Source organism: Coffea arabica, chromosome 6c (genome assembly GCF_036785885.1).
Source record: "Coffea arabica cultivar ET-39 chromosome 6c, Coffea Arabica ET-39 HiFi, whole genome shotgun sequence".
Taxonomy (NCBI): domain Eukaryota; kingdom Viridiplantae; phylum Streptophyta; class Magnoliopsida; order Gentianales; family Rubiaceae; genus Coffea; species Coffea arabica.
In genome coordinates, this window is record NC_092320.1 from 6,260,580 (window position 1) to 6,321,527 (window position 60,948).

Sequence of the window (60,948 nt, forward strand, 5' to 3'; positions counted from 1 at the left end):
AGAATTATTATTTTTTTTTGAATTCATCAATTTTCTTGATTTTTTAAGCATAACGCCCACTATATAAACAACACAAAACCTAAATCATATTAGCATTAATTTTATAATAAAGCATGGATACACGCAAATCCTACGTCATAATAATATTAGTTTTATAAGAGTATGAGCATCATATTAATATTAGTTTTATAACCATATAAACAAAGAGTACATGGAAAATAGCCCACTGTCTTAACAAATAAACAATGGATAGAGACTCGACTCTGAACCATCATATTTTAGACGCGTAACCAATTCCCCCAATGTCTTCCACATTAGGCCCATTTCAAGGATGGGCGTTCGATTCCTTTGGTCTGTCTGATAATCTGTCGGGTTTAGCAATTGTCTTCTTTCAAACACAAATAACTGATTCAACTGAGGAAGAGAGCAGGAATCTGCTTTGAAATAGTTTGTACTTTGTAGAAGTCATTTTATGTAAAAGACAAACAAATAATAACATTGTACTTGAAAGCCGAATGGAAGGTGACGGGGACGGTGAAGCCCGTATCCGACATAGATTTGTGGGTTCACATAATTAGAAGGCCCGCAAGGCCGTTGAACGGAAATGGACAACTCATAATTAAATTAATGGGTGGCATAATACGATTTAATTTATTGATTCCTGTTTCTGAGTGAAACCGAGAGAGTGGTAAAATTAGTTTATAAAATTTGATGGTTGAATTATCCATGTAATTCACCGGGTTCATATTGTATGCATCCACTGCTTTCTATTTCTTCGACTCTAGTATTTATAGTAATATATATAGATATATACATATATAGTATGGAGTTTTATCAGAAGGGGATAAAAAAATGAACGCCAGCAAGAATTGCCACTTGGAATAAAATGGTAGATGCAAAAAGGTGTGGGGGACCTGCTAAATGAACGGTCCATTGTGATCTTACAATCCTGTCTTTTGTCCGGCAATGGAGTTGGGGACATGTGGTGGATTGATTTGTTCATGTTGTTGTGCTGGTGATATAATTTTTACTTCTATTTGCCACAATTGTTACCTCCACATGATAAACTGTCTGTCTTGTTTTCCCCTCCCAGTGGTACTGGCATTAGATAACCTCTTTGATTTTGGGTAAAATTTTTTAATATATATATATATATATATTATCAGCGTATAATTTTATTTTTTATACTAAAATATTCTGTCATAGATCATATGTCATTTAACATGAAATCAAATTTAAAATTTAAATTATACACATGTAACATGCGTTCGTAACTGTTAACTTTGATTATTACTGTCAAATTGAGGAACCTAGTTCCAATTTTTTTTTTTTTTTAATGCTAAGATTGAAAGGAGGACAAAAAATATCAATGAAGTAAGGACGACAAAAGCCCCTCGGGCAGGGCAGGTCGACTGGCTGTGGGATAACCTCATTAGGCTCCAGGTCGTGTGGTTGATTCTAGCTCTCCTACCATCTCGGATCTCTTAGGGGCGGGGGTCCGGGCACAGTAAAATTAGTCGGGTCGAGAGTTCGGATATCCACCGTTGATAAAAAAAAAAAAAAATAGTAAGGACGACAAAACCTGGTAATAGAGTAGCTCATATTTTAGCCCAGCAAGTTCTTTGCCATTCCAAAGTTTTGGTCAGCTATTCCTAATTGTATGTCAGCAGTTCTGTTGCATGATTTCAATCATGTATGGATGTATTTGATCGTTTTTTTTTATTTATTAAAAAAAAAGTGAGGACGACAAATATTCCGTATATTCCTTTCGCTGGAATATTCTACGAGTCTAAAACAAAATCGTCGTCGCCGTCATCGAGGCGGTGTTGTCTTCCGTCGGGCCCATGCTTGGCCGCCCCCATCAAAAATACTTCGCTACTTGTGAACATGTCAATCACCAGGAGCACGCGTGGGGCAGGAAAGGAAGGAACATGGACGGCCACCACAAATCCTGGTGCACGCAGTTTTCTCCAAAGTTTTCATTTTTCACACCACAAATTATCTGTTTGAATTCAAGAGTTTTTTAAAAATTAGTTTTTTAAATATTATTAAAATTTTTAAATTTTTTTTAAAAATACTCTAAAAATAGTCTACTTTTTTTAATGTTTAAAAAATATCTCAAAATATATTAAAAAAACTCTTCTACTCTTAAATATTTCAAAATATTTTCTAAAATATATTATAAAAATTCTGTTACTGTAAATTTTTTTAAAAACACCCACAAAAAAAAAACTAATATTTTTTGTAATATGATGTATGTGAAATAACAAGGTAATTGAGTATATAAAAATGTAGATTAAGAAATGCGTTTACGATACACGTAAAATATAATTATTTGAGATAGTTTGTAATCCAAATACACTAAATTTTGCTAAAAATGCAAATTTAAAGTAAAAGGGAACGAATTAAACTCCTTCCTTTTGGCTTTAGATGATCAAAACAAGTAATGAAATTCATCATCCAAAATATTTTTTATTTGGATAGAGTATTATTTGAAATATTATTTATAATAATTATTGTAGTACTTTTTGTAATGTAATATATGTGAGATAACAAGGAAAGTTAAAAAATATGTTTACGGTGCAATTTGAAAAAATTTGGATAGCGTGTGTGGCAACGACAGTAAGTAGCTGATCAATAAAGTTTGTACTAATAGATAAGAGGTGAGTTTCTTATTCTGACTCTCAAAATTTTTTTTTAATCCTTTCCCTTGTAAAGCTTAGATCCTTAGCTTAGAAAAATAGTTTAAAAAAAAATATTATCACATGTGATACAATTTAATGCAATTAGCTTCTTTTTTGGTAATAGTTCATGGATGGTAACTAAACTGTATCCTAACAGGAAAATGTTTTGTCTCTCAGCGGAGAAAGAGATTAGCACATTCGAAACTTGCAATTTTCGACCGATAATCGTGATGTGATGATTAAATAAGAGCGATTTGTTGACTCCGTTGTCGTCCCACGTGAAATTAGCCACGTCGTTCCAACCTATACCTCCACCTCAGCCCAACAGAATCTGATCACACCCGGTTCATCGTACGTGTCTCTCCACGTGTTCCCTTGATCCCCAATTACGACATAGTATTGCTACTAGTCTTCCACTAACTACAAAAACCCATAAGTAAAACAAAAGAGTAAAAAAGTTTAATTACAAAACCCCCCACAAAATATTGGCCGTTCCTTTGCTCATTTAATTCTCTGCTTCCTCTCACAAGTCATAAGCACCTCAATCCTGCAATTCTCTGTAAACCCCCAGGTGGGGGAAAAAAAAAAATTCAAATTGTGCATTAAATCCCCAAATTCCAGATGATGCTTAATATGAAAGCCTCCCCGGAGGCCCGGACGACGTCGTCTTCATCATCATCGCCGTCCCGCTCAATCGTTACAGCGGAGAAGGCTTTCTCGTTCATCTCCAAAGGATGGAGCGAGGTCCGCTCCTCCGCAGGTGCCGACCTCCAATTGATTAAGAACCGGGCGAATTCCTTTAAAAACCGCGCCGACAGGGAGCTGGAGAATTTTCTGAACTCGGCCTCCAGATCGCCCTTCGCTGTCCCGACAATTACGGCCTCTGCTACTACCACGCCTGCGGAGATCGACTTTGTCAAGAAGCTTCGGCCAAAATTGACGGAAATTCGGAGGGCCTATTCCTCGCCGGACTTTAAGTGGAGCCAGTGGAGCCCTAAGCCCAAGAATAGGATTGATTTGTCTGCAATTAAGAATGCAATTGTGTCCGAGGTTGAAGACGAGGAGGAGGATGAGGGGCAGAGGTTTAGGAGGTGGAGGACGGTAAGGTTTAAGGAGACGGCTGCCAGAGACGAATGGCAGTTTGGGGAACTTTGGGAGCCAATAAGGGCGTTGAAGGCTAGGCTTAGAGAGTTTGAGCACAAGAGCTCCAGCTCCAGCTCCTTGCCCTCTGATATTTTCGAGGGGATTAAGAATAGCGAGTTTGTGGAGAAGTTAAAGTCAAGTCTGGTAGTGATTCCTATCTTTTTCTTACCATCTCAGAAATGCTTTCACGGAACTGAATACTTTGCATTAAACTCATTTGATAATATTCCATTGTACTTGTTGTCTCGTTCTTTATGCTACTAGAGGTTCTGGAGATGATAATTCTGATAGCTAGTTCTTTTTGGAAGTGAAATTGGATTGAATGACTGAATTGGTTTAATTTGGATGTCATCATTCAAAAGAGTATTGCTTTTTCAACAGAAAGGCAAATATTGTTACTTTACAATATAAAATTGTTTGCTACTATGCCTACACATGACATTTGGGATGTATTAGTGTTGCTCATTGGTTCTGTATTCATCAGTGTTGGTTCTCTTTCCCTCCTAGTTGATTGTTTTGACCCTGAGAATACCTATATTGCTGCAGTTCAGTTCCTTAATGAACTCTGAACATATAACAGCAACTTTAGCACACTTACTTCTAAAATTAGGTCATGCAGTTTTCTACTGTTCACAGTTCTTTGGTTGATTGTCGTCAAACCTTTAAATCTTAAATTTCATTTGAGTCTTGACCTTTCCTTTTTGGGATTTTGCAGAGATCTATAGGCAAGGAGTCAAATGGTGCCAAGGTTGGTTTCCCTTTTGTGAGTGATACTTTCTATTTTACTGTAGGTAAATCCTGATTGAAGATGAGTAATTTTGCCATGGGTTCTTTTTACAGTTTCACAAATAACTCACTCAAGAGGAGTGATTATTTATTCCATATTCCTATAGAGGCTTGCTTTAGACATTGTTGATTATTTCTCAACTTCTCACACTTACCAAAAAATGTTCGTTCCTTTTTTTTTTTGGTTGAAGATGCCCACTAGAGTTTTCCCAATAACATAGAATTCCAGTCTCCTCTTTCTTGCTAGAAATTAATATTCAGAGACTTGTTTTTATGTAATCGTGAGGGCAATTTGTTTGTGACTTTGTATCATTCTGTACTTGAATAGTTGGCCAGCTCGGTAATTCTGCTTTTATTAATTTTGTTAGGGGTCCTCTGTTGGATTGCATTTCTTTTGTTTGATCTTTTTGGAAACTGCACTTTTACTTGGATTTAGGTACTGGTTCTGGAGAGGTTGAAATATTAATGCCATATGACTATAGATATCATTGCTCCAACTTGATTTGCTGCTAATTATTTACTAATTCTTTTTTCCATTTCAGATGCAGGAAGTTCCACCATTTGACGTGCCAGAACTGTTGGCATATTTAGTTAGGCAATCCAGTCCATTCTTGGATCAACTTGGTATTAAACGAGGTATAGATTCCAAGTCCAATCTTTTATCCCTTTCAGTCTTTGGCAGCCCTTGAGCAATTTAATACTGTCTGTTCTTGGTTGTCTTGTACTTTGTCTTCTGTTGGTTATTGAGTTGATAATACCTTGAAGTGTAGAAGTTCTTCTTTAGGACTACATGTAATCACTTTACTTTGAGAAACCCCCCCCCCCCCCCCCCCCCCCCAACAAAAGCAATTAAAAAGATCTAACCTAGAATATAGAAAATTAGAAAGCGGTAATTGACCTTCAGCTTCCTTTTGGGAAGGTCTGGAGTACTTTCACGGACTATCTGCAATCACTGAAAGAGAGAGAATAGGAAGTTAAATGAAGATGCTATCATACTTATATAGTGTTGGGGATTTTTTTTTCCTTTTACATTTCTCTAGTGCTTTTTGGTTGGTGAGTGCAATTGGGCTAAGGGTATGGGCAAAGCAACCCAAAAAACTGAGGAGGCTAAATCCTCGTTATCATATTCCTAATGGAAATGAAGACCATACTAGGATGCTATCTGGTAATATTTTGTTTAATATCACAAAATAAGAAAAGAATAATCAGCTGTACTGAAACCTAGTATGAAATTTCATCTGTTGTCATCAACTAAACAGTGTTTCAGTTTCTTGTGAGGAATGCTTTGCTGCAGATTGGAAGTTACTACGAGATTTATTTCTGAACCATTTTTCCCTGGTTTTTTGGCAGATATCTCTGATAAAATTGTGGAGAACTTGTGCAGTAAACGCAAAAACCAACTGTTACTACGTTCATTGCCTGCAGGAGAGTCATCCATTATAGAAGCTGATAATGTAACTGATGAGTTGGATATAAGGATAGCTAGTGTTCTTCAAAGTACAGGTCACTGTTATGAAGGTGGATTTTGGAGTGATTCTACGAAGCAGGAGTTTGCTGATGGTAAAAGGCATGTAGCAATTGTCACAACAGCTAGCCTTCCATGGATGACTGGAACTGCTGTAAATCCACTCTTTCGAGCAGCATATTTAGCCAAGTCTGCCAAGCAAAATGTCACATTGTTGGTTCCTTGGCTTTGTAGATCAGACCAAGAACTAGTTTATCCAAACAGCTTGACATTCAACTCCCCAGAAGAGCAGGAGCTATATATGCGTAACTGGCTTGAGGAAAGGGTTGGTTTCAAGGCCGATTTTAATATTTCTTTTTACCCTGGAAAGGTAGGTCTCTGATAATTTTGTATCAGCTTGTATATTTTATGCATGTGTATGTAAGGTGGCAATGTCTGACACATTTAATTTCCTTTATTTAGTTCTCAAAAGCTAGACGAAGTATAATACCAGCTGGGGATACTACGCAGTTTATTTCTTCAAAGGAAGCTGATATTGCTATTTTGGAAGAACCAGAACATCTCAATTGGTACCACCATGGTAAACGGTGGACAGATAAATTTAACCATGTTGTGGGCATAGTTCACACCAATTACTTGGAGTATATCAAACGGGAAAAGAATGGGGCTCTCCAAGCTTTTCTTGTAAAACATATAAACAATTGGGTAACACGAGCATACTGCCACAAGGTAGCTGTGATTTTTTTGATCTTTGAGAATTATTTTGCAATGTAACTGTCAGGTTGTTTGGTGAATTTATTGGTCATGAAGCATATGCTTGAATTCAAGCTAAAGTCTTTCAACAGTTAGAATATGTTCGTAAATGTTACTTTGATTGTTTTGTCAGGTACTTCGACTTTCTGCTGCTACACAGGATTTACCCAAGTCTGTAATTTGCAATGTACATGGTGTAAACCCAAAGTTTTTGAGAATTGGAGAAAAAGTAGCTGAAGAGAGGGAGCGTGGGCAGCAAGCCTTTTCAAAAGGAGCATATTTCTTGGGCAAGATGGTTTGGGCGAAAGGTTACAAGGAGTTGATAGATTTGTTAGCAAAGTACAAAAATGATCTTGATGGGTTCAAACTGGATGTTTTTGGTAACGGAGAGGACGCTTACGAAGTTAAGAGTATGGCTCAAAGGCTAAACCTTAATGTCAGTTTCATGAAAGGAAGAGATCATGCAGATGATTCTCTCCATGGGTAAGAATCCTATTTGTTTTTAGGATCTTTAAGCACTTTCTGAATATTGATCCACAAAGTTTCTTGGCACTGTGAAACCCTTTGCTAATGGTTTGTCCTCTGTGGCATCCCTAGTGGCGTAGGTTTTCCCGTATAGAATTCAAGCATTGCTTATGTCACTTTTTATGCCAAACAAAATTCCATTGGACTTTCTTTGCTTTCTGTCTAACAATCAGTATGCTGTCTCTTGCAGTTACAAGGTCTTCATAAATCCCAGCATTAGTGATGTTCTCTGCACGGCAACAGCTGAGGCCCTTGCAATGGGCAAATTTGTTATTTGTGCTGACCATCCATCAAATGAATTCTTCAGTGCATTCCCCAACTGTTTAACTTATAAGACACCTGAAGATTTTGTTGCTAAAGTGAAAGAAGCTATGGCCAATGAGCCTCAGCCTCTGACTCCTGAACAGATGTATAGGCTTTCATGGGAGGCAGCTACTCAGAGATTTATGGAATACTCTGACCTCGACAAGGTTTTGACAAGTAATGCACATTCAGGAAGAATTGATGGGAAGGCTCTCAAAAAGTCGATTTCATTGCCCAATTTGATGGATATGGTTGATGGAGGGTTAGCTTTTGGCCACTACTGTCTTACTGGCAATGAGTTCCTTAGATTGTGCAGTGGAGCGATACCTGGGACGCGAGACTATGACAAGGAGCATTGTAGGGATCTTCATCTGTTACCCCCACAGGTGGAGAACCCCATATATGGATGGTAAATAACAACTAACCTGTATATGATTATTTGCACAATGTATGGTAAACGGAGGAGTTGTGGAAAAATTTTGCATCTTACTTATTGCATAGATCCAGGTAGTCATTTTTCCCCTTTTCAGTGTGCGCGTGACCTGTAGTGTCTTAGTAACAGTTTATGATGTACGAGATGAGAATTGAGGCATGTACAGTTGCAAACTTGTAAAAAAAAAAAAAGGAAAAGAGAGTAACAAATGGTTATTCTTTTCGATACAATCTGAATTCCCTGGTGGCAGAAATATTAGGTGAATTGGTGAACCGCCTTGAACTGAGGTCTGCTTTAGAGCAACAGATAACAAATTCCTTTCGTGTTTTTTTTTGGTGTTCTTTTTGGTCATCAGAAGATTTTCGAGTTCAAATTTTCTTCGTCTTTGTTCGTTAGCTAGCATTTTATGTGAAAGTCTTGCTTCCGCTGATTTTCCCATTGCCCCGTCCCTAGACGGATCTACGGCTTTCTCATGTTTTTACGATGGTGATATTATATAGGACCGGTACGACATAACTGCTTTTAGGAGGATCTTCTTTTTGATGCATGCATGTTTCATCACGAACAGTCTAGTTCCTGAACCTCGTACATCCTAATGCCCTATGATACAGCAGTGTGGGAACTTGGAGAGTGACGCTGACTAACAAAATGCGGACATGATGTATATATATATATATATCTTATGCATGTTCTTTCGTGTCTGATTCTTTACTATATTGGAGCCCCTTGTCCACTTCATGTGCATGCATGCCGTATAGTTTGAGGACAGATAAATATTGATGAATGTCGGTGGCAGTGCGAGCGGGGGAGAGGTACTTTCCAGTTATGAATATTGAATGGAAAAATAACAGGATGACCGGCGCATGATTGCTAGTACTTGGATTCTGCATGCATCGAGAAGCTCCTTTTCCATGGAATCGTGCGGGAAAGTGGTGGTCTTGAATCTCTTAGTCAATGCGCACCTGCCATGTGTCCGTCCATGCAGGAGTACGGAACCTTAAAACCATTCATTCAAAAAGCATTTTTCTCGTATTGTTTCCAAGTTTTCCTTCACAAAAAAAAGGGGGGAAAAAAGGAAAAAAAAATTGGTGGCCGGGATCTGATTTGATGTGGGTTGCCTCCAACTTCAAGCATGCTATCAGGGGAATAGCAAGTGAAGCATGGGGGTTGGCACTCATCAGCATTTCCCTAAGAGCAATCCTTCAAGATGAGTCATTGGATGCACGCAACAACCCATCCCTGGCCGCTTTTTTAACGAAAATATCATCATGACCATGGGAACTTTCTTTTGGTGCAATTGGTTACCTAATTGATTGCAAGTAAGGGAGCAACTTGGACCTTAATTAGCTGTATGTTTAGTGATTAAAAACGGATGAGGAAGAGGCATGGCTAGTTATTAGAAACTTTAAAGAGAGAAACAACTATGTTAAAGCCTGAGCACAATCTTCTTTTTTTAATTTTTTTTTGGACCTTTACACATTGTCCTTTTCCGCTATCAGGATACTAACGACCAGAGCCCTCCTTTGATTTGAGGGGACACAAAAGAAAAGAAAAGAAAAGCGAAAAGCCCTTAAGCATACGCGTCCAACCCAAGAAAAACACACTGTTTTATCCAGTCCGTCTGTTTGCGGGCTTTGGTCCTAAAGTATAAACACCGCAATTGCTCCTAATGCCATTCCCATACTTCCAATACCGTGGTCCATTTTATCTTTCCATATTCCTCTTGACGTTACATGCAATTCGGCTCCCGTTGGATCGAGGAATTTAATAAAAGATGATCTATGAATCTTTTTAAATAATCTAAACGATTAGAGAGATTTAAAAAGATTTCAAAGCCCGTTGATGATGGATGGATCGATGGGCGCAATTAACACTACTGCTACTAATGCATCAATGGACAGAGTTAAGACAGCTCGTGCAGTATAGATAACATCATGCCCCCGAGAAACAGTGAGAAAGACATCATAGCCCATGAACGGACCACCTCCATCCAACACTTGATGCTCATTTACAAACACCACATGGTCTTAATTAAGCATGGGGCGGTACTAGAAACAAACATGTAGGACACCACACTTTGAGGCCGAAAATGGGAATGCCATCATCGTTAGGAGGACTTAGATGCCCAAAACGATGTTCAAGAGACCGCTTCAGGGTCGGTCCCTGAGCCCTCATTGTTACCAACACTCAAAACCGCTTCATCCATGGGCCACATGCATGCATTCCAGGCAATAGCTCACATTCACCCCTATTGCTCTGGTCAGCTTTAATGATGGAAGGGAAGTCTAAACGTGACTAAATCAACACGTGCAACTATTTCGCATTGCAATAATATGCAGTGTTGTTTTTTTTTTTTTCCGGCTGGGAGGTATCCGGAATTATCACCTGAGCGGGCCAAACTACTCCTCCTCGCAGGCTGTGAGAGCCCGTCCTAAGGATCACAGTACGGTAACTTCTGGATGTCGAACCTGAAACCTGCTCCTAAATGTGACTACGAAACCGTCTGAGCAGCCTGAGGGGACATGTAGTGTTGTTCACTAGGGACCTTTTTTTTTTTTTTTATTATTATTGTTGCATTACGTTACATGAAATGAACTCAAAAGTGAAATATGCCACCTCTTCCCAAGATTTTTTTTTTTCCTTTTTTTGGGGTGCTAGAAAAGGTGAGAGATTTGATACGTTTAGGATCTGCAAATGTCCTTACTTTCTCGAGCACGAAGCCTCCAAATTCCAAGCATCCATTCAGGGAAAAAGAAAAGCCACGTACCCACGAATTTGTTGATGATAAATATATATTAGTTTTTTAAGTAGCACGATCCACCAAAAAAGAGAAAGCCAGCCAATATAAAAATAGGACGATCGAGTAGTTTTACACTGCGACTCTGAGCCGAATCCAAACGCACGATTACAGAGCCTCCAATTCTGGATTAAGCGGCAGTCTTGTTTGATCATATGAGTTAAGATTCCACTGCAGAATCAGGGTTCATTTCATAGTGATGCATACTGTGGGGAGCAACTTCACCTCATAAAATAATAAAAAAAAAAAAAATGGTCACCATTATTGTCTGAAAATCTAGGGTTAGTGCTTCCGCTCTTTTTATTGGATAATAATTTCTCTTGGAAACTTTCATGATCTTTGGATAACACCTTTAAAGTCACGATCCATTGCTTTTAGGAATAGAAAGATAGTGCAACGCTTAATAAATGCCAAATTGCCAAACCATCATCCCCTTTTCATCTTCTCTCTTTAAAATCATTATACATGATTGCCTCTAGTCTCAAAAGTATAATTAAATAAAAAGACCCCCCCTCCTTGAGGGGAGAAAAATCCACAGATATGCCAAGTAGCAGCATTGACGGAAACTACATACTTATAAAGTATTTCTCTTTTCTAACATTTTGGGATGGCTTGTGATTGACGGGTGTTTTATTTAATTATGTGAGCTTCTTTGTCTCTAAATTGTGGAAATTTCGTTTAGAGCAATCAATGGGCACAAAACCTGGGTGAGAGTGAGACTTTTTTTTTTTTTTTTTTTCCTTTCTCAGAACGCTCATTAATTGATTGAGATTGTAATCGATCCATTGGATAAATAAATATTGGGGGGTCAAGACAAGGAAAGGGTCACGAGCGTCGCCCGCTCGACATAGTACCTTACCTAACTGACCAATTCTTAGAATTCTTTTGGACGTAGAAAGGCCACGTCCCCTCCCCCCCCAAAACAAAACACCCATTTTCAATGACCTTTTGCTTTTGGTTAGCTGCGCAAGCTACTGCAACAGGCAACAGGCAACAGGCAACAGGCAACAGGCAACAGCAGTATTTATTTATTTATTTATTTTTAACAGCAGCGACGAGAACAAATTTTCCAGTATACTTTCGTTGATTTGGTATGCGTTTGAAGTTACACAGTGCCACGTTGGTGTCCACATTATGAAGCTTCGAAAACATAATTTAATGGCGTAATTAGTATAATAATATTGCAGCAGTTGGGTAGAGTTTTCTTCTCCTCATCAGAATAACTCCTGCAGTTCGGAATTCAATCCAATCAAGATCATTGGCCTCCTTTAATTCCACGAAGGAAGAAACGAAGAGCGGAAAAAGGAAAAAATGAAGAAGAAAAATCAAAAGCGGATATAAATAAAAGTTGTGATGATGATGATGGTGTATTTGTTCATCATTCATGAGTCATGACCCATGTCATGTCATGTCATGATGATGATGACGACGATGGAGCTTCAACCTCACCACGGATCCCAATCTTCATTCCCGCTTCTGAATTATGTTAGTGTTCCTGAAATATACTCATAAAGCAAAGCATAGCATGTGTTGCATTCGCTGACTGAATGAATCTGTTGTCATTTTCAATTTATGGGTTAGAGTTAAATGGACAAGAAGCTTTTTTTGACTACTAAGTAAAGTGGTATTTTGTAAGGACCGGGGGGCTGCTGTGTCATTGTGGTTGCAGTTACATTAGATAGAGCGATTTTAAGGCGGTCTTCTTGTCATGACAAGAAGCATTGCCGCTGACTGATGAGCAGTCAGTTCTTTATATGAATGCAAAACCGGCCTCTGACACCTCTGCGCATTTGTGATCCAAAAACCTAGTACCGTATAAATACGCTATATATACGAAGTAGATAGCTAGAACTTGTGGTGAAATTCTTCAATCAATCAATGATTTTTCCCCAAGACCAAGAAGTGAAATAAATAAATAAAATATAATATAATGGACGTACCAACCGCGGGCGTAATTTTGTAGGTGGAGGACTAGCAGTGTAGTAGCAGTACTTCTGGTACTAGTCAATGAGGATAGGCAGGCAGTAGCAGTAGCAAAGTCGCAAAAATCAAAGCAATCCCTGCTCCAACGACTTTGCAGCTGGATTACATTAATTGGAGGGACAATGGACAGACGCCAACTAAATGCCGTGGATCCATTCCATTCATCCCAAGCAACAATTAAATTAGTCCTCTCCACCTGGTCCACTGGTCGAAGCTCGCTCGCGTGGATCACGAGCTCCATTCATGGCGGCTTTCTGAATGCTGCCACTCCATCTCCTGCTATACATTTGATTTTATTGCCTTTCCTTTCCTTTATTGAAACCATTCACTTTTGTCTCTTTCCCTTACGGCAAATATAACACACACACACACACACAAACTAATAAATACGCACTCACAAGCAATTAACGAGTCCTCTCAAGAGGAGGACGGGAACCCACAAAACCAACACCATCCACTTTTATTTAGCACTGTGTTTGTTTTCCATGGATTGTGTATTATTTTCAGATATTTTTTCTACTTGTACTTTTGATCGATCACCTGCATGCGTTTATGTTAGTTCATCCCGCGTTAAAAAAGGTATCACTCGAGTAGAGGACTCCTTTGAGTCATCAGCAGAAGTCTATGCCAATCCTGCTGCTCCTACTACCTCTTCTTGTCCTAGTCTCCGGCACCAAACTGACAAAAACCTCCAATTAGCTAGCCTCAGGCAGTTCTCCCTTTCGAGGAATTTAATAATCCGCGCGCGTCTCTCATCATCAATCATAATTACAGCTGCTCACCAATTTCATCTGTTCATTAAGGATGATGTTGATCGTGAAGACTACTGGTACAGATTCCGCTAGTCGATCGGACTACTACTCTTCCTCTGTTGGATGGTTGGAAGTTCAGAATCGGTGAGACGCACTATTTGGATTGAAGGGGAGGAGGCTACGATGGGCAATAATAAATTCAATTCCTTCCAGTGTTTAATTAAACATAAACCCCCTTTTTTTTTTCCTTCCATTTCTTTCCGCTTTTCGACATAACCCACGTTGAAATGATATGATAGATCATAATTAACAAGATATGAGCTGTCTTAAGTTTGGATGGCGAGACCCGAAAAATTTGACCGTCGCTTATTTTTTTCAATCACATTCTCCAGAACTTTTGGCAAAATCTGCTAGGATTACCAAAACTGGAAGGATGCGAGTGAAACGAGAGAGAATTCTCACTACTGCATTCGTCCTAGCCAGCACAAACTTGCCTGCCTCCTAAATCTGCAAAATCATTACCTTGACAGCCTAGCTAGCATTTCCTTGAACAACCTGAATATATACTTGAAAGGTTTCTCTCCATCACAAACGTTGGCCTTTGTAGAGCAGTGAAAAAGAGAGAGAAAATCACAAACTACATGAGATTCATGCAGGAGCCTGACAATGAACATTGAGCCTTGCTTTGCGTAGGGAGTTCTTCATCATCTTTTTGTTGCTTGCGCCAAAATTTTGATTTGACTTAAAATCGTGTCCTTCCTCTTCACATGTTTTTGTACTACATTTTCGACGCACCACCTCTCTGCGACTTTAGTTCAAACCAATTCAACACAACTGATCTTCAACAATTCTTCTTCTTGACACAAAAAATAATACTGTGTGGTCTACAACTTCTGAATAATATAATATTGAAACGTAAAATCCATTTTATGATACACAGTTGAATATATAATTACTCAACAAAACAAAAAAAAAAGGGCAAAAAAAATTTATGTGCTTACACAAGACAGTTGAAAGTTTTTAACTTTTATTTTTTTGAGCCTTTAAAAATTTGAATGATTTGGCTTTCAGTCATCACCCACCATAGCTAATAGCTTAGGTCGGGTTGACCTTCGAGATCGCAGCCAGCCCGGTGCAAGATCCGAATAAATACATTTTTTTTTATAAGGAATCAACTGAGCAGCCTGTATTGGTTTTAACTTTTGAAATTAATAGCATTTGTGCAAATTCCACTCACACAAAAATGGGTAAAAAGAAGAAGGAATAATTATTAGTATTATCAGAGCAGTAGTAGTAATAACTAATAAGAAGTTTGTGGAGGCTGGGGAGGAACAGTTACTAGGGTTCTTGTTTTAAAATGAGAAAATGACGCCGCTGGGTGAGGTGGCAACGGAGCAAGCACGACAGGAAAAGCGGGGCGGTCCAAGAACGCTGCTCGGACTAGGCGACACGTGTCCTGCCGACAGCGACGTTGCTCGAGGATATATTGGAAAAAAAAAAAAGAAAAAAGAAAAGGCAGTTGCTAGGGGACACACGGCTTGACGCTGATTGGATAGCCTCTTGACTTTTGTGGTCCGTGCCACGCGGGACCCAACTATTCGTGGAATTTCACACCCACACTACACGGCTCTCTCTCAAAACTCAAAAGGAGCAAACAAAAAAGAAAAAAATCCAAAAAGCTTGATTGGACAAGTGGGTCCTACCTAGGCCGGCGAATCTTCTCGCTCGTGGGGTTAGGGGTCTGTAAAGTTGACGCGTGTACAGTTCCCTGGGACCCAACTTTATGTGGGGACCATTTAATTGATGCAAAAGTCCAAACCAAAACTTGAAATTTTTGCAGAGAAAAAAGATGCGACCGGAAGTCTTTAACGACAGCATCAGATGGCACGTGGAACAGACGCGTCTCTGGCGGGGTCGGCCCTGGCGCCTAACTCTAACCTAACCAATTGTTACGCCGTACTATATGACATGTGGCTTTTTTTTTTTAAAAAAAAAAAATTGTTTTTTTCCCTTAAATTTTCCCAACGCATCTCCCTCTCATCCATCGTCTGCTCTGGCTCCTTTCCTTTTGCACTCAGTGCTTGCATCCTTTTACCCGTGCCAAATAATAATAATAATAATTTCTTTGCCAGATTTTACGGATCCGCCTTCTGAATACGTGTCTAGGTGCCAAATCATCGATTGCAATTAGTTTCCTATATATATACATATATATTGCGATCACAAACGCTCAAAATCTAACTACTCGATCATATATAGACAAAAATGATTTGATAAAGGGGAGGACACAAAAAGAAAGAGATGCTAGTCATACATTCGTTACAATTGTAAAAGGCTTTTTTTTTTTTTTTTAAACGGGTGTCCAACGAACTGTCATTAACACACACATAACCTATAACGATAAGGCTTACGTTAATCATTATTGCCTACCATTCGTTGCATTTACATACTTTTTCTAATTAATTTTATTCCTTTAAAAATTTAACATCTAAACTACATTTTAATCAGTTTTCATAAATAACACATTGAACAATGTTCTTTATTTTAGCTTGTTATTTACCCTTTTTTTTGTGTGTTTAGAGCATGTTAATTAGTGTATTACAAATTTACAACTACAATATGAGAACTTGAGAGCGCATGTGCTTAGATTTTGAGAATAATTAAGCGTATTCTTCAAAACGTTTATGGGGTGAATGATGCACTTTTACTTGAAGGACAAGGTGTAAGGTACTAATTATGCGTGTGCTATAAGGAGGAACTACTTCATTGATCAAGAAAGTTTAGGGACTGCCAGAAAAGAGAACGAACAATTTGAGTTGAGTTCCTCTAATTAATCAAGTCGTACGTACGTAGCAGTACTTTGCTGATAGCAGTGCATCATTTCCCGAGTTCTCTTTGAACGAGATGGAAATAAATGTAGTTACAGTTGGATGTTGTTGAGGTTAATTGGACGAAAAAAAGAAAAAGAAAAAAAGAAGAGATAATTTTGGTATGGCGATTTTTGGCTTATTTTCTTCAACATTAATTTGTTCCTTAAGGATTTGTGTATAAAGAAACGTACGTAGTGTTACTTGGTTTTTTGTCAAAAGTTGCGATTGTGGGTTCTTTCAAGTAAAGTTTAGTTGGACGATGTGGAAAAATCAAAGATTCAAAAGCATGTGGAGCCTTTGCTTTGTTTTGGACGAGCAGTTCCTTCCCGAATGAGAGAAAGAAAACACGTCTGGTGCCGTACCGTCTGGACGTCAAATATGCCGTGATCTCACGGTAACATTTCCGCACTTGACATCTAGCATTCATTTGCGAAAAATCTACTACTGAATTTTATTTATTAAATAAAACCTTTACCTAAATAAATTCTAGAACAAAAGTGGCCCGTACGTGATGCATATATTTACTTCAGTCCACTCCCTGCGAGACTAAACTCTTTTTTTTTTTTTTTTTTTGAAAATGCAGTCCGTCCTTATAGATATATCTGGTCTATATCAGAATTTTTATTTATATTAAAGCAATTAGCAACTTATATCTTTCCGGCTTTTGTTTGGTTGTTTCAAAGTAGAAAGATCAAAAAAGGAAATAGAAATAATTAACGAGAGTCGAACCTTGCCTTAAGAAGAAAGCAAACAAATTAAACACTTGAACTCAATACGCTACAATAATATGTACTCATTATGTTTGTAGTGCCTTTAAACATGTGCTTAATTATATGTCTTCATGAGCCCTAAAATACGATGAAACAACTTAACCTATTACATAATCCTAGTTTGGAGAGGTGGCGTCATGCTATTCCTGTCTCACTCACGTCATTGCCTTCCCTGAAATTTCTTGTTTATTGCAGTTAATTTCAACTCGCAAAATCCAAACTCATGAAGGTTTAAACAAGGAAAAAAAAAAAAAATCCGCTAGCTAGCTGATTTTTGTGATAGGAGTGGCGCCGCGGCCACAGGACGTTCCGGCAGTATGCCATATTGATTGCCGGTGGTCCAAACCACCCACATGTTACGTTATGTTATGGCTGATTTTCCGTCTAGGATCGACTGCTGCATCTTTCCCCAGGTCGGAGGCCAAAGACAGCTTCATCAATCGGGACGAGCAAAGTGTCTCATTCTTGCTGATTCGTATCGTTTCCATGTGTTACACGATGCATGACTGACCCCCAGATCCATTTGTTAATTTCTTTTGTGTTCTTTTTAGCTCACTTTAGAGTCAAGCGAACAGTGGACGTAGCATAAAGATGTCGTTACCACGAAATATATATATTACTAACTTGCATTATTATTATTATTATTTGGATAAACTTGCATTAGTAACCTTTTTAACGATCCAAATTCTTTTAATGGCACTCATTAACATATTTTAGTCATATTCAATCTACTGTACGAACATACACATTAACAATTATTACATTTTTTTTAGTTAACAAGTACCTCGTGAGACAAATGTGTGGCGAGTTTTTTTTTTTTTTTTTTTTTTTTACTTTTGTACAAGTGTATGTATATGTCTCAACATAACATTTAATGATGTGTGTTTAAAGGTAGAGTGTTTGTTATTGAGGTTAAAGAAAAATCATTCAGAAAAGATAGTCTAGTGTATGGCCAAAGTCTCACGAAATCAATGTCGTGACCAAGGGTACGTAATAAAACACTACTACTACTATCACCAAGGCACAACAATAATGGTTTCTTTCCTATATGTATATATATCTACTGTCATTATGATCACTACTGATATAAGTTGGGACCTTTAAATTAATGAGACTCGATCTGCACCACTAACTGTGTTATAACGTCAATTCATCCCTCTCCATTACCTCATTCTTTGTTTTCAATGATAAAAAGAACGGTTCATGATTTTGTCCCAACTTTAGCTGCATCTTTCCCACATAAAGAAAGTGTTCCACTTAATCGGATAGCAAAGCTGTCTATTGAGTGCTAACAACGCAGCGATTCTTCCGACGTATCCTGTTTTGCTTAAAAAAGTATGACATGGTTTTTTTTTAAAAAAAAAAAAAAAAAAGACTCAAAAGGAATAATACTAGATAGTTGCCAACCAGCTATCATTTTAGGTAGACCATTTTTTTTTTTTTTTTTTTGGTACAGTTTCAGAAAACCCAATTTTGTTACTTACTATATTTTGATAATTTTAGGGCACTGACAAGAAAATAACTCGCGAAATGCCATCAACCGAATCAATGAGTCCTTTCGGTAAATCAGTTCTTTAGCCAAACTTGCGGGGGCCGATTAATTGGTTCCTCTCAGAATTAGTTTGAGCGTGCGATGTAGTAATCGGTTCACAGCTAAAAGAGGGGCGGGATGTAAGATACCTATAATTACAACGCTCGCCATTTTAGTTCCTCTTTGCAGGATAAATTCCACTTTTTAGAGATAAGCTGCAGGATGGAAAACCTGCTTGTAGTGTTAGTGTAGGCCTAAGATTAAACTTTGTATGTGTGTGCGCGCGCGCGAGCGTGCATGCACGTGCATGCGCGTGTAGCTAACAGAAATCAGAATGGCGCGCGGATGGAAATGTTGGGAGCTGGGAATGGTGGGAGTCCACGAAGGGAAAGATAAGTCTCAAGCAATTTGGTTTCATTAATAGCTTTTGGTTGGGTTTGAGACTTTGGGAGGAGTCAGAGTCTTCGAGAAAGGGTTTACCAACCGGCCAAATGGTCTGCATGAGATATTTTCCAGCATCAAAAGACGGCTCTTGGTTTCCTCACGAACAATGCTTCAAAATCCCATGTCATTTTGCGCTAGCCAAGTGGTCGAGAACACTACAGAGGTTGAATTCGAGCCTATTAATAAGTTCGAATCTATTTTCCTTGTCTGCGAGATTGGTTCGGAATTAAGAATACGCAAGCAATAGCAGTAGAGAGTCTATTGCGTCCAAGGAAGGAAGTGCTTGCGACGAAGAAAGGATCACTCAATCTAGGGGAAGGACCAGCCCTGGTTGTGGCCAATTAAAGCCATGGACCCATCAGTGAAAGCCAAAAAATCTTATCACCGTCCCTGTGTGTGGATGTGGTGTGGCACAAATAATAACTCAGCCTCACAAATTATTGACACACCCAACTGCGTCTCAAACCCGTCGCGGCTCAACTTTTGTCGCAGTTCAACTTTTGACTTTTGATGGGAGAAAATGAATTTCTTTTTGGGGGGTTGGGGGGGGGGGGGTTATGATATGAAAGTTTTTGCTGTGAAACTGAAATGGCGCTTTGAGCATAGTAGTAGTATCAGTCTCCTTTTTCTTCCCTTTCTTTCCCTTCCCTCTGTTTTAGCAAATGTCGCCTTCTAACTTTACTTGAGTTTTGGTCAAAATCAGCGCAACTTAATTGGGACCTTTTTCTGACTTTGTTTGCTTTCTCAACCACCACTACTTGTGCTTGTCTCTGGTCCAAAAATTAAAATTTTAACTTTAGTTATCTAAGCTCTGCAATCAAACTGGAGAGATGAGATAAAATTAGTCAAGTAGTAATTAACATCGCTGTTAAAAAGGAAAAAGCAATGTAGCTTTGCACGCTTTAAGATTGGTCAAACGATTCCCAAGATACTTGCGGCTCGGGTTTCCTAGTAAACTGACGAACTGGACTACAAATAACTAACGAGGTAAATCTAGGCTGCAGATATATTCGTTATTTGGATGACGGACGTAAAATACTATATCTTGATATTTGGATGACGGACGTAAAAGGACGTGAAAGATCAAAGTACATTTGAAAAAGCGATGACGTAGAATTTAACCCAAAAAAAAAAAAAGAAAGAACAAAAAAGCTCATATATAATTCTTACACTATATCTTAGTATACAGCCTAGGATCGATAGAATGAATTTTGCTCCTGCTGTGTTGTGCTCATAAGGATTACTTAAAAATTGTCTAGATTTAACCTTGATTCCAAATAGTCATCATGAAATAAACATTGCTTTCAGAAAATATTTTATGAGTCGGAAGATCCAATCGTTCTCCATATGGCGGCGATTTCGTAGTCCGACACACTTTTTTGCAACTAGATTTCGTATACAGCCTACGTATTGTTTTGCCACACATGATTTTTCATTGGCTAAAACCCCCCCCCCCCCCCCCCCCCCCCCAAAAAAAAGAAGAAAAAGAAAATTGAAACACTCATTTTGACATGGTCGTAAAATGCTGGATGATATAACTCAAGACAGACATTCAAAGTGGTTCTCGAGATCCTCCATCCATCGCTCTTTTTGGTGGAGAGAAATAGTGAGGGAAGAAAGCGCGACCAAGCCTTGTGTGTGTATGTGTTTTCTTTTAAAAGGAAAAAAAAAAAAAATTGGTTCACCACTTTGAGGACATGATTTGCCAGCCATTGTTGTATGGTATATATGCTGGTTGATGCACATAAAAAAAAAAAAAAAAGGAAGGAAGGAAGAAGAAGTCAGCTTCGGCATTGAGATCCCCTATTATTTGTTATTGGCATCATGTCAGGTTCTCGAGTCAAACTCTTTTGTTGACGTTTTTACGAGGTGCTTGTGTTGTGTGGAAGTGATTACAGCACCCACAAAGGGGAATAGCTCAAGTTGATACAGACGAAATGTCTCGCTGTGGTTTGGTCGCTTTCTATGTATAAAGTTCCTATGCTTGTGCAGATTCGGCCCAGAAACCACCATGCAGTTCTCACTGGTTATTTCACGAACGAATGTTTTGACTTTGAATCAGTAAAATTTGATGATGCTCGAGTCAGCCATCCAGTTCTAGCGCGGTAAAAACAGTAAATTAATTTCTACCCCAATGGACTCCATCCAATTTCCCTCCCCACAAATTTTCTGATTTTTTTCTTTTTTTTTTTGGTGTATTTACTCGTATATGTGACGACGCATACCTATATATATATATATATATATATATATATATATATGTGATACTGTCTTAGGTGGGATAGGAAAAATTTAAATATTTTGTTGAGACAAAAAGTGGGCCCCAAAATATTCTTCTGTAGCTACCTACTATCGTAAGCTGCTGGCGATCAAAACTCGGGAGCAGTTAGCAGCAAGTAGCAGTAGTAGTTACTATGTGGCACGTTTTCAAGATATTCTATGTTCAACAGTTTGCTTCTTGATCTCAAAGAAAGTGATGATCCATAAAGAAGCGGGTGACGCGAGCGGGGCATAGTTATGGTTCTGAGGATTGGCAGACGTCAGCATTGGCCATTTTTCAAAGAGGAAAAAGAAAAATAAAAACTTCGTATCAGCCTCATGCTCATGCAGTCATATTCCTTGAAGAGGAGGCAGTCATGAATGTGTGAAATTGGAATGTAAGTGCTGTCTATCCCTCACGTCGTATTACTCGTAGTCATTTTCCGATGAAAGGGATGGAGGGAATTTCATTCCCAAAAGCTGCCACAAAAGCTAACGGATGCTATGAGAAAACGCTAAAAGCGACCGGTCACTTGTATTCTTGAAAGACTTGAGATTTACTTTCTCTTCAGTTTTCTCTCATGTCACAAACAACAATTACACCACCAACCCCCCCCCCCCCCCCGCCGGGCGGCCAACACACAAAAACCCTAAACAAAAAATGATCTCTCTATTGAATTCATGCATGCATTCTCTCATTGCAAAACCTCGTCGACTACTTCTCTTCTAAAATCTAATTACAATTTCTCTTACGACTGTTTTATAGACGTACGTTAACATACACTTTAAGTGTTATATTTTTGAAAATATGAGATTAATTAGAAAAAATACATAAATGCAAGAAAGGATAATAATTATTAATATATGTATATATATAATAAATTAGGTGAATACTAGATGTGCTAACGAGTTTAAAAAAAAAACCCATCTAAATATGCAGCCATGCTCACATTCCTGGTCAAATACAGGGTAAAATAGCCTTTTTGACGTGACATAATTAAGGACATCAATCACATTCCTGGTCCACATAACAAGATATTTAGGATTGAAAAGAGGAAAAAGGACTAATTGGCAATAATTTTTTTTTTTAAAAAAAAAATCAAGTAAAGAAGTGAAGCAATTAAAATACTATCAAGTAAAGGATTGAGCATCAAATTGTAGTTGAAGGTAGGAGGAATGTGATGTTGATCCGTATTATTCCTCTTGTTATTACTACTATTACCCATTAGTCTATTATTACTTTGTGATACATGTCTGCTACCTAGTCATAGAGCGAACGAGAATGACCATATAGCATCTGTTTAGTATTGAATGAGACATTGGCGTAGCTTTAATACTGCACTAGAGAGACACATTGGTACGGGCATGTACAAATAGAGTAACTAATTAAAACTAGCAATGTCATGAGTAGTTAATTAATTGAGGGTGTGCTGTGTTTATTCACGGTTTAGTGGGTTACATCTACAACTAATTAATGGATTCACAATCATAACTGTTTGAAAACTTTCTTCTCCAAATATATTATAGCACTAATTAATTAAGAATCTCAGATCATTTCTCACACGAGGCATCAAAGTCAAATGGTCACTTCGTTTTTGCTTGAACAGAATGATACTAATATATACTTGTATGATAAATTACAAATTCTAGTTCGCTCAACAATTTCATGCGCCATATACTAGCAACAAGCTTCAATCAATATACCCAAAACATCCATCCTAAAAAAAAAGATTATTATTTCCTAAACTGACAGTGTATACACTATACTATCAGCGTTGAATGAATGACAACTGTGCAAATTTTGAATTTGAAATTTAATTTTTGTACATGTGTCATAGATCCAACGGTGATAGTATATTTACTCTCAGTGTATATATATAAGATTTACTTAAAAAAAAAAAAAGAAAGAAAAAACCTCCACTGTACTCTCATTCTCTCCTGTGATTCAATCTAATGTTCTAAACACTTCATTGCTGTTTTTCAATGTTCCTTGACTTGACTTCAGATTGAGATTGAAAAAGGTCGATAAAATAAAACTTTTTGAAAGGTAAATAAATATTCCATGGTTTATCCTCCTCCTATATTTTTAGCACTGTCAAAAGACAATACTCGTTAGGTCGATAGCAAAAATTGATATACCGACAATCAGTTGTATATTGTAAATGTGACGAAAGATGCTCACATCCAACGACATCAGGGCTTCGCAGAATTCTTGTTTTCTTTTCTTTCTTTGGGTGAGGTGAGGGGGTGTTTTTCACTGATCCGCTTTGTTTACCCAGAAGCCTAAAGAACCCTAACTTGTTACTGTGGTCAAGGCAAATCTCCATGCATATAAAACATTATCATAAACACTTTAGGAAAAGCTATAGCTGTTCACAAAAGTATCATATATACCGACCTACCTAATTTTTTTTTTTTTTTTATAAAAAAAAAATATATATAGAGTCAGGAGCTGCAAGTACTGACATGTCCAACATGATTAGACAAAGAGCATTGAAATTTACCTAAAATGGTGCTGATTTTTTTATTAGGAAAAATTAATTAAGCAGATATAATCTAATGCATGATATGAATTGGCGGGAAGCTAGCTGTCCAGGGAATGCGACTGCAAGACCTCCTCAAGAAACCTTGGCATGGACACCGTCCCTGTCTGCTTCAGACACAGAGAAGAGTTCCGGGGCTGATGGATAAATATTCATATGTGTTGCCAAAAGTTTTGTAAAGAATCATGTTAGTGCGGGTAATTAAGAAGATCCTAATTTATCTGTAGCAATTGGTACGCGAGTCAGCACATAGCCAGCCATCATCATCACTCATCACTCGTCGGGGGACGACAATGAAAAGCATGCATTAACAAATACTATAAAAATACTGTGCAGTCCTTTAGGGGAGAATCTTAGGAAGTTAGGGGTTCTTGGGAAATTAAATACTCTTGGAGACATGACAGTTGATGACAAGAGCTGATGAGCCAAGAGATAGATCACTTGTACCTTCTGGAACGGAATTTTGTTTACCCTATTAATTAATGAACAAAAAATTTTAGATGGAATACATCTAATTCCCGGAATTTGGCTTGATGTTTTCCACGGTCTTCGTATATGGTTCTACAACTAGAATATATACATATATATATATATATTTTTCACAACTTAAGGAGATAGATCGAGTAGAAAGAAAGAACATGAGTAAATTAAATTGGCAGCGGATCCCCTCCTCCCTGGTACTAGCTAGTAGTAGTGTTTGTTATTTGCACTTCAATTTGAACTAGAACGCTCAGCCTTCGCAAAGAATAATGGAGCCCTGCTGTTGAGAACCGAAGCACTGTTATCAATCCTAACTTTTTACCACACCACCTCCTTTGTTTGCTAAATTGCATATATCGTCAACATTTCTTAAATCACTTTCTTGTTTCACATACATCATATTAAAAAAATTTACAGTATTTGTTTCCGAAAATTAACCTAAATAATCCACTATCCAAACGCGCATATATATATATATATATATATCCAAACGGGATTGTAGGTAAAAAGTTCTCAAGTCTTTGGGAGCTCATGAAAACTCTAAATTTGAAGGGGAGTCGTTTCAAACTCAAGAAAGCGTTCAGCTGTGGGGAGGGGTTTGGTGGAGGGGGAAGTAATAAAATAAAACGAGTTGAGTATCATCCCTGGAAACTTCAACATTAATTGTGTAATTTATCAGCACTAATATCAAATCCATTATATATATATATATAAGAAAAATAGTATGAATTTGCTCGGTGGCCAGCATTCAGCAAGGACAATATCAATGGGTACTAGAAGAAGATTATATATGCTGGGTCGTTAAGATGCTATGCTATCATTTTAATTTTCTTTTTTTTGCGGTAGGTAATGTCTAATTAAACAATTGAAGGTTGAAATTTTCAAATTTCAAATACAGATGGCCAAGCTGAAATCAAGAGCATATAAACAGAGGCAGTAAGACATATATAGTATGATGTTAGTAGGAATTAGATTTTCTTGATTGAAGCTCACTTTATTGATTAAAAAAAAAAAAAGTAGATGCAATGTTATTATAACTTTTTTGGGCATTAAGTAGGTGTCACGGTGGTTGGCCATATGTGCTACTTGGCCTTTTAATTGCTTTATCTTCAAACTCTATCATCCAGCCACAAAAAATACCAATTCAAGATATTGGAAAGAAAAAAAAAAGGGAAATGATAAAGAAGAAAGACAAAAGAGCAATCAATAATGAAAGAGGGGACCCTTTCTCTATCCCTTCCCCCCTAATGCAACTTCACAGTAGATCACCATCATCATCATCATCAGCATCCTCCTCTTCTTCTCCTCCTCCTCCTCCTATATTTCTACCCGTTTGTATATAAAAAATGTATTATTATTAATTTCTGATGATATTATATTAACAACCTGCATAATCTTTAGTGGAGGGGGACATTTCCTCGTTTTTCAGCTGTTTGTATCTTCTGACACACTTTGATGATAGCATTGATTTTACATATATGTAACGAAACAAAGACACACACACACACACATAGTCGCACACATAAACCCATCTACATCTCTATCTTTCTCACTCTGAAAAGTTCTTAGTAGCTCATCAAACAACACAGGTGCCTGGCCTGCCTGCATCAAATGATTTGCAAAACAAGGTCAAATCACTCCCCTTCTTTGATCAATTCGCAGGTACTTCACCCCTCCAAGTCTCCAACTAGCCAATAGAAAGTAAAAATTTTAAAAAAAAAAAGAAACGAAAAATCCCACAACAAGAAAGAAAGAAAGAAAGAATGAAAGAAAAAGGGAGGATGACATCAAGAAATTGGTAAATCTTTAGCATACATGCATGAGGCAAGAGTTCATAGTAACATCATGTGGGACTGGACTTCCTTTCTTTCCTTACTTCTTAATTTGAAGGGAGTGGAATTTTCCTCCTCAGTCCTATCGTAACAATACTAAGAAAAAGAAATGGTACCTAGCTACTCAAGTGTGTGGATAAATGAGTGAATAAAGATGAGCATCTTTTTCTCTACCTTTTTAGCCCCATCTCTCTTTGATCTCTCACTCTCTCTCTCTCTCTCTCCCCCCACCCGCACCTCGCCCTCCAAAACGCAGCCCACCTTCACTTCCGTTTTTTCCCTGTCAAGCTGGGAGGGATAGGAAGAGTTATTGATTTGAGTCTGACAGCAGAGAAGTAAAGGGACTGCTGAGTGACTGAGAGATATATACATATACATATATATCATCCCATCTCAGCTGCTACAACAATTTATAGATAGATATATAAAGATCGCCTAGGTAAGCTTGGTATAGACTATAGACATAAAGGTATGGCCTCTCTATGGTCTTCAACTTGATGCATCTTTTCTTCTCATGTAATTTAGCCATAAAACTGCATGCTCTTTTTAACCCCCTCCCTTTCTCTTTCTCTCTCTCTCTCTCACTCGCAATCTGATATGGTTTTTTTCTGTCACTGTATCTCAAAATTCTTCTTACTTTGTTGCAGCAGATGATGTTAATGACGGAACACGTGCCATACGAGAGTTTCGAACCACAGGGTACGTACCAATTAATTTATGATATATTAACCATGTATACATCATTCCAGATATCTGTCTTTTCTGATTTTCTCCTCCTCTCCTCTCCCTATATGTATTGTTTCCCGACTTTTCTCTCTTCGTCTTCCCAAATCCCGTGCTCCTTTTCAATATCTAAAGGAACCCTGTGTAGAAATTATTAGAATAGAAACTGAAACTGATGATCCCAAATCCCAAGTTATCATGTTCAAGATTAATCCTGCAGTTTGTTCCACTGATTGATCGACCAGCCAGGCGGCTTAGGTATGGGGACTGTTTATGTTAATCATTGGTTTATCCTCCTCTGCAATTTTCAGGCCTTATCTGATCAGAAGACTAGCTTCAAGCCTTCCGAGTCTCCACGGTCAATTTAAGAGCTTTATAACCTCTTTTGGAACAGTAGTCCCAGCAGCTGGAGGACCAACCAAATGGGTTGAATACTATGTCGACCAACTAGGTTATTTAAGAGCTTCATATGACCAACAGGTACATACGCGTGTGTGTGTGTATATGTGAGTACTGAGTAGCAGCAAAGCTAACTCGTAGTAGTATTATATTTCTATATATAAGATGTGTGGGATGTGATGATGGAAAATTTTTTTTTCTTTTTGTTATGGGGGTGGGTGTGTATTCGGGGGTACATAACTATTTATTGGGATTGGATGTGAAATGAAGTGAAGGCTAACGTAGTCTCTTTCCATTGATGTAGTACTAGTTTGTAGGAACAGGAAAAAGAAGGTAATTCAGCAAAAAAAGATAAGAGAGTCCGATCACGATGGCGACGTACTTTCATGGGAATTCGGAAATCCAAGGAGGGGGCGGGGATCATGGCTTGCAAACTCTGATTCTCATGAACCATGCTGGCTACGTTGGTGGATACTCTGACACACATCAACCGCCGCCTCACGTCCAAGTCCAAGTCCAACCACCAAGCAACTTCGTTTTCCTCAACTCCTCCAACACTCCTGGACCGTCAGCAGCACCTGGAGCCAACTCTCTGAACGTTCACCACGCGCCACCTCCTCCTTCCCCCACGCAACAGTTTGTCGGCATCCCTCTCACCGCCACCGCAGCTACCTCATCCCAAGACCACCAACCTCACGCTGCGTCTGTGCAAGACATCTCAGCCCTTCACGCCTTCCTCCCTCGCCTCCAGTACAACTTGTACAGCCCAGCCATGGACCTTGGGGCGGCGCGTGAAGTGTCACGCGCCCAGCAAGGACTCTCCTTGAGCCTCTCTTCTCAACAGCCTGCGTACGGGTCCTTTAGGCCTGAACGTGAAATCCCATCACAGCCTCTGGTTACGGCCATATCTCCAACTGGTGGGGATGACTTGAGGGTTTCTGGGGGATCATCCTCCTCGGCCTCAGGGATTTCCAACGGAGTGAACGGCATGCAAAGTGTGCTATTGAGTTCTAAGTACTTGAAGGCAGCTCAAGAGCTCCTTGATGAAGTTGTCAATGTTGGCAAGGGAGTAAAAAGTGGTGTGGCAACTGCTAAAGGTGCTAATGGGCAGGCCAAGGAGATAGGAGAGTCATCCGAGATGACGGCCACTGCCGGAGAAGGTCAGAATGGAAGAGAGAACAGTGCCAAGCGCAGTGCCGAGCTTACCACCGCCGAGAGACAGGAAATACAGATGAAGAAAGCAAAGCTGGTTAACATGCTTGATGAGGTAAGGCTATTTTTCGGTCTGTTGATGTTGTGCTCTATGGTGTAGACTGTAGAGAAGCCAAGATTTGATTTTGAAAGCATGCAAGCATGGTACTATAACCGATAAACTGAAAGTGATTTTCAACTTTGAAGCAACTACGTTAAGGCTTCAACTGTGGTTTATTTTCTTTTGTTGTGAAAACGGCCCCAAGGGTACGGAAGGCTGAGTCAAGTCTCCATCACTTTGAGTGGGATATCAGATCTTTGCAGGAGTAGCTATCAAATAATCATGATCTCATGAAAATTTCCCTTCAATAATTCCTTTCTCGAAAATCTAACTGGAGTTCTCTACCTTACTCTTTTTTTAAAATTTTTTTAATCCTTTTTTTTTTTAACACTACTATTACTCCGTACTACTGGGTGAATTTTCCGTATAAAAAATGATTTCCGCATTCAATTTGTGCAATTCTCTTGAGATCCTTGAACTTGTCGTCCCCTTGTGTTCTCATAATTCAATTTGAAGAAGTAGGTTAGCGTTCATTTACGGGGCTATCATGAGAATTGTCAGTTCTTCTGTTGCCTTGATGGATGCGGATGCTCTGTATATACATTTATAACTTAGTGTTTTCTTTCTTCCAATGCGTGGGTATGAAAGGTGGAGCAGAGGTACAGACAGTATCACAATCAAATGCAGATTGTCATTTCTTGGTTCGAACAAGCAGCAGGAATTGGTTCTGCGAAGACATACACAGCCCTGGCTTTGCAAACGATTTCGAAGCAATTTCGATGCCTTAAAGACGCAATATTAGGCCAAATACGAGCTGCAAGCAAGAGCTTAGGCGAAGAAGACAGTTTCGGTGGGAAAATAGAGGGATCAAGGCTTAAATTCGTTGATAATCAACTTCGACAGCAAAGAGCTCTCCAACAATTGGGAATGATCCAGCACAATGCTTGGAGACCCCAAAGAGGGCTGCCCGAGCGATCTGTTTCTGTTCTTCGTGCTTGGCTCTTCGAACACTTCCTCCACCCGTATGTGTTGTCATATCTAACCTACTACTCTGTCGAAATTCAATTTAGGCTGTTGAATTGGAAGAAAGATCTTGTTTAAACTGACGCGATTCAATTCGTGATTGATGAATGCAGTTATCCCAAGGACTCAGACAAGCTCATGCTTGCCAAACAGACGGGGCTTACTAGGAGTCAGGTAATTGATAATATTCACGTTCCCAGACATTGCTTACCTATCGCCAACAGGGCCTAAACCCTACCGATACACAGGTGTCAAATTGGTTCATTAATGCCCGAGTTCGACTTTGGAAGCCAATGGTTGAGGAAATGTACACGGAGGAGATGAAGGAACATGAAAAGAATGGCTCCGAGGTGAAAACGAGCAAAAGTGAGCAAAACGAAGATTCAGGATCCAAATCCAATGCTCTGCAGGAGAAAAGCTCGAGCTTGGAGATTCAAAACAAAGGTTTTATCTCAAAACAGGACCATCTTGCAAACCAGAACGTCACTAGTCCAATTTCAATGTCTCCTACAGCATCTCCACCTGGAATACACATCCAGAATCAGTCCGGTTTCAACCTAATCGGTTCACCAGAAATGGACAGCATAACCCAAGGAAGCCCTAAGAAACTGCGAAGCGCAGACATGTTACATTCTCCAAGCAGCGTTCCATCAGTGAGTATCGATGCAAAGCCCAATGAGTCAAACAATGAGCAACTGTCGATGAAGTTCGTCAATGAGAGGCAGAACAGAGAAGGATTTTCGTTACTTGGGGCACCAACAAATTTCATTGGAGGATTTGGTTCATACCCAATTGCTGAAATTGGCAGGTTTAGCAGCGAGCAATTTCCAGGGCCATATTCAGGTAATGGAGTCTCCCTCACTCTGGGGCTCCCGCATTGCGAAAATCTCTCCATTTCAGGACCCCATCAAAACTTTCTGCCGAACCAAAATATACAATTGGGTAGAGGAGTAGAAATTGGCGAAGCAAATGATTATGGCGGTTTAGGTACCCCGACATCTAGTCACTCGACTAGTGTATATGAGAACATCAACATTCAGAACCGCAAGAGGTTCGCTGCACAGTTGTTGCCAGACTTTGTAGCTTGAAGATTCAGTAGAGCAAGGGTAAGGGCAGGCATAGGTGAATGCTGATCAGGGATCACCGCTATTTTCTACTATTTTCTTCAACTCCCTTTATTTACTAGGAAAAAGGGGATGCCATAGTAGTGTAAAGAACATCAATATTTCCTCATAGTACAGGTCTATACTTGCAGGTTCGACTTTTTGATATATTTAGATAGTTTAGGCTTTATTTAGTAGATATGGCTGAGGATTGTATATTAATTTTGTTGCTTCAGATAAAATAGAACGACTGTAATAGTGTAATGGAGACTAGTTATTTTTGGGTGGTATAGAAAATAAACACTACACATTATAAATGCTGTCTCCTTTTCATACTTTGTCTCAATTACGAATTTGTTTGGTGACATTGACTAGGTATACAATTAACGGTTCATTCGGCTTAACAGGTTTTGCGGAAGAAGTTATTAGACATTCTGGCACCATTCTATCTACTTGTCGAATTGATGAAAGAATACAATTCACACATTGTCGGACACAAGAAAGAAGAATTCTAACTCCTGACTTTCTAACAACATGAAACAGCCCTGCATGATTCTTTGATCGTTTTAAGTCACGAAGGCCTATACAGGAGTAGCGAAAATGTAGACAATTAGAGAGTGGGTTCTGCAGGAAAATTGACTTGCATGTCTTTGAGATCATGAAAACTGCTCCGACTGAAGTGTGAACTGATCGGCGGCCTCTCCCTCACAGTCACAGCACATATAAATCAGCCATCACATTTTCTAATGTTTTTTTTCTATTTCGAGACAAAATAACATAAAGGATCCAGGATAATCGAATATCAGCTGCGAAAATCTTTTCCAAAGATGACAAACTTTAGAGGATAATGTGTCTGCATAGGAATAATCTGTTTCTAAAAGAAAAGGAAAACTCGGTAGGTCGCAAAAAAGAAGCACGAGGACAATAGTCAAATGGGAGGAGAACCTGATTTCTTGTTGCACGATCATCCATCAATTGAAAAGGTAATGTGCCAAAAGTGGCAATTACCTCTGCTTATGAACTACATCCGATAATAATTTGCAGCTGAAATTGATGTTTGTTTAGAACATTGCTTGCCTGAGTAGAAGACTGCACTAGCTTTTAAAGTTTGATGTCAAAAAAGTTTTTGATGGCATAGGACCACTTTACATTTAGACCTTATCCCGGACAAGCCATTCACTGCTTTGGAAGCTACGGGTCGATGTGACCCTACCGACGGTGATAGTGTGTCCTTTGGCATTTACCCTCTGGTCTGGTGCAAAGCATCTTGACCGCCGAATTGCATTTCATCGAAAGACCCCTTCTTCGCACGCCTCTCCTCCTAACGTTATCCTCTTAAAGCAGATCTACGATTTGAAGGAAAAACATCTGAAAAAGAAAAAATGAATGTGCAAACTTCCATCAAGAAAAAAAATATATATTGGGATGTTCATTTGTTCCTGAAATGGACTTAACATTAGGTACCTAATGAGGCAATATCTACGTATTCACAGGCTACATAGTCCTTTTTTTTTTTTTTTTTTTTTTGACAAAATGGGGAACACCAATAATCTTGTAATCCTAGGCTACAAAATGACATTGAGGTTCCTGAAGGGAGGTGGGGGAAAGAAGGGGAAGGGTTGTGGGGGGGGGGGGGGGCTGGTGGTGTTGGGGGTTTGAAAGCAGAAATTGTTAATCTTGATATGCTGAAAGCTGAAATTCTGTGTCTATTACTGAATGTCACGGTAAAAAATGAAAAATCCCATGTCGAGCCTTGTAAGAAGGTGAAATACATAACTGCTACTAAGCATGCTTTCTTTGCTTGTGACCATGCACAGGTAAGTTTGGAGGAACTCAGGAGTTCATCAGAATTTATGTAAGATCACGGCTTCAAACTTCAAAGGCTGGTTTGATTGCTACATGCAGGCAGAAGGCAAACTTGCGGCAGAACTTATAGCAACAACTATGTGGATGACTTGGAAGTGCAGGAATCAGAGGATTTTTTAAGGTAAAGACACAGATGCATCGCAAGTAAGTGAACATGCTATGGCCTTTTTACAAGAGTACAGGAACTTGCACCCCAAAAATGAAAAGAGTAGAATTGTAGAAAGGAGTAAATGGAGAACACCTGAGGAGCACCTTTTAAAAATAAATGTTGATGGGGCTTTTTCTGTAGACAAAGCTGCTGTAGGACTGACTGTAAGAAACCACTTGGGTCAGTCAGGTTGAAGCCACAATGGCTGAAAGAATCATAGGAGGCTTTAGTGCTGAACATGTGGAATGTATAGCTTTTCTCAGAGCTTTGCAGACCACCAGGAAGTATAGAATCGCTCACTTTGGATTGGAAGGGGATGCTCTACCTATTGTTCGGAAGATAAACAACAATGAGCATGATTTGCCCTTGATTGGCAACCTTATTCATGGCATCAGCCACATGTTGAATGAGTTTGATATTGTTAAAGAGTCAATCATGCTAAATGAGTTAACAATGTTCAAGCACATATTCTGTCAAAACTGGCATTGTCCTTTGAGGGAAGTAGAGTTTGGTTTGTTAACTTCCCAATTCAATGCTGTATTCCCAACAATGAGTTTAGTTTGAATGAATGACGCATTTTTCTAGTCCAAAAAAAACCAAAAGGATATGGCGAACAGAGTAAATAGCTGACAATCTGAAATTTGCTGCTATAAATTCTTACCATTAACTACATTCCAAAGCGAAAAAATACATCATCTTTCTTTAAAGAAACGAAAAGAACACATCAGTGATCACGCAATCGGGGTGTTGCATGGAAGTAAGCAGTAAGTTCAAAAGAGACAAACCACCTGAAAACAAGCGTTTTAAGGCATAATTCTTGGCAAAGCACATACCACATCAGGAACTAAAGCCAGATACATCAGAAGATATATCAGAACAGATAATTCTTTCACAATAATCGTAACTCAGAAGACAGGAACAGAATAGCTGGAATGCTTCTGACTAGATCATGTTATAGCAATGCCTGGAAGAGATAAATTACCAAGTTGTAATTAGTTGTTTGGCGCAAGAGATGAATTAGACAGGATTTTCAAAAAATTGAACCATCGACCATTCTTTACTCCAATCTGAATATGTTTTAGCTTTCAAGTCGGACTCTGGTTCAGGCATTAAAGAAATTCTCTTGTTTTCTATTTGAATGGCCTACTAAAACTATCACAAAATAAAACCAAAATTTAAGTAAGATATGTTATTATTCTATGTTAGTCAAACCATTTTTTCCACCAAGCAATGCCATCCTTCGCTTGGCAACCTTGGACCTGTAACACCACACTTCAAATGCCTCAGTCAGGTCAGGATACCGAATATGTTTACAAGCCAACCATTCCGTCAAAATCTCTGCCTGATCACTAGATGGCAATGTAAGAATTAGTGAAACAAAAGCTGATTCCAACGACTGCCAGAGCTCACCATCAATTTTTATTGCCAGATCATTCTCATCATCCCCACTGATAGTATCCATCAATGATTTCACAACCCTAGCAAATGGAAGCCAAACCTTCACCATGTGAAAGCGTTTTGTAGCGGGCAAGACAACAGTGCCATACCCTATGGCTTCTATAACTTTTGCTGTTACTTCAAGAACCTTTAACTTTGTCTCCATCAATGGATTTGCTAAATTAAGAACATTGATGATACTTTCTGACAGTTCCATCCAGCAGCAAACAAAATCCTTGACACATTCCAGCTTGGCCAATATTTGGTAAGCCCATGACAAGTCTATCAAACATGAATGGAAAAACTGAATTTCACCTGTCTTGGACACTGAATCTTGGCGACCACAATACAAAGACTCTACAAGATACCTAAATTTCTTGAACATTCTCTTGACACATTGTAGTACCTGAAACTTTATCCCCTCATCAGCTGGTAATAAAGGAGCATCATCATCCTCAGTTAGCATGTACTCGAGCTGTTCCTGAGCCGAGGTTTTCAGATCATTCATTTGTGAAGGGGGTGATGAGGTGGCAAATTGAAGAGTAGAGAGAAAAATCTTGACTATAGAAGTGTGATTGACTGGCTGGAGTCGGGCAAGAATTGGTTCCACTTGTGATCCCATGCCAGGTATGATTTTCAAAATCTCCTCCTCCTCTGATTCTTCCCATGGGACAGCTTCCAAATATTCAACACATGCCGTAATGATTTGTGGGCACCCCAGCTTCACGGCCACTTGCAGTATGCCTATAGCATTTCTTACGCCATTCCACAAGTCGCTTAATGAACCATCTCTCCTGACATAGAAGAGTCGGAGGGCATTGACATGGTAGTCAAAGTCAGATTCTTCACAATATACCTCAACGCAGTTGCGTGAGTCAAGAATCTGGCATGTTGGCCAATTATCAGATAATCGGTCAGCAAAATACTTGCTCTTGTCAACTAAGATATCTGAATGACAATATACCCAATCGTCCCGACCTTCTTCTGTCCTAAGCCTTACGACAACATCACTTGTTAAGCGATCACCAATCTCATGTGGGGAATTTGATTTATTATGCTGAGACAACAAGAGCAAAGAAAGAACATTAAAGTAGTAGAATTTCGAACTTCAACTTGGCATCCCAACAAAGACGAACTAAATAAGAAATAATGATTTGAACCAAAAAATGAATTTTTAGAATGTCAGATTTACAGAAATTCAATAACAGCTTATCCATTGTAAATAGTTCCCAAGAAAAAATGAGGGAAAAAAACCTTTTGTTTGTCCAAATGCTTAAAATAATAATGTAACCTATATGACCCAAAAATCTTTAGGCAACAAATTAACTTACTGGTGACTCCATTAGGTACTCATGAATGCTGGCCAAGATTGAACATATGATAGCACCTGTTTTTAGAAGATGAATTATGCAATATGATATAAGCTTGATAGCATCATTAGACATAAATATTAAAACAAATTCAAGAGTATAATAACCGCAGATTGTGAAGTCAAAATCTTTAGAATGCACAGTTGTAGCAGCAAATGTGGAGAAGGTACTTCGGGTCTGTTCAACTACTAACCCCCATGGGCACCCTTATTGCTGCACCAAGATTAACCATCAGCACATGCAATCACTCATTCAATAAATCTCCCCTTCTACACCCTAACGAGACCGGAGGCGAAAATGCCGTACCAATATTTTACCTGATGATTAACAACATGACACAAAATCCTCAGTTTAAGAATATGATACATGCTCTATTGATTCATGACAAACAATTTAAAGAAAAAATGACTGAAAAGAATACAACATAAAAGATCCTATGGCACACCTCCTCAATTGGCCACCAAGAAAGAATACCAAAAGACCATAAGCTTGTTCACACATGCCAAAATCCCACAAAACTAGACAAAATGAAGTGATTAATACTGAGAAGGAAGAATTAGTTTGTCATTATACTATACTAAAAAGTCAATTATGATCTCCAAGATAAGAATTAAGTAAAGTGATTTCTTTACACCAACTTAGGATCGCACAAACCAATATAACAAGATGTAGCAAATTTATCCACACTAATTAATATGCTTTACCATAAATCAAATGTCACTGAGAAGATTTTCTACCGAAGAAAAAAGGAACATGAAACTAGATGTCTATTTGAAGGTTTTTAAGGTGGTAAATTCTGCAATGCTGAAAATTATGACCAGAAAGCAATGTAACTACAATTTTGGAACTCAAGGCTAAATTGAATGAAAACTAGTTTGCCGAAGGGTAAGCTGTTTCTGAATTACAGAACGGCCACACAAAACCAAAAAAAAATGTTCATATAATTATCAGGCAATAGTCCCACAAAACGAAGTTGAAAACATATAACTAGGAACTACAAACAAAATTCCAGGTTGATTCTGTACATAAGGACTACTCCCCAAGTATGATTGCTGAAATTTAAGCCAAAAAGAGGAGAAAGTAAAAAGGGGGAAAAGGGAATAAAGAAAAAAAGACCAAGCATTTCTCCTTTTTTTTTTTTGTTTGGTCAGGTATTCTTTAACGAATCATACGAGGTATCTAACGAAGATTGAGTTTTCCTATTACATAAAACCCGCCAAAGTAAAAAATAGAACACATAATGGGGGATGAAACACTAGTGAAAGAAGTCCACTAAATAAAATCAAGACAAATTGAACAAGAGGGCAAACGGGAACTGAAGCAACATTTGAACCCCCCCCCCCCAACAAAAAAACAGCCCCAGGGCTAAGTTCTCCACGCTCCAGGGCTAAGTTCGTCGTTGTAAAGAATGAAAGGGGCCAGCATATCTTGACTTACTTCAAAATTACAAAATAACTGCATAGAAAGTATAATACTACAAGCAGTTTAGAAGAAGAAGTTTGGATGAGGATTAAGATGAAGACACGGACAGCATACCTTCCCATCCTCTGCAGCTGCACGACAGAACGAGCTTCTCTCACTCCTTTACCTGTCTTCCATAGTCTAGCTCTTCTTACCCTTAGCTCATGTCTCCAAACTGAGCAAGCAGTGGGCCTTAGGCCCATTTTTAAGAAGATTGTTTGTGAGCAAGTAGTGGACCTTAGGCCCATTTTTAAGAAGATTTTGAGTTTGTCTAAAAGAAGATTGTTGCCTTTTCGAAAACTGATTGGGCCAACGGATTGTGTTGAAAATCCAATCTAGTTTGCCTCTTCTACACGTGACATGTTCCGTGTCTTTCCGTTAGGGCTGTCAACGGGCCGGGTTCGGGCCGAAATTCATTATTCCGGATCCGAACCCGAATTACTATGCCGGATTCAGACCCGACCCGTTTACCCAATGGGTCCTTTATTCTACGTTCCGGGTCTACCCGAACAAATTTACCAAATTTTATAATTTCTAATAAAAATGAGAAAAAAATATATTTGTAAACTAATTTCTAACTAATGCAAAGAAAAAATCAAATAAGAAAAGAAATCAAATTAACTTTATTAAAATACATTACCCTAATCAAATTATATTGATAAATATATATTTTTTAAATTATTAATTCATTTATATCCGGATCCGGGTCTAATACGGGCCGGAATACTATATTCCGTATCCGACCCGTTTTTTGTTTGACAAAATGGATCCGGATCCGGATTCGGGAAACGTAATTAAATCCCTACCCATACTTCGCATTAATTTCACGGATCCGGGTCTAGACCCGACCCGTTGACAGACCTACTTTCCGTGGTGAAATTGTAATATATATATATATATGTAATAAAAATAATGTGATAGCGGACGTAACTTTCAAAATAACATGTCACTTCTAGTCGCTAATTTTCTAAAATCTATCGTAATTCGATCTCCTCATCTATAAATTTTAGCTATTTCCAACCTAATATGTGAGAACTTTCTCGACAATTTAAAATCGCAAATGATAGAAGTAGAGTCATATACATGTTTGTGACTTTTAAAGTTATAGCTTACCACTAGAAATCGCGTGAAAATATAAAAATATTTTATATTAAACTAATTAAACAGACCCTAATATATAAATTCCTCGCAGAAGTAGGTTTCCAATTGACGAACGCAGATGACTATTAATTCCCGTACAAAATATTTTCAGACCCTGCACCACTAGGGGTAGACGCAGAACCTAAGTGTGATCATGCAACCATTTTCCATACGAAATACACTACTACTGGGTATGAGTTTGGCAGCTTGCTGCACCAAAGTATGAAAACAAAGAAAGTAAAAAAGTAAGGGGCTGCTTGGTTAAAGACTTTGGAAATCACAGAATAGAATAAACCCCTTATTTATTGCTTGGGTTGATCCTATTGAAATGCCATTTTTGGAATCATTTCTAAAAAATCATTCCCGAGCAAATTGGGAGGTTTTGGGCAAAAGTCTCAACTCATTCCCTCATACAATATTTATGACGAATCTACCCTCTCTTTCTCTCCATCACACGCCGCACAAAATCAAAGTCTTCTTCTTCATCAGTTTTCCTATCTCTTATTTTTCAATCAATCGCCGCCCATCACCTTCATCGGACATCTTCTTTCTCATTTCAAAGTCCTAAGTTCAGGTTCACAAATAGTAGCAACAGCTTTCCAAGATCTGCGAGCCTAAACGAGAAATTAGACCATGTAGTAGATGATTTACTTGAAAAGGTTGAGGCTTCCAAGGTGGAAATTGGAGAAGATTTTATTGATTGGGCAAAACATTCCTTAGAACCAAACAATGCCATGAGTGGTGAGGTTTTGGTGGAATTTTTTGATTGTGTTCTGATAAATCTGAAAGATCTGCTTAAGTTTGAAGACAATTTGATTCTGTCTTTGAAGGAACAAATCTCAACCCTTGAAGTGAATCTACGATTCTTGAGAAACTTTGTCATCTTCACGAATAGGCTATGCAGTGGGTATGAGAATATCGGACAGTTTTTTTACTTCTATTGAAGATGCTGCAAATAATGGTATTTCGTTCTGGTGTTGGGCGGGATGGAAAAAGTAGGGAGTCAAAACTTGATGGTGATAGAGACAGCGACATTGTAACCTTTCATTCTAAAGCCATAAAGAGCTGGTGTTTTATTGGGGAACGTGTTTATTTTTATTTCATCCGATAAATAAATTTGTTTATAAAAAAATGAGTACTCTGTTCTTATAATGGAGGAAAACTATAAAGAGTTAGTGTTTCATTAAAAAATAGATTTATTTTTATTTTATCCTATAAATAAATTAATTTATGGGAGAATGGGTACTCTATTCTTATAATGGAGGAAAACCATAAATAACTGGTCTTTTATGAGAAAATATGACTTTTGTGAAAGTGACCACGATTTGGTTTATGAAATTATCCAAAAAAAAAATTTAGAATGAATTTGTTTGTTTTGAAAGTTATATAACGGTCGTTAAATTTCAAATATCCCTTCCTTAAATTTCAAAATCTACAAAATCTCATATTTTTGTTAAATGCAAAACCTACCAGTTTCTACAATTATCCCTTTGTTTTATAAGAATTGTTATATTATGGGTAATTTTGAAATTTAATTACATTTAATTTCGAAACACTCATCAAACCAAGTGTTAGTGTCCGGTGCAACCCAATGAGTACAAATAATTTCACAATGATGCACAAAAATATATCAAATTTAAGCACAATAAAGAAAACTTAATTAAGGAGAAAAGATAAGAAATGCAAACCAAATATCAATCCAATAGCCTCTTCAATTGATGGCGATGCTAACCAAGATGTACAAGTGAAGGCTCACTCCTTCCTCACCCCAAACACACTTTGGTTGAGCCAAGGAGTTTTACAACTATTCTAGTTAACCCTCAACAACCTACACTTGAAAGATCACTCACCCAATTAAGAACTATTTTATACAAATGAGGCAACCTTTACCAAGGTTTTACCACTTCAAGTGATAGGTTCGCCTTCACCAAGGTTTTACTTCTCCTAGAGAGTAACCTTCTCTTGAGCAACCTCACAACCCAACTTTCCCAACCCCTTATACAACCAACAAAGAATCTTTCTACTCAAAAATCTCACTTATAAGCTTGTATTTTGTGTTGGCAAAAGTCTTTTATCTTCTTGTGCTTTGGGGTGTTTATAGAAGGTGAGAAATGGCTTCAAAAGGCTCTCCAACGGTCAAATATTAAATGCTGTCAAAACTAGCCGTTGGCCTGTCGGACGTCCGAACCCTGCTGTCGGACGTCCGAACCCTGCGTCCAAACCACCTGTCGGACGTCCGAACCCTGCGTCCGAACGTCGTCAGAGAGTCATCAAATCTTTGCGAAATTTCTCGGACGTCCGATGCGATCGATGTGCGTCCGATGCGTGCGTCCGTTGATGTTCTTCATCCTTTCGGACGTCCGATAGCGTCCGACATGAGTGCTCTGTTTTTGCTTCTTCTTTTGTGCCACAAGAATCTGTTCTAACAAATTGCTCACATAAAAACATTAGCCCAAATCTACATTTTGGTTTGTTAATCATCAAAACCAAGGATTGATCGATTAAGGTCAACAATCTCCCCCTTTTTGATGATGACAAACAAAATGAAGATTTCTTTTATCAAATAAGTTCAATTAAAGCTCCCCCTTAGAAAGTGCCAACATATAAAGAAATTTCAATAAATCCTACTCCCCCTTTTGGCATCAATAAAAAAAAAACAAACTCCCCCTTTATTTTTCAAATCAAGACCATATTGAATATCAAAATTTTCAAATGTACTTACAACCATTTAGCACTTCTTGGATCCAATCTTCATGATGTACCTAAATATGAGAAATTTCATTTGGTACCCTTTCTTTATAGGGTCCTTGGGAGTTAATACGACATGATCTAGCAATCCACATGGATTTCATGCATTTTCTCATATTTTTCTTTACATAGCAATCATTTTGCATATGTCCAAATTTGCAACAAAAGTGACACATGATAGAAGTATTTTGCACATAGGTGGATTTAATGCAACTAATTTTCTTACTTCTTATCATAGCAAACTTATTTGTGCCTTGAAAAGATTTGCTTTCTTTTGTTTGAGAAAACTTTTGTTTTTCATTTTGGAGAAACTCGTTCAAGTCATTAATTCTTTTCTTTAACAAATTTTGTTCCTCCAACATTTTTTCATAAAACTTTGTTTTCTCTTCCAACTTCCTTTTCAAATTATTTTTGCAATCAAAAACACTTTTTTTATTTTTTAAATCATCATTTTCCATTCTCAAACATTTGTTTTCTTGAAAAAGTTTGGAGTTTTCTTCCAACAAATCATTTATTTTTGTTTTCAAATCTTTATTTTTAGTATAAGATTTTCTCAAACTTTTATGCATTTTAATCATAAGAATTTTCACATCATCATCTACATTATCTTCATTACAAGAAGAGTGATAAGAATTTACCTCATCTTCTCCAAAGGCCATTAGTGCCATTTGTGCCAACTATTCTTTTTCTCTTTTTGAATTGCATTCATCCCATGTAATTTTGCAATCTCCTCTTGAATATCTCTTGTTGAAGATCTTCTTGAAACTTTTGATGTGAGGAATTATATCATTGTCCACTTCCATGATTTCATTACCCATGAAGAATGGGTTATCCCCCACTTGAGATGCTTTAAAAGCTATGCCTCTCTTATACATTCTTGCATTTTCTTCCTCTTGCACTTTGAATTTCAGCTTTAATTCATAAGAGGTTAGGGTATCCACAAGAGATTCAATGGACATAGAATTTAAATCCTTTGCCTCTTCTATAGCATTTATTTTGTTTTCCCATTCTTTTGGCAAGGCATTCAAAATCTTTCTATTTTTCTCACCCAAATAATATTCTTTTCCAAGCAATTTAAGATCTTCAATAATGTCACAAAATCTACTACACATCTTATCAACATTTTCAAGAGAATGCATTTTGAAAAATTCATATTGAGAAACAAGCAAAGATTTCTTTTGTTCTTTAATATCTTGGTTACTTTCATGAAATACACACAATTTATCCCAAATATCTTTAGCTGATTTACAACCTTTAATCCTACTAGATTCATTTACATCTAATGCATTGTACAATATACACATGGTCTTGGCATTCAAAGAAAGGTATCTCTTGTCTTTTTCATTCAATTCTTGTCTAGTCTTTAATCTACTCAAATTGGTGATAGAGTCAATTATTTTGGCTTCATAAGGACCATCTTCTACCACATACCATAATTCAATATAAACGGATTGTAAGAAAATCATCATTTTTTGTTTCCACATGCTAAAATAAGAACCATTAAACATAGGTGGTCTGTCAATAGATTGCCCTTCTAAAAAAGAAACTTTTATGGTTGCCATGATCTTTACTCTAAGCGGTTAAGCTTGATCAAAAGAGACCAAGCTCTGATACCAATTGTTAGTGTCCGGTGCAACCCAATGAGTACAAATAATTCCACAATGATGCACAAAGATATATCAAATTTAAGCACAATAAAGAAAACTTAATTAAGGAGAAAAGATAAGAAATGCAAACCAAATATCAATCCAATAGCCTCTTCAATTGATGGCGATGCTAACCAAGATGTACAAGTGAAGGCTCACTCCTTCCTCACCCCAAACACACTTTGGTTGAGCCAAGGAGTTTTACAACTATTCTAGTTAACCCTCAACAACCTACACTTGAAAGATCACTCACCCAATTAAGAACTATTTTATACAAATGAGGCAACCTTTACCAAGGTTTTACCACTTCAAGTGATAGGTTCGCCTTCACCAAGGTTTTACTTCTCCTAGAGAGTAACCTTCTCTTGAGCAACCTCACAACCCAACTTTCCCAACCCCTTATACAACCAACAAAGAATCTTTCTACTCAAAAATCTCACTTGTAAGCTTGTATTTTGTGTTGGCAAAAGTCTTTTATCTTCTTGTGCTTTGGGGTGTTTATAGAAGGTGAGAAATGGCTTCAAATGGCTCTCCAACGGTCAAATATTAAATGCTGTCAAAACTAGCCGTTGGCCTGTCGGACGTCCGAACCCTGCTGTCGGACGTCCGAACCCTGCGTCCAAACCACCTGTCGGACGTCCGAACCCTGCGTCCGAACGTCGTCAGAGAGTCATCAAATCTTTGCGAAATTTCTCGGACGTCCGATGCGATCGATGTGCGTCCGATGCGTGCGTCCGTTGATGTTCTTCATCCTTTCGGACGTCCGATAGCGTCCGACATGAGTGCCCTGTTTTTGCTTCTTCTTTTGTGCCACAAGAATCTGTTCTAACAAAATGCTCACATAAAAACATTAGCCCAAATCTACATTTTGGTTTGTTAATCATCAAAACCAAGGATTGATCGACCAAGGTCAACACCAAGCATCAGAAATTGGAATGATGCTAATTTCAATGTGTGAACTAAACTAGATATTGGAATGAAAAGTTTAATTCCAAAATCAGAGTCTGTGATTCCATTTCCATTTCCGATTCCAATATGTAAAACAAGTACCTCCTAAGTACAATCATTTTTCAAGCTTTGCAAAGTGACGTTGCTAGAAGCAATTTGTTTGATCATTCATTCGTGAGAATATATTCTATGTCAAATCATGTAAGGATAATTTTTTTATACACTATTACTCAATATATAATTTTTTTTTTGTATTAACAAATATGCATCATTTTATATAATATGAATTCAAATATGAAATTCTCGTGCACATACGACATACATCTAAAAGTGTTAATATAAAAAATTTATTAAATTATCAATATATAAAAAATTAATCCATCGCGGAATTGAATGGTTGAGTCCAATTACGATTGCAGTTGGTCATACTTCTTCCCTTACGCGTTTTCGTCGTTACCCTACGAGCATAGGACAAACAGTCAAACCGACTGCGAGATTAAGCCATTCGTCTCGCGGGATACTTTTGCAGAACAAGAGTAGAAAATGTCCTTGAGCAGCTGCATAAATCGAAATGGACGGATGAACACTTCATTCTCCCCCAACCCACAAATCCTCGAGGCACGTATGATGCACACCTCGCTGCTCCAAAAGTTGAAAATTTTATCTTTTATTTTTTTTTCTTCACAAGAGAGGGGGGTGGGGGTTTTTTTTTTTTTTTTTTTAAAATTATCTGAGGGGTGGGATTTTAGAAATGAAGAGAAAGAATGAAAATTAGAGTCAGAATCCCTAAATTTGAATATTTCAATCTTTCCCACCATATCAAAAATTGAAAACTTGTTGTTAGAACCCTATGAAATTTCATGCGATTGTAAATATGTAATTAAGAAAAACACGCAAAGCTTCTCAAGATCATCTCTTCATTAATGTCGTTTTGCATCTAATGGATTCGTTGTTTGTGTATCCCTAGAGTTATGCCTTTTGGTATTACATTTTTCTGTTATACTGCGCATTTTGATGACTAGTGTCCTGCATGATCGATCCTCCAGCCACTGGAACGGAGTTCGTTTTTGTTTTTTGACGTAACAAAAGGGGGTATCATTTATGTTGTTTCTTGTTCTTTTTCATAAGAACAAAGTTAGCATATGCAGAAAACTTCATCTCGTCTCTCAATCATGCAATTAATACCACCATTTTACTTTTGTACGATAGCTCATATAAAAGTTAGTTTAGCAAAATAAAGTTGGCCCGTATTCAGGTGTGAAATTGGAAATAGATTTTATAATTTTATTGGCATGTTTAAGGATTTGAAGTCCGAATAGTATTAATATTGGTGGGGAGAGGATCCGCAAGTTTGCAGTTTGGACTGTGTGATTGATCAAAGGCTTGATTGCCTCCCGTACCAGCTCACTCGTGCTTCTTGGTCGCCTTTGTTGTTATTCTTGAGTTTGGGTTCCGTTCACATCTCACTTGCTGAAAAAATATTTTCACTGGAATCGTTCCTGCCCTGAAATTGGAAAAATTGGACTTTTCAAGAACTGGAAAATTTTCAGCTACGAGAGATTATTGTTGTTCGGAGTTTGATACCTCAAGAACTGTGAAACTTTGGAAAATGATATACCACTGTGAACGTCAAGCAATTCACTTGGACCGTTGACCTGGATGTTTGACCGGCTTAAGGACGGACAAAATTAAATCATTAATGTGGCCAAAGATTTTCTACTGATTGGGCCATGGCCATGCAACACATGAATCCCTTCCTTCTCAACTGGTTCTGCTTTTGCATTTTCATACGAATCCCTTTTTTGTTTGGGTCCAAAACTTGGACCATCACTTGCTACGAATCCCCCTCGCCCAAACAGATTTTTAAATATCAAATCATATGGGCGCTAATACAGATAGAAATTTACTCGTTTTCAAATTCCAAATGTCCTTCTGGTTTTAGATTATGTATAGAATCCCATTAATATTTCCTCCAGGACATAATATTTCCTCCAGATGAGCAATATCGATCTCAACTACTTTCATTTGCAGTAAAAGTAATAGTTTTCCAGTACAATTATCCTTATTTTTAAACAGAAGAGGAATGAGATTTAAGACTGCGCCTTACAGCTCTTAGTCTTTCTCATTTATTGCTTCATTACGTATTGGTGAAAGTGGGGAGGATGGAGAACAGTAGAGAGGGAAAAAAGAAAAAAAGGCGTTAGAAGAAACTCGGTGGGGCTGCTGGAGGAGAGAAGACCCACGCATGAATATTTTTTCTTTCTGTTTTTTACCTTCCTCTTCGATTTTTCCCCCCTTTACTGGGCTAAATAAAATTAAACGATCAGAAAGGCCAAAGTGATTCATTTTTTTTTTTCCCTAATACTCTGTGATGTAGAATACCCAGACCAAAGCTGAGATTAGAGTGCTTTGTTAAGACAATTAGAGGGCTTTCCTCGGTTGTATAGTAAATAGCGAACTCATGTGACCAAGTTACGAGAACAGATGGATGCAGAATTGAACGAGTCTAGAATTCAAAGAAATCGACAGAAAGATTGGGAAGATCACTTAAACTCCCAAAGGCCGCCATTCAAATATAGGAGGGTGTCCAGGGACAATTAATCTTTACGTGACTGAATTCTCAAGGAAGATATGGGATCTTTTTCTTTGTCTACAAACTTCAATGATGACACAAGAAAAATAAGAAAAGCCCACCACTAATCAATATACATCAGTTGAATTTTTTTTTTTTTTTTTTGGTGGTGAATTAAGAAAAGGTTCCCTTGCTCTACTTACTTGCTACTACTCTCTAAAACACAATTTAATGATCTTACTCTAGTCATTGGAAAGATGATCAGAACTGGATCAGAAAGACACAGAAGATTCAACAATTATATCCTTGGAACGTTGGAGCCTAACTCTATGTGTAACTAGTCAGGCCTGCCTAGTTCGCTGCCTGTTTGGCAAAGGAGTTTAAGTCTTTTCAATGCACAACAAAGCACAAGTTATTAGGGTCCCAAATGCATAAAGGTTAATGCGTGTACTTTGTACATATTATTGGCAGAAGAATAGCATACAACAGTAGTAATCTTACGAATTGAAGAGACAGATGTATGGTATGGAGTGTGTTGTTGACTGTCGAACATCACCCAATAGCAGTTTAGGATGGAAGGTCCTAGTCCCTCATTACTCCATTTGGCTAAAAATTCGAGAACAGAGGACTTTGACCGGAGGATGCCCCCCGTGACCGTGAGAATAGACGACCTACCAGATTTTTTGTTAAGATAAAAAAGCGTGGTAGGGAGTACTAGTGTGCTCCAGAGACGACCTGCCTCCTTTAGTAGTATTAGTCCACTCTTCGACCGCATCCAGAATTTATCATTGCTCCCTTGAATAATACTTGCACTCACTCTCAGTCTCACCTCATCTTACACGCAAATAAATATATGTTAATAAAGTAGCCGCATTCTCTTACCACCGAAATTTTAAGGGGAAAAGAAAACCGTATTTTATCCATCCACATTTCGTTCCACGCCCCTACCAGTTTTGAGACTATTTCTTAGTCTTCCTCCTCTCTCTCTCTGTATTCTTCTTCTGCATCAGTACGTAGTAGTCTAGTATTACATGCCACATGAACGTCTGCACCGCTAAATTTGTCTTGATCAGATTATTTCCTACTACTACAACTATTATACGTAGACACACACACACACATATAGAGTCTAGTTTCTTAACCACTAGAGAACTGGAAAACACTTGATCACTCGTGTATTTTGGTGTAAGGAATCAGTGATGGATGACGTTGAAATCCCAGAGTACTTCATCTGTCCAATTTCACTTCACATAATGAAAGATCCGGTGACAGCCGTAACCGGGATCACCTATGATCGGGAAAGCATTGAGCAATGGTTGTTGAAGAGGCACAACGCCACATGCCCGGTCAGCAAGCAGCCTTTGCCCAGAGACTCCGAATTAACCCCAAACAACACCCTCTGCCGCTTGATTCGGGCCTGGTGCACTGCCAACTCCCCCCCTGATATGGATCAGGTCCCCACCCCGAAGCCTCCTATGAGCAAGTTTCATTTCGCTAACCTCATCAGAGGCCTTTGGCTTCCAAACTCACAACTGGAGGCGCTGCAGAAACTTGAAGCACTGGCAAGGGAGAACGAAAGCAATAGAAAGCAAATGGTGGAAGCCGGGGTAACTAAACCCGTCATATCTTTTGTCGTGGCATGCCACCGAAAAGAAGTAACAACAGGTTTAGCTGAAGCTCTCAGTATTTTCTTCCTTATACGTTCTTCACTGAATCAAACAAAGTTAGTCCTGATTGGAAATGATGAAATCATCGATGCACTTACGTGGGTCTTAGTTTGTGATCTTGATCATTTGGATCACTCTTTGACCATCAAAACGCATGCAATATCTGCGCTCAAAATGTTGGTTCAAAAGGCAAATTCCTCTACTTTGGGGAGGCTAAAGCCGGATTTTTTCAATAGAATTATACGCTACATAAAGGAAAGCAACTCTCAACAAGGAATTAATGCTGCTCTGCAAGTCATGTTGGACTCTTGTCCGTCGGGAAGAAACCGCATAATGATGGTGGAAGCCGGAGCAGTGTCTGAATTAATCGAGCTCGAGTTTAGTTCAGCAGAAAAGAAAACCACTGAGCTTATTTTTGGAATATTATATCACCTGTGTTCGTGCGCGGATGGGAGAGCACAGTTTCTCAGCCACGCTGCGGGTGTGGCCATAGTGACAAAGAGGATTCTCAAGGTTTCGCCGGCAGCGGACAGGCGAGCCATGCTCATTCTCTCGTTGATTTCAAAATTCTCGGGTACAGTTGGGGTAGTTCAGGAGATGTTGAGAGTTGGAGCTGTAGCAAAGCTGTGCATGGTGATTCAAGCCGATTGTGAATCGCACCTCAAGGATAAGGCAAGAGAGATCCTAAGAACCCACTCTAATGCGTGGAAGGACTCTCCTTGCATAGATGTTCATACCCTCACCAGTGACAAGATAAGTCGATTAACTTTGTAATTCACATTAGTTACATCTTTAAGTTGTTAAGTATACCAGACAAGAATATATTAAGTTAGTGAGTATATTGAATCACGCACGCAACATATGTATACATCATATTACCCAAAAAAAAAAAATTTAGAGTACTACACTACATGGCTTGTTTGACTGAAACAGTGAAACTGTACAAGTTGTAGTTAGAGCAAGCCTTGAAAAGTAACAATTCTTTGCTTGATAGTATTTTGTTTCCTCCAAGTTTTTATCCTCCACAATATAGCCGAAAAATTCAGCACAAGCAATAATATACACTACTGAATTTTGTTTTTGGGTTGGGGTTGTGGTTTTATGGGTGGTGAAAGGGGATGGGGGTGGGGGAGGGGCATCGAAATGGGTAACTGGAAGCTTGAACACTCAAGCGTTAACGGTGGAACATCTCCGAAGCAATTGGTTTTGGGGTCTCATGATCATGGATCTTTAGTTATAGCTAGATGGCAGGTGATTCTCCCGTAGTGGATATGCTACTCACAGTGTTGTTAGATCTGGATCGGATCGACCGGTTTAATCATGAACCGATTTTCTTTTCGAATTAGTTTGTAGTATAAAATCGTTTTGGTCAAAAATCAGTCAAAATCATTAAAAACCAGCTAAATTAGTGACTGAATTTGATTGATTGATCCGATTCTCAAATTTTTCTTTTTTTTCCCAAACATAATTTGGCTTACCTAAATTTTAACACTTTCATTTATTAATAGAAATAAGAAAACGTCACCTATTTAGTGTAAATATTAAAATCACTTGTTTTTCTAAATGATCTATAAATCAAGATGTTTTCATTCCTATGATCTCATTAATTTAGTATCAGTGATTCTAATTTGCATTAATTTGTTTTAATTTAAGCTCTGTTTGGATTGACCAATTTTTCAAAAACAAGTTTTTCAAATACAATGTTATGGTAATATACAAACAAAAATAATTTAAAAAATATCTTACCCATATAATATATCAAAAATAACTTACAAGTATACACAAAAAAAAAATTTTTAAATAAATTCTATAACATTTTCTACCTAGCTATCACCACCACCCACCACCATCGCTACCATCCCCACCCATTACCGCCACCACCCCTCCCTATCCCTACCCAGAATTGCCACTTACCCTTCTCTTATCCCCACCAACCAATGCCACCACTCCCTCCCCTCCTTCTTTCTCCCCCCCCCCTCATCCCTTCCTTTCCTTGCCCTCTTCCTCCTCTCCTTTCCTTGCCCTCCAACCCTAGAAAGTAGCAATCGTTTGGTCGCAATTTGGCCATGACCAGATCAAGGGGGAGATGGAGGGCCGATGGGTAGCAGGGAGGAGAAAAGAGGGAATGAGAGGAGGAGGAGGAGGGAGGGGTGGTGGCAATGGTGGGTGGGGGTAGTGTTGGTGGTGGTTCTGGTTATGGTTATGGGTGGTAGTTTAATTTTTAAAAAGTATCTTAAAATTATTTTAATTTTAAAAGGTACCTCGAAATATATTTCAAAAATCCCTCCAAAAAATCACCAAAAAAAATCTATAATAAAAGTTTTTCATAAACACTACTACAGTAAAATATTTCAAAAATATCTCCAAAAACAACTAATCCAAACGGAGCCTCTTTTCAAGTAATTTTGGAGAATGGACATATTTTAACCATGAACTTACATTTTTATATATAATCATTAGGTGTATATTTGATTGCAAGTCTAATATTTTTAAAACATTTTTCATGATTGGCCAAATATAACCAATAATTTAATTTTAATATTTTTGAAAGTTATAAAATATAAAATAATTATAACATCATGTTGACGTTAGTGAATTTTTTAGAACTATCCGATCGATCCGATCAGTTGATCGCTGATCCAATAGTTTAACCGAATCGTTATCCCGTCCAAATTTAATAGCATTGGCTCCTCAGAGTTACTTACAGCTGGGAATAACTCTACTTCAACCGGAAGTTTAAATGACCTCATGCACTAGAGCTACATCTTTTTGCAGGTTCGCGAGAAGCTACCCATATTAGAGATGTTGTTAATCGGCAATCTTTTTTTTTTTTCCTCCAATTAACCAAAGAATGAAATCTTACTCATACCCTTTTAAATCTCTTTGCTCTCAATCAACTGTTATTTATGCTAATTTATCTCACTTACACCGTTGGCAAGTTCTCGTAGAACTTTACTGAGGACACTAAATCGATTGGTAATGACGACAAACTTGAGCTGAAATTCGATTCCTTGAGTCCTTGCTGGTTAGCTAACAACCAATTGCTTTTAAATGGAGAGATCGAGGACACATTTATATCAAATCAACCTTTATTTTTGGCTTTTTTGTCCAAAAAAAAACCCTTGCTCAATTCATTAGGGTTTTTTTCCGCTCTTTTGAAAACTGTTACTTGTAAGAATAAAACTTTTCAAAATGAAAAAAGTAATTATTCAAAAATTTTCTCAAAATCTAAGATAGAGGTAAAATAATCAAACAAGAACAGCAACTTAAAAGTAATGCTTTTGAGCCAAGAGTGCAGCCGACTGTATATCCCTCTCTAGCTTACGCTATGGTTAGTAATGGTTAAATTCAGTATTTGGTATCGAACTTAGTACCAATCCCAATTATCACGTTAGGGTAAAAAAAAAAACTTAAATAAACAACCCATAGCAAATTAAATAAACGAGACGCTTAGCATAAATATAAACGTAACACTGAGTTGTCACAGGAAAAATGGCATTGAACATCCCAAGTGGTCAAATTAGCCTGTTGCTACTTTCCAGGAAACCATACTCCAACTTTGCAATTTGCATGGCTGTATAGCCAGTTTAATTCTCTAAAATCAAGGCGGTTAAAAATAGAGTAGGTTAAGCATCAAATTGCTTTATAGGAGCTCCAATTATACTACACCTTAGCACGAGGGTCGACATATTAGGTTGAAGCGGCTGGTGATAGAATGGCTAGGCGTGCTCACACTCGCGAATATTGGAAATGGAGTCACCATTTGCAAATTCGAAACTTGTAACAAGGAGGTTTCATTTTTTATTAATAATGGATTCAGAACCTTGACACATAAAATCTTGTCTTCCCCAGTTTTTACTTTTTAGTCACTTTCACAATTTTGGGACCCTAGAATTGCGTCCTCATTTGACATATTTATTGTCCTTGCCATTTGTAAATAAACTTGGACATGGCCTCAGAATTCCAATTCCCAAAAGTAAAATTTTTTTAATGTTCGCGTTCAATTTTAGACCAGTTCTTTATAAAGAAATCGTAGACCATTTGAATGGTGAGTCCGGTCCAATTGAGACACCAAGTCCAATATTGCAATATCATTTCTCAGTAAGCCCAATCTTGTAAGTCAACCGCCACGAAGCCAGGCCTACTGCACCATCGTACATTACTTTTTTTCCTTTTCGTTTTTCGCAAGAAGAAATGTCAATATTAATGTCAAAAGTGTCAATTGTTTACATTAACATAATATATAAAACAATCTACTCTGGCATATATTTTAATTTTTATTAAAATTTTAAGTTGCAACCCCAGTATTATTATTATTATTTTTTTTTTAATAAAAAAGTCAGAATGATTTGTTTATTAAAATATTTAATCAAACAAATAAGTTACTTAAGTTCAATTTGATACAAACTTCAATAGATTAAATTCAAATTTTAGTCAATAGATTAAACTTCAATATTTAGTCAAAATTGAACACAAAATTCAAATAGAATAAAAATTTAACCAAATTTCAAGAGAATGGGATTTGACTTTGATTAAGTTATTTATACATGCAAGCAGGTAGGTAGTCATCACTCTTCTACATTGTTTGGCGAAAGGAAGACTGGAATAGATGCTAAACCACAGTTATAGATGTCATATAATTGAATTATTTGAAATATATTTTAACAAGTGCATATTAGGTAGTCGGTATATGAACCCTTCCTTTTAATACCCTTCATCACCTCAAATATTCGTAAATTGTACTGCAAATGTCTAAAAATTAGCAATGAATACACCTCGAGAATATAAAAATATAGAACAACTTTTTTATGTTTCGAAGATTTGATGATTAAGAATTATTTGCATACTAGTGTTTTCCAAACATAATTAGCTTCTTTACCTTGAGTCATTTAATTCTTTCATATTTTCGGACGACAACAGTTATCAGCCCAAAAAACACCAAGTCTGCCAGAATCTAAAAAGCTCAAGTTATCCGTCTCATGGAGGACTGGGGAAAGGAGATGATTTTGGGGGGGAACAATGATATATGTTAAGGGAAGATTTGGGGCTTTTCATAAATTCAACAAAAATGAGGGCTCGTTTTCGGATATCGTGAGTACTTCTCTTTGATGGTCAATATATCGTTAATAATTTGCCAATTACTAAAATAATAATAGTGCTGCAACTGACAATTTGATGGTCAATATATCGTCAATAATTTGATAATCACGAAATTGTCACTAATGACGGGCGCCGAAACGTGCCGTGGGTTAGCGGGGTTGACTTCCGGAGGAGAAATCGAACTCTACTCAAATCAGTCCCCATACATAATAATAGTTTTAGAATCCTAAGTAACGTTATTATTTATTTAACTTTTCATACAAAGTTTGGTTTATGTTTAAGATATATCGTCTTAAAAAAAGCGTCACTACTAAGCACCTTAGCCCTATTGTACTTATCTAAATTCGTACTCATCATCCTTAAACATATACCAAGTTACGTACATGATAAAATATTACATCTTTTAATGTGATATTGAGGCGAGTATCTTTTTAATTTTGTTTGTTAAACTAAAATTGAGTTGTATTTTATAAACCTACTTGATTATTTTAGGTCGAAAGGTCAACAAGAAAAAGAAAAGGATAAAGTGTATGATAGTATAAAAGATTAGAACATAAAACTAAAAGAGGAAAAGATTTGATATTATTTGGGAGTTTAGAAAATAAATGAATATTATTAATTAAACCAGAAAAGTAAAAAAAAAAAAAAAAACAACAACTGAAATCGGTTTTGTAAATTAAGTAACTTAGAGAAAAATATTGTTAATTATGGTAAAGTTGAAGACATATCACTGTAGCCAGGGATATTCATCGACCAAAAATCGGGAATTCGGTAAAAAAAAAAAAAAAAAAGGTTTTTTTTCCATCCAAAAGTCAATATTCGGAAGGTCCAAACTTCTAATTGGAAGTCTGGATTTTGGTAACTGGATTTCGGCCAGATGACTATTAATTCTGTAAAATATTCAAAATTTTCAATTAAACACGTCATGTCATGTGTACATAAGAATCCTTTTGGAATTCGGCCAGTAATAGGAAATTCGAGAATTCAATTTTAGAATTCATTCCAAAACTGTTTCACCAAATATAAAAGCTTGGATATAAATTGATCTTACTGAAGTCCAAATTATCAAATTTTGAAATTCAACTTAGATTGGTTCGGCCGATTTTTTGGCTTTTTTGGCTTTTTTCCCCTGAGTCTGACTGTAACATACGTCAGTTTGCGTTTGAGGGCATGAATCGTGAAACAACTTTCCATTCCTTTCCTGCAAATTTGTGTTGGAGAATAAGAAAAAGTAATTGGCACGTGGTGTTTACCATCATGGAATTGTGCACGTGCCATAATTTGCAGTGGTAGTACTAGTTTACTGGTGAAGGGACGGCGTGTCGATAATACAGTTTGAGGTAGCAGCAGTGGGTCAGCGGCCAGCGTGTATCTGAGTTGAGCAATTACGTAGTCAATTTTGAAGAGGATATGTATCTGCCCAGAGCCATTACTCGTTAGCCAGGGCCTAGCCGTCTTTCCAAGACTTCAAAACAAATGCAGGTGGCCGCAATAGCCAATACCGGTGGCGGAGCCAACCATCCTAACTTCAAAACAAACGTGTGTGGCCATAATAGTATAGCCAATACCAGTGGCGAATAATTAGGGTTGCAAACGAATCGAGTCGCTCGCGTCAAGTTCGAGTCGAGCTTGACCTGACTCGAGTTGAAATCGATCTCAAAATATTAAACTCGTTAGACTCTCGAGCTCGAGTATATATATAGTATTTTTTATTTTTTTATTTTAAGTATATATATATATTTTTATTTTAAGTGTGTATATATACATTTTTTATTTTCTTATTTTAATAGTAAAATTACATATATATCCTTAATATTTTTTTATTTATTTAAAAAATTATTTTATTTATTTTTAAAAAATAAAATAATTATTTTTATTTTTTTCAAGTTCGAGCTCGGCTCGAATTCGAATTGATTCGAGCCGAGCTCGAGCTTCAAATTGCCGGCTCGTCGACCTCGAGTTCGAGTTCGAGTTTGGTAAAATTTAGTCGAGACTTGGCTCAATTAACTCAAAACTCGACTTGATTCAACTCGTTTGCAACCCTAGGCGGAACCAACCATCCTTAAGGTCAAGCAGGTCAATTTCCGACGGTATATATGCTGAAATAAATTGAATGAAAGTCTATATAAAACATGTTTTTTTTTAATTATATAAAAACATGTTTTCGAGTTTAAATTATACTCAAATTTAGCAATAAAAATCACTCTACCAACTTGTGTTTCGAAACATCAATAGAGCTCATACTTGAATTAATATCCACATTTTTCAATGGATTGAGGATACGTTAAAATGGTGAACCGAACCGAACCAAACCACTTTCAAAACTTGCAATAGCTTTGACTGCGGTTACCAATTCTTATTTTTCAGCCATTTTCGCAGGTCAACAATTAAAGCTTCCACCTGCCATTTTTTTTGCAATGTTCAACGACACGATGAGTCAGCCGCTCCTGCTTCTCTCGGTTCGTGACCGACCCTGCAGAAATGGGGAAAAAAAAAGGGTGCTAATCTTTTGAAATTAAAGGCCATTTTTGTGGAATCTTGAAGGGGGATGAGTGCCGAAAGTAGTTGGGATTAAGAAAAGAAGAAGGAGATGATGATTAGCATTCGTATTTTGAGATTGTCAATCTTTGAATCCGAATTGCAGCTTTAGTCCGGTGAGCAAATAAAGAAGGGCTCTTAAGCTCAATAGTCTCCATAGAACAGCATATTGAATCATTGATTTTTGAGTGTAAAGCGGTTGAACGTTAATTAAATTACTGTAAACCCTATGCAGGATTTGTCTTAATTTGGAATCGCCTGCCTACCTCTACACCTGGGCGGTTAAAAAACTGGAATCTCAAGTTGAACAGTACAATCTGCATGATATGTAGTACCTGCCCTGAATTAATTACGGAAACGAACCCGCTAAGTATAACACGAAATCGTCAACTTCAAACTTTATTTTTAAAGAAAAGAAAAAGGAGTTATAATTTAAACAATGGCGTATTAATTAATTCATGGAGTTGTGCGTATGAGTACCAATTGTAAATGTACTTGTCGGACGATGCTACGTACTTCTCAACCAATATTATAAAACCCGATGACCATTTCCATCTCTACTAACATATTATAAATTTGCATCTTCATTTTATCAATGGACTCTCTAAAACAAAAAGACCTTGCAGCGACCGGTAGCTTTCATTTGATTGCTGCACGTACCTATGATTGTCAAGCATTAAAGGAAATGCAAGTTAATTTCTTGACCTTGGTTTTCTCTTTAATTTGTAAATAATTAAGAGCCTGTTTTTTTTTTATAGAAAAAAATTATATTATAATGATGTGATAGTATATATATATATATATATATATACTATATATGAGGTAAATAAGTAATAAAAAAATATGCTATTTCCAAAAAAAAAGCTTTGAAACATTCACAATTCAAATGGGACCTAAGTCTTAAGTGCTTGTGGGGACGTACGTAGTACCTGCAGCTTTTACCAATTCGAAGTCATTTTTCTACGGGAAAAAAAAAAAAACTGTTCCCATTGGCAAAATTCAACTCTTCGACCAAGTTGCTCCTCAGCCTTAATTGTTCTTGTCTCCCCCGTCACCCCTCCCTCTTTCTGTTTATTTTTTTTCCCTTCCCGCGCTATAACTGGATCTCGTAGCTAGCACGGTTGACGCAGAAGGGAATAGATTGGTGTGTTTCTTACATTTACAAAATTAATAAAACGAAGGCTCACACATTTGAACTTTGAAGCAAAATACATTCGAACTTTGAGGAAACAAAATACACATCAACTTTCGTCTACGTAGAGTTTACTTTATGACTAAAAGCTGCGACTGAAATTTTTTTTTTTTTTTTACTTTAAGTAATGTGAAGCATTAATTTACTTTTTTTTTTTACCCTTTTATCTAGCTTATTTTAAATGACATAATAAAAAGTCGAGATAGGGGACGAGCATTGCATTTAATATGTTTTAAGTGAAAAATGATAAATTCCAGTAATTAGGTTTCAGAACATAATTTCAAAAAATGTTCTTAAAAGAGAAAAAAGCTGATTATGACTAAATCTTAAAAGTACATCCCAAAAAAAAAAAAAAAAAAAAAAAGAAGAGTGGAAGTTTTGGGGAATGCTTCTTAATCGACCTTTCAGACATATCGACGGTTCCTTGGTCAAAGGAACTAGAAAACAGAAGAAGAGGCCTACTCTAGACTCTAGTAGTAAAAGAATAGAAAGTGAAGATGATTGCCAGGTTATATGGGCCATGGTCCACCGGTACTTGTCGGCACCCTTCGCATTTTTTTTTTTACTATTTTTTTGTTTTGTTTTGGCAGTGTTTTGCGGGTTTTTTGTGCGGTGGGGTTGTGTTGTGGGGCCGGCGCGGGCGCGGGGGTGGTTAGGAGTAGTGGCCCCTTGCTGATGCATGCATGTTATGGAATAATGGAAGCGTCAAGGGATAATTTCTCAAAACATCTCGTAAGGTTTTTGATAATACCACTTAGCGCCCTAAACTTAAAAAAATTGTTATAGATCTCCGTGAACATTTTTCTTTTTGTAACTTTGTGAGCCCATCTCAAAGTATAAGATTAAAAAGCTCATTTTGGGACAATGAAGATAATTTAACATTCCAAAATTCTCGGTTTGTCTTGGTTTGTTGGTAGTCATGACAGAGCAATTTAGTCTATTAACATTTAAAACCTTGATAAATGTGGTTTTGTAATAGGAACTTACAGGTTTTTAGGAAGGTTGAAAGATCCTTTAATAGTTTTTTTTCTTATCATAATTTGGATATAAAACACTAAAAATTTTAACTAATTTACAAAACAGATAAAAATCACTTCAAGAGATTTACAGATTAGAACTTAACATCTTGCACAAACATTTCAAATAAGTCCCTTTATCCTTTCTCTTTTTTTTTTTTTTTGTCTTTTTCTAGTTTGATTCGGACAAAGAAAATCTAAACAATTTTATAAAACTCCTTAAACTCATAAAAAAACTTTACACTAACTAAATGTTGTTTTTCATTCAGTGCCTTGAGGGATAAATGAATTAAAAATAAATGTGGATTCAGTATTATATTTCTAAATAAACACCCGTAACTGAACTGCAGCACTTTCACGAAAAATGTTTACTATTTTGTGAAAAAATAACTTCAGCCTAATCCTGATTGAGTGCCTTTTGTAACTTGAAAACATCTCAAATATATTTTTAATTTTTTTTCTCCTGTTAAAAAGATAGTTACTTTTGCTTTCGGTAGCTAGATTTTGTGCCATTAAACTTATGCCTCCAATCCATACTTTTTGTCTTTGTTTTCAATATCTAATTAATATACTTATAATTCTATGAAATAGTAGAACAATAAAGGACAATTTCAACCAAAAAAAAAAAAAAAGAATCCTCTATCTACTAGGATGAGCATTTCAATCAGATATTTTGAAATGGATGGATAATGTTACAAGAAGTTGATAATAGGGGAAGTCGGTAATATATTTTAAATCGTAAGGGTACTACGTGGTATTATAAGAAACCTCAAGGGAGGTTTCCAAAATCGTCCCAAGCCTCAATCCATCATGTCATGTAACTCGGGGGATGATGACCAAATAATACCAAGCCGGAGCCCAGGTGAAGAAAGAGAATCCATGTGCTGTTAGAAACAGAGTCAAAATAATACTAATAATCTTTTGACAAAAAAAAAAAAAACTAATAATCAAGATATGGATGGACGTATGATCAATCCATCTTACGCTCCTGCCACACGTATCTTACACACACACACACACACACACGAAAGAGACAAAGAGACTCGGCAAAACAATTGTCATTGTTGAGCTCTTCAATACCTTAGAAAAGTCTCGTCTCTGACTATCAACGCTCTAGGAGCAAGCCAGGAGAAAGCCAGAAAGGATGAGGTTCCTGTTTTCCGTGTTTTGACTTTGGCATTTTGAACATCTTTCGACCTTCTAGTTTCTCCCCAGCCCACATCATTAATGCACACACGTATATATATACTCCTTTCTCTCCTCCCAACTCCATCAAACCAATTCACCACAGCTCTAGTTCTTCTCCTTGTTCATCAACTACTCAATTATATCAACCACAAAACAAAACTTTCTGCTTAATTTCGATCAAACATATAGAACTTCTACTTCTGATCGACTGATCATTCGTCCTTGCTCCTTGAACTAAGTTTAGTTAATCCTCATCCGGGCTAATACTACTATTCTCAATTGTTTTCCTCTACTAATGGACGCAATTGAAGTTCCTCCATTTTTTCTCTGCCCCATTTCTCTTCAGATCATGAAAGACCCCGTTACAGTCTCCACAGGCATAACATATGATCGCGAGAGTATAGAAAAATGGCTAATTTCGGGGAAGAACACTACATGTCCGGTTACCAAACAAGTCCTTACAGATTCAGAATTGACTCCAAACATCACCCTCCGACGAGTAATCCAATCATGGTGCACGGTCAACGCTTCCCACGGCATCGAAAGGTTTCCCACACCTAAAGCTCCAATCAGCAAAGCCCAACTCGTGAAGATTCTCAATGAAGCTCAGTCCCCACAGCTGCAAATCAAGTGTCTGAGAAGATTGAGATCCATTGCTTCCCACAACGAGACCAACAAAAGATGCATGGAAACCGTAGGAGCAGCCGATTTCTTAGCTTCAATTATCAACAACATCGAAGAAGTATCCATACCAACACCGGCGTCATCAGCTACTGATGATCATCATGGCATATTCGAACATAATACGTTGGAGTCGACAAAAGCAAGCGATGAAGCCTTAAGTCTACTTTGTCATCTGCAACTATCCGAAGATAGGCTTAAAACCCTCTTCCAGAGAAATGCAAAACTCATCGACTCCTTGGTTCGTGTCATGCAACGTGGGAACTACGAATCTCGTGCCTATGCAGTTCTGTTGTTGAAATCCATGTCCGAAGTAGTCGATCCAATGCAGTTGACCAGTCTAAAAACTGAATTTTTCGTCGAACTAATCCAAATCTTGCACGATCAGATCTCGCGCAAGGCATCAAAGGCAACATTGAAGCTACTAATCAACGTGTGTCCAGAAGGAAGAAACAGAATCAAGGCCGCCGAAGCTGGCGCTGTCCCTGTATTGATTGATCTCCTTCTTGATTCTACGGAGAAAAGGGCGACAGAAATGATTCTGATAGTGTTAGAACAAGTCTGCCAATGTGCTGAAGGAAGAGCTGAGCTCTTGAAGCGCGGCGCAGGGTTGGCTATCATATCGAAAAAGATACTCAGGGTTTCTCAAGTGGCAAGTGATAGAGCTGTGAAGATTCTTCATTCCATTTCTAGATTCTCTGCAACCACAAGTGTTCTTCAAGAAATGTTGAGTTTGGGGGTGGTGTCTAAGCTGTGTTTGGTGCTTCAAGTTGATTGCGGAAGCAAGACTAAGGAAAGAGCTAGAGAAATCCTTAAATTGCATGCTAGGACTTGGAATAATTCTCCATGCATTCCCACCAGTTTGCGGCCTTCATACCCATGTTAATTAATTGGGAGGATAAACTAGTTGTTAGAGATTAGTGCTGATTTTTGTGTAGATAATAGGATTCAATTGTAATTAGACAATTACACTGGGCCAAATTCTACGGCCGTAGATACTGAACCTTGGCGAAAATTTCAATTGACGCGAATAATACTTGTGCAGAATTCGTGTTATCATCGTAAATTCATAATAGCCTCTTATTTCTTTTCTACACGATTAATCTTTTCTTGTAGCATGCGCAGTTGTTGTCTCAATTATGCAGCTGTAGTGTTGAATTAACAATTGCAGCAAATGATGGAAAACGAGGAAAGGAGTTGTTAAGCCTAATGAGGCTTTGGACTTGTACCACAGGGCGGCGCCGTTCGTCTAAACAAGTTGATAATCTACTCCTTCATGACAATCCTGAGATATTCAACACCTTGACTGATATTCCATATAGAAAATTACCTTCTTCATTGCAGTTTTTTGTTTATTACAGTGGAAGATGAGACGGA

At 37.6% G+C, this 60,948-nt stretch overlaps 5 protein-coding genes across 15 annotated transcripts; 4 read left to right on the forward strand and 1 right to left on the reverse strand.

Moving 5' to 3' along the window:
- The first annotated feature begins 3,118 nt into the window (after positions 1 to 3,118).
- Positions 3,119 to 8,322, forward strand: LOC113693619 (digalactosyldiacylglycerol synthase 1, chloroplastic). 2 transcript variants are annotated; one of them, XM_027212174.2, is made up of 7 exons: positions 3,119 to 3,971; positions 4,543 to 4,575; positions 5,156 to 5,249; positions 5,964 to 6,448; positions 6,541 to 6,807; positions 6,965 to 7,314; positions 7,547 to 8,322. In XM_027212174.2, exons 1-7 carry the CDS (start codon positions 3,306 to 3,308, stop codon positions 8,070 to 8,072), a joined length of 2,421 nt encoding a protein of 806 aa, XP_027067975.1. In that variant the 5' UTR covers positions 3,119 to 3,305; the 3' UTR covers positions 8,073 to 8,322. The 2 variants fall into 2 exon arrangements, with proteins under 2 accessions (XP_027067975.1, XP_027067974.1); XM_027212173.2 differs by having other exon boundaries at positions 3,170 to 3,971; positions 4,543 to 4,590.
- A 17,610-nt stretch (positions 8,323 to 25,932) lies between these two features.
- On the forward strand, positions 25,933 to 31,170 carry LOC113692751 (BEL1-like homeodomain protein 1). 6 transcript variants are annotated; one of them, XM_027211285.2, is made up of 7 exons: positions 25,933 to 26,183; positions 27,004 to 27,052; positions 27,388 to 27,556; positions 27,780 to 28,742; positions 29,376 to 29,749; positions 29,864 to 29,924; positions 29,999 to 31,170. In XM_027211285.2, exons 4-7 carry the CDS (start codon positions 27,846 to 27,848, stop codon positions 30,836 to 30,838), a joined length of 2,172 nt encoding a protein of 723 aa, XP_027067086.1. In that variant the 5' UTR covers positions 25,933 to 26,183; positions 27,004 to 27,052; positions 27,388 to 27,556; positions 27,780 to 27,845; the 3' UTR covers positions 30,839 to 31,170. The 6 variants fall into 6 exon arrangements, with proteins under 6 accessions (XP_027067086.1, XP_027067083.1, XP_027067080.1 ...); XM_027211282.2 differs by having other exon boundaries at positions 25,959 to 26,183; positions 27,001 to 27,052; XM_027211279.2 differs by lacking the exon at positions 25,933 to 26,183 and adding an exon at positions 26,433 to 26,822 and having other exon boundaries at positions 27,001 to 27,052.
- A 2,566-nt stretch (positions 31,171 to 33,736) lies between these two features.
- On the reverse strand, positions 33,737 to 37,302 carry LOC140008359 (BTB/POZ domain-containing protein At3g05675-like). Of its 5 annotated transcripts, XM_072052407.1 has the most exons (5): positions 37,211 to 37,258; positions 36,120 to 36,192; positions 35,782 to 35,991; positions 35,636 to 35,691; positions 33,737 to 35,361 (listed from the first exon to the last, which is right to left on the reverse strand). In XM_072052407.1, the coding sequence occupies exons 4-5, from the start codon at positions 35,645 to 35,647 to the stop codon at positions 34,060 to 34,062; spliced, it is 1,314 nt and encodes a 437-aa protein (XP_071908508.1). In that variant the 5' UTR covers positions 35,648 to 35,691; positions 35,782 to 35,991; positions 36,120 to 36,192; positions 37,211 to 37,258; the 3' UTR covers positions 33,737 to 34,059. The 5 variants fall into 5 exon arrangements, with proteins under 5 accessions (XP_071908508.1, XP_071908509.1, XP_071908506.1 ...); XM_072052408.1 differs by lacking the exon at positions 36,120 to 36,192 and having other exon boundaries at positions 35,868 to 35,991; positions 37,211 to 37,302; XM_072052405.1 differs by lacking the exon at positions 36,120 to 36,192 and having other exon boundaries at positions 37,211 to 37,302.
- A 9,800-nt stretch (positions 37,303 to 47,102) lies between these two features.
- Positions 47,103 to 48,867, forward strand: LOC140008360 (E3 ubiquitin-protein ligase PUB24-like). The gene has a single exon (XM_072052409.1). It carries the CDS (start codon positions 47,389 to 47,391, stop codon positions 48,628 to 48,630), a length of 1,242 nt encoding a protein of 413 aa, XP_071908510.1. The 5' UTR covers positions 47,103 to 47,388; the 3' UTR covers positions 48,631 to 48,867.
- Positions 48,868 to 58,914: 10,047 nt separating this feature from the next.
- Positions 58,915 to 60,637, forward strand: LOC140008361 (E3 ubiquitin-protein ligase PUB22-like). The gene has a single exon (XM_072052410.1). It carries the CDS (start codon positions 59,186 to 59,188, stop codon positions 60,455 to 60,457), a length of 1,272 nt encoding a protein of 423 aa, XP_071908511.1. The 5' UTR covers positions 58,915 to 59,185; the 3' UTR covers positions 60,458 to 60,637.
- Positions 60,638 to 60,948: the final 311 nt, after the last annotated feature.

Bases quoted from the DNA above. Each gene is read 5' to 3' on its own strand.
- LOC113693619 (XM_027212173.2), top strand. From the start codon at position 3,306: ATGATGCTTAATATGAAAGCCTCCCCGGAGGCCCGGACGACGTCGTCT. The intron at 5,250-5,963 runs GTATAGATTCCA...GTTTTTTGGCAG, and splicing joins TCAACTTGGTATTAAACGAG to ATATCTCTGATAAAATTGTG. The intron at 6,449-6,540 runs GTAGGTCTCTGA...TCCTTTATTTAG, and splicing joins TTTCTTTTTACCCTGGAAAG to TTCTCAAAAGCTAGACGAAG.
- LOC113692751 (XM_027211285.2), top strand. From the start codon at position 27,846: ATGGCGACGTACTTTCATGGGAATTCGGAAATCCAAGGAGGGGGCGGG. The intron at 29,750-29,863 runs GTATGTGTTGTC...TGATGAATGCAG, and splicing joins TTCGAACACTTCCTCCACCC to TTATCCCAAGGACTCAGACA. The intron at 29,925-29,998 runs GTAATTGATAAT...ACCGATACACAG, and splicing joins CGGGGCTTACTAGGAGTCAG to GTGTCAAATTGGTTCATTAA.
- LOC140008359 (XM_072052404.1), bottom strand. From the start codon at position 35,749: ATGTCTAATGATGCTATCAAGCTTATATCATATTGCATAATTCATCTT. The intron at 35,362-35,635 runs GTAAGTTAATTT...TTGTTGTCTCAG, and splicing joins AGTACCTAATGGAGTCACCA to CATAATAAATCAAATTCCCC.
- LOC140008360 (XM_072052409.1), top strand. From the start codon at position 47,389: ATGGATGACGTTGAAATCCCAGAGTACTTCATCTGTCCAATTTCACTT.
- LOC140008361 (XM_072052410.1), top strand. From the start codon at position 59,186: ATGGACGCAATTGAAGTTCCTCCATTTTTTCTCTGCCCCATTTCTCTT.